Source organism: Castanea sativa, chromosome 8 (genome assembly GCF_040712315.1).
Source record: "Castanea sativa cultivar Marrone di Chiusa Pesio chromosome 8, ASM4071231v1".
In the NCBI taxonomy this organism is placed as follows: Eukaryota; Viridiplantae; Streptophyta; class Magnoliopsida; order Fagales; family Fagaceae; genus Castanea; species Castanea sativa.
This window is the reverse complement of record NC_134020.1, coordinates 3,761,180-3,833,268: the sequence shown is the minus strand read 5'-3', so window position 1 is coordinate 3,833,268 and position 72,089 is coordinate 3,761,180. Positions and strand designations below refer to the sequence as shown.

Here is a 72,089-nt window from a genome sequence, read left to right as displayed (position 1 = left end):
GTGTACGCATAGCGATTTCTAGAAACCTAAACAAGACAAGTTTTTTGCATTTATGTTGATATTTTGGAATGAATCCCACATCGTTTGGGGATCATTCCAAACCCCTTTTTTTCACACTATAAGTAGCCTTACATCGTATATTTTCAAAACACACAGAAATCTCAGGGGAAAACACTAAAATTCACTAGAAATAATGAATCAAAAATGGAGTTTTTCACAAAACACCCTCAAGTCAATTTTCTTTTGATAAAATAGGGCATTTTCTAGCCTTGGTCTTTGAGTTTAATATTACTAATCACTCTCTTTTTAGTCTGTGAATAGATTTGACTGAGGGGAACAGTCAAAAATCAAGCTTGAAGAACTTTTCTTTAAGGTATTAGTTCAAATTTTTTTTTTTTGCTTTTCCTTTCTTTTTTATGCTTTAATTCCTTTTGTTTGTCTTGTTTTCTTCTTATAACATGTTTTGATATGCTTTTCTAGATTAGGTTTACATTTTTGTATGTTTAAAATGCATGTTAGTGTGTTAGATTTAGTGTTTTACGCTTAGTTGTGTTTTTAGGGTTTTCTGGGCAAGAGCTTGATACGCATAATCTTGCCTGTGCACGTAGTTTTGTTCTTACGTGTGCAAGCCGCTGCCCAGAAACCCTAATCATGAAGATGACAAAAAAAAAAAGAAAAAAAAAAAAACTTGTTCCAAAAAAAGAGTGCTTAAAAGACTGTTTGGATTGGGTGGAAACTGAGTTATATAACTTAGTTTCCATCACCCATAATCCAAAAATCATAGGATCCATAGAAAAAAATTTGTTTGGCTTGTTTTTTAGTGTTGTTTCCATCACTCAAAACTAAAAAATTTGAGTTTGGGTGATGGAAATGGAAAACACTCTTTTTGAGTTTCCAAAAGTTAAAAATTGAGTTTTAGTGGCAATTTAGTTATTTTGGTGGCTTTGTGGAACCCATGTGGCAGAGACTTGTCACCTCAACTCACTCCTTTGATATTATTGTTGGGGTTCAGCTTCTCATTTCATTTCTTCTCTGCATTTCAGTCCATAGTTACTCTTACCCATATCCTTCTATCCTTCTCTTCTCATATTTCTTCTTCTTCATTTCATTTGAAAATCTAAACCGAAGAACAAAAACTTAAGTTGAATAGAATCTTCATTAGCGAGACAAGCAAGCATTAACAAGGGAAATAGATGTTACCCATTTATAATTTTTGCTTGTAGCTGTTTTCCCTTTATTGCTTGCATTTTTTTTTTTAACCTCGGGTCTAACTTCTGAGTTGTGTTCTATTGAGAGTTGAAAAATGAACAAGCTTTAGATTAGACATTGAGCAAAAAATGGAAAGAAAGATGAGAGAGTGAAAACAAAGTTAGAAAATATTGTTAGGATGTCTCTTTGTTCTATCTTCTGTCTTCCTTTTTCTTTGTCTCTTGCTATGAAATTGGACTTGCTGCTGCTCTTCTTCTTCACTTATTGTTACTGTTGTTGTTATGTTGTGTTTCTAGGCTCTTTTATTGGGGTTTTGGAGGGTGAAAATGGAATGATTTTTTGGGTGTTTTTGGTTTTGTTTAGGTCAAATGGTTTCAGTTTCTTGCTGGGAAAAATGGGAAAAGTGAGAGATTTTTCTGGTGTCTTTTCAGGTTATGCAGGGTAGGGATTTTGTTTGAAGTTTTCTTGGGAATTTTTGGCTTTGTTTAGAGGGCTGTCTTGTATCTGTAAAAATGAGAAAAAATGGAGGATTTTTTGGGTTGATTTTTGGGTTTGGAATTGAAGGGAGTGTTGATGTTGTTGTAGAGGGGAGAAGGCAAGAACCTTGAAGTTGGAATGAAAAGAAATTGTGATGTTAGTGTGATGGGAATAAGGGTGGCAGAGACACTAGGATCTGCCAAGGCATGGGGAATTTTTTTTGGGCTACTGATTTTTTCTGTTGTGAATAGTAAAACCTTGGTTGAACCTGTTGGCATGATTCCTTGGTAGATTATGCAGCATTGCTCGCCTTGAGGAGGTCCAATTTTTTGGTTGGGGGCCCAAGTCTTCAAAACTAAGTTTGTATCTCACAATGAAGAATAATCGTAGTTATGAGTTTTTGCAATCTTAGTTTAAGCTCATGAAAGTGATTTTATCTTAATTAGCTGTCTTAGTTTTGATGACTAGAGTTCCATTATAACTAAGAAAAATTATAACTGTTGGGAAATATATATATATATATGTGTGTGTATGTGTGTGTGTGTGTGTGTGTGTATTCTTCTAGTGTCATATTATGTGATTGTTTGTTATGATAATTATTTGGTTGTATCGTGTAGTGCTGTACTATTTGTGCAAGTGCATCAAAGTGGGAGAAACTTTGTTTTTGGCATATGGGCAACTCTGCATTTTCGGGTTTTTTGATGGGAGAATCTGAAAGTGGAGGAAGATTAGAATGAGAATGCAAGTAGGAACCAAACAATTATGTTTAGTGTTAGTGGGGTGGGCTCCACCACTTTGGTAAAAACTGGAGCCAAAATGGCCAAATACCACAATTTTTAGAAATTTGTAGCAAAAAAAACACTGTTTCGGAACCAAATAGGGAAATACCACTTTCCAGAAACTCGAGTTCCTCATCAGTTCTGCCACCGTGGCACTGCTGAGTTGGAATTTATGCGATTAAAAAAAAATAATGTGGTACTCGAGCTTGGTAAACTCGAGTTCCATGCAACACAGTACTCGAGTATACCACGCTCGAGTACCTATTATTAAAAAAATTTATGTTTATGTTTATTTCTATGGTACTCGAGCTTGGTGAGCTCGAGTACCTTGTAAGGAACTCGAGTTTATTAAACTCGAGTTCCTTATAACTTTTTTTTTTTGGTTAATCGACAAATAAACATAAACATAAACATAAACATAAACATAACAACAAGTAGCTTTTTTAATTTATTTAAATAGAAGCATTGTAAAATATAGAGATTTTAATTTCAAAATATGAATTAATTTCTACATTAATTAAAATTGTTCATTGTTTTCTCATAAAAATTGTTCACTGTTTTTTGCATAAACTATTTCTAACATTCTACATAAAATTATTTTATGTTCAGCATTATTTAAAAAATTGTTCACTCTTTTTTCTGCGTAAATTATTCTCTGTTCACTAATTAAAAAATTGTTCACTGTTTTCTCACAAAACACCTAGTGAATGCTTTTTCACGTTTAAATTTCACAATAATCGAATCTATTTTTCTGCATTTATAAAATCTATTTTGATACACACTTTGTCAAAATTATCCAATAATGATAGACTGTGATTGGTTGTTTATCACTTTCTAATAAACTCACTATTTTTTCTACTTCACCTATAGTCTACCATGTAGAAGTATAGAACAAGTGTGACAAAATGAGTAGAAGTTAGAGATGATTTGAATACAATGAATCGTAATGTATTGAAAATCTCCCTTTATTACATTTTATTATTATCATTACTCCTTATTTAGTTTATCTAAAAAGTTAAACATTTTTTGGGTTTATCCAAAACTCTATGCCACAAAATACATGGCAGGAAATCTAGACCAAAGAACTACCAAAATAAAAAATCGAGCGGCATTGTTGCTGTACTTAAATAAGTTGTCACAAGCAACATAAATTACCAACCAGCCAAAAAAAAAAAAAAAAAAAAAAGAAACTACATCCACCTGATCAAATAAAGGTGTTAGCTTGGGTTTTAAGTTTTCACATACAACTTTGAAGCATGTTCTTAACCAAATATTTTGTTTCTCTAAAGTCTTTCAATATCAGATTTGTTATATACTTTGCCTCTTGACCAACTTCGAAGCATGTAATGTGGAAAATTGGGATAAAACAATAAGCCACTATTATGAGTGTATAACCATATGCACAATCTAAACTATATTTTCTATTTGTGGGAAGGTAGGCATGGCACTGTGAGAGTGGCCCAGTGACATGAATCTCAAGGGGTCTAGAAGTAAGAAGAAAAAAATGGTTGACAATAGCGATTGGAGGCCATGGTTAGAGCTCCCTAAGGCTTTGTTTGATTGGATAACAAAGTTAGAGCTCCCTAATGGTTCATAAAATTTGTTTCTATATTAATAAAATTTGCTCTCTGCATATCATGTTTACTATATATTCAAATTTGCTTACTGCTTTAAAAAAATTGTTTTCTGCATTAATTAAAACTGTTCATTGTTTTCTAATAAAAATTGTTCACTGTTTTCTGCATAAACTATTTCTAGCATTCTATATAAAATTATTTTATGTTCAGCATTATTTAAAAAATTGTTCACTCTTTTTTCTGCATAAATTATTTTCTGTTCACTATTTAAAAAATTGTTCACTGTTTTCTCATAAAACACCACTTGAAATCGTGTTCTCTAAATTTAAAAGCCAAATCTATATGCTTTTTCATGTTTAAATTTCACGATAATCGAATCTATTTTTCTGCATTGATAAATCTGTTTCTACATTAATAAAATTTGCTCTCTGCAAATCATGTTTACTGTATATTCAAATCTGCTTACTGGATTCATAAAATTTTTTTCCTGCATTAATTAAAACTATTCATTGTTTTCTCATAAAAATTATTCACGATTTTACACACTCAATGAATTCGAATTTTGCACACTCACGATTTCACTAGGTGTTTTATGAGAAAACAGTGAACAATTTTTTAAATAGTGAACAGAAAATAATTTATGCAAAAAAGATAGTGAACAAATTTTTAAATAATGCTGAACAGAAAATAATTTATGCAGAATTGTAGAAATAGTTTATGCAGAAAACAGTGAACAATTTTTATGAAAGAGCAATGAACAGTTTTAATTAATGCAAAAAATAGATTTTATGAATGCAGTAAGCAGATTTAAATATACAGTAAGCATGATGTGCAGAGAGCAAATTTTATTAATGTAGAAACAAATTTTATCAATGTAGAAAAACAAATTCGATTATTGTGAAATTTAAACATGAAAAAGCATTCAGATTTGGCTTTTAAATTTAGAAAACATGATTTCCCTAATAAGTTTCGAAATAATGGTTTTTTGCTACAAATTTCTGAAAATGGTGGTATTTGGCCATTTTCACCTAGAAACTTAAGGCACAAGCAAAAAAAAGAAAAAAGTTTTATGCATTGTCAGAAACATTGCAGAACACCCACATAGTATTTCTGCATTATCCCCTCCGAACTTGGCTATCCTTGGTTGTTGATTTTTTTTTTTTATCATAAAAGTTATGGTCAACTAAGCTATAAAAGAATTCTTATGCATTTGTAATTATTTTTTTTTTGGGTACCAATCTAGGATTGGAAGAGAATTTTTTATTGACTACTAATTAGCAATACAATTGTATTTGCTAATATTGAAGTATTTCAACAAAGTAAATATATGTGTTGATATATTTGAACCTTTACACATCTCTAGTGATTCAAAATAGATTCTTTGATCTAGCATAAGTCCAACAATTGCATCATGCTACACCATGTCTGTAAGCTTGCAGTAATGAAGAGTTCAGATGCTAGTGGTCATGCCATAAATGATAAAACATGTCCTTAATTTTTCCTCCACCTCCAGTTACACTCAGAAAGCATAGGAATTTCCCATAAGCTCCTACCTTTGGTCACCTTTTCTTTGAAAAAAAGAACTTCTAGTCATTTTGCCTTAACATTAGTTCATTCTACATTCATTTGGGGTGATAAAGGCATCTTTTATTTATTTTTCAGTTTAAATTGTAAATCAATCATTATTGTACTTGCAACCTTCATATTTAAAAAAAATGTAAATAAGAAAACAGTGAACAATTTTTTAAATAGTGAACAGAGAATAATTTACGCAGAAAAGAGAGTGAATTTTTTTTTTAAATAATGCTAAACAGAAAATTATTTTATGCAGAATGCTAGAAATAGTTTATGTAGAAAACAGTGAACAATTTTTATGAGAAAACAATGAACAATTTTAGTTAATGTAGAAAACAGATTTTATGAATGCAGTAAGCAGATTCGAAATGGTTCACATATCCAATCAAATGGGGAAAACCACCGAGGCAAAGCCCCACCGGGTGAATTTAAGGTCACCACTCTCGAGAATCCACTATTATCATAACAAGCGGTTAGAAGTAAAGGAATCCCAGTACCTTGTACCAACCTACAGTTGAACCCTTACCTCAATACACAATTGGACTTGTTCTGTAGTGATAATTTCTCATTTCAATGCACGACTCCTAGTATGTGACTAACCAATCGATGTGCGTATCCTAGTACGCGCCCTACTCATCAACTTGAGAAAGATGTTGGCTGCAAAGTTCTTTAGTTCATCAACATGATGAAGATCACAAAGCTCCAAACCCAATGACATACAAACACAACAGCTTTTTCAAGAGAAAGATAAATTAGTGCAAATCACCGTGTCATTTTTTTCTCATAAAAATTGTTCACAGTTTTCTTGGGAGTGGTGACCTTAAAATCACCCGGGTTTTTGCCGTGTTAGTTTTTCCCATTCAAAAACAAATCACTATGTCAATTTAATTTCCGCTGTATTTAGTTTAATTGGTGATTTGTTTGTGCTACCACGCGCTTTGCATGTTAATTTGATTAATTAATAAACTTGGCTAATTAATTACTAGGAGTCAATACGTTTTTGGCCTATCAAATTTCGTTGAAAGTACAAAATCGTGAAAATTCAAGAGAAAATTGTGTACATTAGATGTACAGATCGTTCGAATTTGTAAAAAACAAAATTTATTCGTTAAATGTATAAAATCTTGAAAATTAAATGGAAACTATGTACTAATGTATTGATCATCCAAAATCGTTGAATGAACAAAATCGTGTAAACTCAATGGAAAATCAAAGAATCGTTGAGCAGCACATACAGCACTGCGAACATCAGTGTAGCAATGGTAGAAATTAACAGAAACGTCTAATGTTCGTAGGTAGAAATTTTTGAAAATCATCATTACTTGAATCTAAGAAGTCTAAAATATCTCTTTCATCATCTAACGCAGTAACTTCATTAATAGACTTGATGGCTCACTCTTGCGCCTTCCCCTTTAGATGCTTCCTAACTTTTTGGATTGCATGAAAACGGTCTAATTGCCTTTGCATTTGATTGTTCTCTTGTTCAAAACGAGCAAGTATGTTGGCAGGTTCATTTCTAGGTAACTCGGCTGAGCGTGCCTTAGGAACTCGTAACCCATGCCATCGACAATACACCTCCAACTTACACCTTTTCTCGTATAGGGTTGACCATGGTGGTTTTGCTACGGTGAACTCTATTGCAGTGATATCTATACTTAGTTTTGTAGGTTTGCTGACCATGATGTGCCCGATGCTTCCAAGACTCTTGTACGTGTATATTGACATATTAAGGAAATCTCTCTTCTTTCCAACCCATTTCCCTCCATAGTGGTCTGTGTATGTCTGTAGTTGTTAAGCTGCTGGAACTTGTGATAATCCATTTGTTGAAGTTAATCCAAACTTGTTTCGCATTGTACGATTTGATGTTGAGGCGTTGCGACTCATAGCTTAGTCAATCTACGAAGTTAGTGGGATACAAATAAGATCATTATTGTGGTGCATTTGTAACCTCATTTTCATGTTCCAAGCATTATAATTTCAGTTAATAGGGCTTGTCATGTCAATACAGGCTGGAAAAATACTACATGAACAGGATTTTAAATGTTCCCAATGTCATATTGAGATTTAAAGATGTGGGCGGTGGTTGCAGTGTTCTTGAACAGAGCATCATATTTAATTGACACAGTGCTATGTCATTGGCACTAGGGTACGATTATTCATATATTTAAGTATTCACATGAATGTGGCGCATGTGGTTCATATGACTACAGTTGATGCTATAGCAGCGGGCTGGTGACGTGTCTTCAAAAAACTACTCATGCCATAGTTGGTGCTACATCATGTTTACTATATATTCAAATTTGCTTGCTGCATTCATAAAATTTATTTTTTGCATTAATTAAATCTGTTCACTATTTTCTCATAAAAATTGTTCACTATTTTTTGCATAAACTACTTTTAGCATTCTGCATAAAATTATTTTCTGTTCAGCATTATTTGAAAAATTGTTCACTATTTTTTCTGCATAAATTATTTACTGTTCATTAGGTGTTTTATGATCCGGATGCTCTAATACCAATGACTACCCAGGAGAGAGCACAACAGTAATATGGAAGCATAAACAATGATAAAATAGATAATAAAGAGAGTAAATAGACAAATATATGTATTCAAAATAAGGTTAAAATGGAGTATGGAATATGAAAACAGAAACTAGTAAAATCTTACTTGAATAAAAACTTCAGTCTTTGATAAACTTGAAAACAAACTGTAGAGTTTGTTTAGACCCCTTAAACCACAATTGGATTAACCTAGTTAACAAGCCAAGTTATTACTTAGTCCAAATTCCAGATCTAGGTTATCATAATCATATCAATGTAAAGTGTGGAATATAAAAAAAATAAAGATATGATGACCCAGGAAAACCAAACCGGTAAAAAACTTGGGGAGGATTTAACCTAGCTATCCTCAAGGTAAACCTGAATCCACTATGAAAGAATCGAAGTGTACAATAGCGACTTAGACCACTAACATCCTATTGCTACCCACCAGTAGAACTTACTGACACGACCACGTGCACACTCCGAGAGCACGAACTCCTTCTTTCTTGGATTCTCCAGCAAATACAAGCACCCCCGCTTGTGTATCTTTAATCTCTTATGGCAGCAACTGAACGATCATCAAGTTCTTGAAGTAATCTCCTTCTTGATAATCCCAAACTTGTGTGAAGGCAAGCACCTCTCTAATCTCACAAGAGATTCACATAAACAGCAATATGAGCAATATAAAAAACATGACTAGGGTTTGCTTATTATACCTAGGGCAAAACATAATCTGCATGACTTAGGGCTGAGTTGGAAAATCTGTAGAAAAAATAATCTGCATGACTTTCGATCAGTCGAGTCTAATTGTCGATCAATCGAGTTAGGCAGAATGCACAGTAACTTCTACAGTTAACTCGATTCCAACTTTACATAAATTACATACTTTAAGCAAGTCTAAAACACAACTAGACACTTGTTTTGATCATGGTTTGCCAACAATACATATTAGAGTTCTAATACATTAGTTCCTAAGTACTTAGAACCTAACATAAATTGTTGTCTTTGATACAAGCTTGAAAAAAAAACTGTCTGAAGAGAAAGGTTACAAGATTACAAGAGGGGGAGAGAGTACAAAAGTCTTTCTGAGGGAGATGGAAGGCTATTACAAAAGGCTTTCTAAAACTTGGAACTTAAAAGCTTAGAATCTTAGAAACTTTTCTTCTGTCTTCATAGTCCGTCTCTTTTATAGGTGAAATGAACCATGGTAAAGTAACCTGAGTAGGTAAATTTAACCTAAGTTAATCTGTCGGTGGTATGGAAATTAGTACTAATGATTAATAGTCTGTCTACGTCTCTCTCGGAATCTTTCAGATCTCGGGAATCTATCAGATCTCTTTTTACGCATGCTAGTAAACAGTAGTAACTTTTGAACATCTGTCTATATCTATCTGGACTATCTTGATTTGTCTGGAAGCTATTCACGCGTTCTGGTGGATAGTGATCTGTAGCCAGAGAAATAGTGATTTGTCGCCAATGAATAGTGATCTATTTGTCTGTCTTTCAATTTGTATCATTCTAGGATCCTTAACAATCTTTCTTTTCCCAAATAGCCTCCTTGCTGAAGGTATTGGATCATATACAGCTATCCTGTTTGTGTAACTATATAAGTAGAAGCCTCTATCTAATTCTTTCTGTATCTCATAAATCTTATTACTCATGAAATTAGACCATTCTTGAGCCAGAGCATCCGGATTATTAAGTGGTAAATAAGTATCTCCTATATACTAGTTGTATTCAAGGATATAACCCCAATCATGAATAAGAACCAAAATGTGTGCTAGCCGAGCTTCCATATAATAACTACTATCCCAAGCTGGAAAAGTACTCCATATAGTGATCTTCATATAATTAAGTTCTCCAATCTGTGTGGCTACTTCTTGGATGACTTTGGGAAATAAACTAATCTAAATTCCAAAAGTTATGATTAATTTGCTGATAAACCTTGCTTCTAGCATTTCTGATAACCATAAAGTATCACGAATTACTGGATCTTCTGTCTCTGTATTGATAAGTAATCCCAGATAAGGATTGTATCTGTCTCCTGTTCTTTCATAAACTCTGTCTGCTTCTCCAAAACTTTCATACCATATAGCTTTATGAGATAGCCATATGTCGTCTGTCATGTCTTCTGTTCTGATAAATGCTGTAGAGACTAATACTTTGAAAAGGTATATCCATCTATCATAAGAACTTGTTATGGCTTTATGTGTTAGTATATTTTGTGGGATTTCAGGGGGTAAGGTTCTAATGGCAAGTCTTGTTTTTTGCTAAATCTTAGGGTGGAGCTTTGAAAAGCTTGTTCCCATAAGATAGCTTTTAGGAGACTATGATTCTGTCTTTGTGGAGCTTGAATCTCCAACCTCCTTGCCAGGGAGTTGACAACCAGATGCTTCAATAAATGCACTAGTGTTATCAAGATGTAATTCCAAAGCCTTTCTGTCAATGTCCTTTTGTAAAGTCCTTTTAAAATGTTTTATAAGAAAATCATCTTTAAAATTTAGAGCATATATAATAAAACAAACTTTTTTATGTACACCTTTGTGCTCTTGCTGAATAGTGGTATAAGAGTAGCCATGATGATCAGGGTAACTGGAATTCAAAAACTTTACAAATTATACCATGATTCTATCTATGTGATAGTGAACAATTTATGCAGTGAACAGAGAATAATTTATGCAGAAAAGAGAGAGAACAATTTTTTTAAATAATGCTGAACAGAAATAATTTTATGCAGAATGCTAGAAACAGTTTATGCAGAAAATAGTGAACAATTTTTATGAGAAAACAATGAATAGTTATAATTAATGCATAAATTTTTTTTTATGAATGTAGTAAGCAGATTCGAATATACAGTAAACATGATGTGCAGAGAGCAAATTTTATTAATGTAGAAATAGATTTTATCAATGCAGAAAAATAAATTCGATTATTGTGAAATTCAAACATGAAAAAGCATTCAGATTGGCGTTTAAATTTAGAAAACACGATTTCACTAGGTGTTTTATGACAAAACAGTGAACAATTTTTTAATTAGTGAACAGAGAATAATTTACGCAGAAAAGAAAGTGAACAATTTTTTAAATAATGCTGAACATAAAATAATTTTATGCAGAATGCTAGAAATAGTTTATGCAAAAAATAATTTACGCAGAATGCTAGAAATAGTTTATGCAAAAAATAGTGAACAATTTTTATGAGAAGATAATGAACAATTTTAATTAATGTAGAAATTAATTCATTTTTTGAAATTAAAATCTCTATATTTTACAATGCTTCTATTTAAATAAATCAAAAAAGTTACTTATTGTTATGTTTATGTTTATTTGTTGATTAACCAAAAAAAAAAAGTTATAAGGAACTCGAGTTTAATAAACTCGAGTTTCTTACAAGGTACTCGAGCTCACCAAGCTCGAGTACCATAGAAATAAACATACACATAAATTTTTTTAATAATAGGTACTCGAGCATGGTATACTCGAGTACTGTGTTGCATGGAACTCGAGTTTACTAAGCTCGAGTACCACATTATTTTTTTAATTGCATAAATTCCAGCTTAGCAGTGCCACGGTGGCGGAACTGATGAGGAGCTCGAGTTCCAGAAAAGTGGTATTTCCCTATTTAGTTCCGAAACAGTGTTTTTTTGCTACAAATTTCTAAAAATTGTGGTATTTGGCCATTTTGGCCAAAAAGTGGAATTAAAAGCTCAGAGATGTAACTTGGTTTTGTAACCAAACAAAAGTATAGTAGGAATTGAGTTATGAGTTATAAATTTTGAGTTTGAATTATGAGTTTTGAATTATGAAAACCCAGTCATGACCAATTCAAATGAGCCCAAGACTTTATAGCTGCCATCTTCTCTCATCTCCATGACAATTGCAAATTACATAATGATAATGGGACATATTCCAGAATTGTAAGGGCATTCACATAAGTGGATGTAAAATTTTTGTATGTTTTGCACAAAAAAAAACATACTTTTCTATTTTACACACTTATTTTTACAGAATACCTACATTAGTTTGTCTATTCTATACACTATTTTATTTAAATAATATTTTTCTCATATTTTTTATTATTATTTCACACCTATCCATGGCCCACCTACTTTAACACACGCCAACATATAAATAAAAGAATTCAGATCTGAAGGGAAAGTAAAGAGAGAGAGAGAGATTTGATATGTGGAAAGAGAAAAAAAATATATAAAATGCAGATAAATATATACCGTTACTATAGTAACTTTGGATATTTAGACAACTTTGACTTGAGTGATGTGGAAGATTTTTAGAGCAAAACATGTAAAATTTGTTTGTTTGTTTGTTTTTTTTTTTTTTGTGTAAAATTTTACAAAGGGTGGTGTGTTTGCTCCCTAATCTTTCTAGCCTTGAATCTTCTGGACTCACAAAAGAAAAATATATAAAAATAAAAAACTTGAAACCCTCTCTTTTTAGATATTCCTTTCTTTAAACAGCTAGCTAGCTAGATACAGAAAAGACACAAAAGTCACGTATTCCAACGCACCTATCACCACCTCATACCTCCTTTACAATACAAACCCAAATGATGATGAAAACCACCCCACAACTACTATATGGTTACTATCCCAAATGATACAAACACAAAATTTTTCTCTCCCTCCGTCACCCCGTTAAACCCAAAAATAAATAACCTCACAGAATATAGTTACTATCAATCACCCTTCTCTTACAAAAAAAAAAAAAAAATTCACAGCGCTTTCGTTCACTTCACGGTTTCTCCTGAGCCTAACCCAGAATTTTCAATCAAAAGCAAAAGGAAAAGAAAAAAAGAAAAGAAAAAAGAAAACTCCCAGATATAATTTTATTTTTGACAAACCCATGTTCATCCAAAAACTTTAGTCCAAATCCAGCCTGGCCATCCACCCCCAACTCCTCAGAAACCCAAGCTCTCTCTCTCTCTCTCTCTCTCTCATATCAGCAGACAGGTGAGTAGCATAACACGTTCACTTCACACTTTCTCTCCAATCTGACCCAAATATCTCATCTGAACGAACAAACAAACATGTCATGTCCTCCAAGCTCCATCGTTTACAACACCACCCTCTGCGCATGTCCACCAGGCCAAGTCCTGAACTTCTCCACAAACAGATGCACTCTCTTCCAAGCCATCTCCGACATCCAAACCGACTCGGGTGTCGACTACTCCATAGGATTCCCAGCGACCATCTTCGACTTCGACTCCATCAGAAAGTTCACACAGTCACAGGCTGTCTTCTTGGAAGCCACGCTGGTGATGCTACTGTCCTGGCTTGTCTTCTGCTTCTTTTTGCGCTTCATGAGTCCTGGTGATGGCAGAAATGCCTGGTTCAAGATCAGGTGGTGGATTAGCAGATTGGACATTTCCTTTGCCACCAGGCATTGGCTGGTAAGACAGATAAACAGTTACTTTTTATTATTATTATTTATCTATTCTAATGACAAAATTCTATCTGGGTTACCCATTTTTCTTCTTTTTTTCACAATTTAACTTAATTTAGCTTTTAATTTTCCTATAAAGTGACTGTATTGAAAAATGCTATATGGGTTATCGAATTTGACTTTCGTACGCTCGCAAATTATCCTAGTTTTTAATTTATTTTGCTTAAAATGAAAAGAAGCTTTTTATTTTTCTTTATATGTAAGTGAATCTAATGATAGCTGCTATATGGGTTCTGGAATTTACGTTGCTTTACTCGCAAATTAACTTAACTTGTTGGTTGAGTTATTTTGCTTACAATTAAAAGGAACTTTTAATTTTTCTATATATGTAAGTGATTCTAATGAAAAATGTTATATGAGTTATCGAATTTACTTTACTTTGCTTTGCTCGCAAATTAACATGGTTGTTGAGGTATCTTATTTTTATTTTTATTATTTTATTTTTATGGAAATGGTTTTTGAGTTATTTGGCTTACAATAAAAGGGAACTTTTATTATTATTATTATTATTATTATTATTATTATTATTATTATTATTATTTTTTATTTTTATTTTTTCTATAAATGTAAGTGTTTCTAATGAAATATACTAGTATATGGGTTGTAGAATTTACTTTGCTTTACTCGCAAATTAACATGGTTGTTGAGTTATTTTGCTTACAATAAAAAGGAGTTTTTAATTTCTCTATAAATGTAAGTGATCCTAATGAAAAATGCTATATGGGTTATTGAATTTACTTTGTTTCTTTTTTCCACAAATTAACATAGTTGTTGAGTTATATTGCTTACAATGAAAAGGAACTTTTAATCTTTCTATATCTGTAAGTGATTGTAATTATATATAAAAAAAAAACTACTGAAAAGGAACTTTTAATTTTTCGAATTTACCTCATTTTGCTTTCAACATGTTTTTTGAGTTATTTTGCTTGTAATATATTTAGAAGTGATTCTACTGAAGATGCTATATGGGTTAACTTTTCTTTGCTTGCAACTTTACATGGTTTTTGATTTATTTTTTCTTACAATAAAAAGAAACTTCTAACTTTTCCTATATCTGTAAGTGATTCTAATGAAAAATTCTATAATGGGGTATTAACTTTAATTTATTTTAGGTCACAAAATGACCTGGTTGTTGAGTTATTTTGCTTTCAATAAAAAGAAATGGAATGTTTATTTTTATGTCTTCTATTGTTGGTTCTTAGGAAATATGCCATGTGTATTGCCAAATTTACATTGTCTTGCTTGCAATGTATTATGTTTGAAATCCTGTGAATTCAATGTGTAGGCAGAGCCTATATGCTTGGTGGGTACCAAAAGTTACCTAAATTGCTAATGATAATGAGACAGTCATGTGAGTTATTTAAAGAATTATTGTAAAAAGTGTGATGCATGTAGCATTTCTAAATTCTAAAAGATGCGCTGTATTGGAGCTGAGTTGATGGGAGATGTTTTCTAAACTTTTTTTAGTGAAGTATGGAATAAATGCCTTGATTGCTTGGTAGGGCTTGCATGCATACTTTAAGGGCTAGAGCTTGCGCATGCTTAATAATTTAAGGTTGTGACGTATTTGATGCTGCCTGATCATGACTGGATGTCCATGGTTTGTCCAAGTGAGCATATATGAAATAGTGACAAACACAAATTAGAGGAACTTAATCCATAATTCAAGGGATGGATAACTTCTAATCATGTATTGCAATACTTCCACTCCTTTCTTTCTCAGCTTACACAAACATTTTTTTATAAGTAATAAGTTTTATTGATATCAAAGAGGGATACCCTAGTATATTGGGAGTGTACAGAGGTCAATAATCAAGTACAAAAATTACGAGAATCAAGAAAATCAAGGAAAGAAGAGAATGATTGGTTTTGCAAAATAGCCAACCAATCCAATAAAGTTTTGAAGGAAAATAAGTTGAGGTCTGGTATGGATCTCTTTTTATCTTCAAACACCTACTATTTTTTTCCCTCCAATGACACCACATTAAAAAATGGGGGACAATTAACCATATATGACCATTTCGATGATGACCAAACCTTCCTTGCTAGCAAGCTACGAGCCCCACAACGAGCTGCATCATAACCCAACTTATTCCAAATAAACCTAAAACCATAGACCACAAATCCATAGCAACCGGACAATTAAGAAAGAGATGGTCAACCTATATTCTGTATGATATATATATATTTTTTGATAAATATATTCTGTATGATATTGGTGATGGGTCAAGGGTGAAGTTTTGTATGATATGGGGCAATAGACAATTCAGGATATTTGGCTGCAAGAGATGTCTCCCCTAACCAACGATCTTGTCAAAACTTTACCCTCGACCCATCACCAATAGTTTTGGCAAGACCGTTGGTGTGGGGATACATCTCTTGCTGCCACCTATCTTGAATTATTTAGATTTTGCCGAGATAAGGAGGCAATTGTTGCTAAGCTTATGAAGTCCACTAATGAGGTTCTTTTTTAGGATGTAAGTTTCTTTAGGGGTGTTCATGCTCGGGAATTAGAGGTTGTGTCGAGCTTCATGGATACCATATACGACGCTTCAATAAGGGGGGTTTAGTGAGGATAAGATGTGTTGGAAACCAAATAGAAATAAGATGTTCATAGTTAATAATTATTATAGTCTTCTAGTGGGCTCTAATGATTGTTGTTTTCCATGGAAAATTATTTGGAAGCAGAAGATCCTTTCTCTAATGGCTTTCTTTGTTTGAACTGTTTCTTTAGGAAATGCTTGACAATTAACAATTTACATAAAAAGAAGGTTTGGATTTTGGATTGGTGTTATATGTGCAAGTGTAATAGTGAATTGGTTGACCATCTATTTCTTCACTGTCCAGTTGCTATGGATTTGTGGTCAATGGTTTTGGGTATATTTGGAGTAAGTTGGGTTATGCCTTAGTCTATTGTGTGGCTTTGAGCTTGTTGGCAAAGCGGGCTTGGTCGTCATAAAATTGTCATATATGTTTAATTGTTTCCCATTGTTTAATGTGGTGTCCTTGGAGGGAAAGAAATAGTAGGTGTTCTGAAGATAATGAGAGATCCATACCAGATTTCAAGTTATTTTTTTTTTTAGAACTTTTTTGGATTGGTTGGCTGCTTTGCGAAACCAATTATTCTTGTAATTTTTGTTTTTGATTTGTTGACATACACTCCCATGTACTAGGGTGTCCCTTTTTTTATATCAATAAAACTTATTACTTATCAAAAAAGAAGAAGGCATCCCCGACTAATATTTTTCCTGAACCAACACCATATGGACCATAAACACATGTGTTACACTAGCCACCCCATACACATCCATATTTTAGCTTTATCACTTGCCTCCAAAGGGCATTTCTTTTAATCACAAATCTCCATAGCCACTTCCCAAGCAAAACTTCATTAAAATATTTTACCTTCCTTATCCCCAAGCCACCCGAAGAGAGAGGAGTACAAACATTAGCCCATCTAACCTGGTGAAATTTAGGGTCATCACCTAGCCCACCCCATAAGAAATTTCGCTGAAGTTTCTCAATTTGGTAAGCCATAGAAGCAAATATACGAAATAAAAAAAGAATATAAGTAGGTAAATTAGATACACTACTTTTAATTAAAGTGACTCTACCTCCCTTGGATAGGTACAACTGCTAATCTCATTTCCATCTTCTCCAGAATCAAGTTCTATATTGTCTTATACTTGAATTTAGCACCCAAAGGAAGACCCAAATATTTCATTGGAAGAATACCTTGCTTGCAGCCAAGGACATTTAGCAATAACTCAATATTATGCACCACTCCAACAAGAACCAATTCTGACTTGCCTAGATTTATTTTTAGACCAGAAACCACCTCAAACCAAAAAAAGACCATACGAAGAATCAAAATCTGATCTAGATTAACATCACAAAAATTAGAGTGTTATCTGCAAAGAGGAGATGAGACACCACCAAGGATCTTCCCTCTAAATTACCCACACAAAAACCTAACAAGCGACCATTTTGGATTGCTTTATCCAACATTCTTCCAAGGGCTTTCACAACCAAGACAAACAGCAAGGGAGATAAAGGATCGCCTTGTCTCAACCTTCTAAAACTCTAAAAAAACCCACAAGGAGAACAATTAATCAAAATAGAGAAACGAACTGTAGATAGACAAAAGAAAATCCATCACCTCCACTTAGCAGAGAATCCACTTCGTTCTAGCAACTGCATAAGAAAACCCCAGTTTACATGATCAAAAGCCGTCTAAACATCTACTTTGCAAAGTAACCTTGGCAAACCAGTCTTTAATCTATTGTCAAGGCATTCATTAGCAATAAGTATAGGATCGAGGATTTGCCTATTCCTCACAAAAGCATTCTGTAAAGCTCAAATTATATCTTCCATTACAGTGTGTAGTTGAGTGGTTATGACTTTAGCAATAATTTTATAAACCCCTCCAACAAGACTAATGGGGCGAAAATCCCTGACTTCACTTGCTGCATTTTTTTTTTGGGGAAAAGAGTCATGAAGGTTACATTCAAACTTTTCTCAAACTGACCTTTAGCAAAAAAAATTATGAAACACAACCATAAGATCAGGTTTGAGAATCCCCCAACAAGCTTGGAAAAATGCCATTAGAAAACCATCTGGTCCGGGAGATTTATCACCATTGAAAGTCTGAATGACATCATAAATCTTAGCCTCCTCAAAGGGTCTCTTTAATCAATCCACATTATCGCTAGATATCATTGGAAATTCCAACACACAAAAATGGACGATCAACTTGGTGCTTAGAGTATAAATTCATGAAAAGTTGAGTAATACAATCTGCAGTCAAACCCTGGTCGGAAGACAAACTATCATTAACCATATGGCTCTCAATACCGTTATTTCTTCTGTTAGAGTTAGCCATTTGGTGGAAAAAAATACGGCTCTCAATACAGTTACATGAACATTTTGAATCTATTTTCCACATGCACCCCCCCTCCCCCTTGGTGGTGGAGGGGCTTGCATGGTGGTGATTTTTTTTTTTTTTGAGTTTATATGCTTTTCTCAGCTCTGGTTAAAACCAATGGTTGATTTATTTGCTGCTTCATAATGCGTTTTGGTTTTTGATTTCAAGAGAATGGTTTAATGTTCTGTATAGGATGACCAGAAGGTAGTTACGAAGCGGAAGACAGAACTTGGTGGAACATTCTCGATTGCAAGTTGGATACTTTTCATTGGTTTGTTTGCTGCGTGAGTATTTGATGATATGCTTCTTTAAATAAGCAGTTGCAATTTGTTGATGTGGATCTGCCTCATTTGAAAATTAGATGGCTTTTTTTATCCTTTTCTTTTCCTGTTTATCTCATGACTTAGATTGACTTGGCTTTTCAGTTCTTTCTCAGGTTGCTATACCAAACAATATCTAAGAGATCTGTTGAGGTGCACAATATCAGAGCAACAAATGCACCTGACTTAGCCTCCTTCGTTAATGACTTGGAATTTAATATAACCACAATTTCTAGTATGAGCTGTTCAAACCTACGCGGTCTTGATACTTTGGTTACTGGGAATCCTGGCTTTATTGATGAAAGATTCTCACCTCTGTCAGGATTTGCAAACTACTCATGTCATAACACAAGTCAGGGACCAACTATAACTCTTAGATGTAGCCCTTGTAAACTCATCCAAGACAATTTGTACATTTCTTGGCAGTATGTTGATCTTTCTAATAATCCTGCAACTGCAGTCGGATTTCAATTCAACCTTACCGCTAGAAATCAAGCCAACAAGAAACATGTGAGCTTTGTATGTGGAACATTAAAGAATGGAAGCAGTTTTGATGATAAACCAGTTACATTCAGGGGGAGAGATGCAAATATATTGAAATTTAATTTATTTCCCCGAATATACCGTAATCTACATGATCTAAGGCTCATTCAGCCTCTATTTCATGAATTTCTCCCGGGTTCATCATTATATGAGTCAAGTCAGCTCCATGCCTCCCTTGAAAATTCCAATGATGGACTAATCAACACCACATTGTATGTAAACCTTCTCTCTGCCTACATTGTTGAGATCAACAACCAAAATATTATGGGTCCAGGTAATACGCTCCTCTCTTTTAATATGTGGTCCATTCTTTTATGTGTCCTGTTTTTTTATCCAAAACTCTAGCTTCATACCCTTGTGATGCTTTTTGACTGTTGCAATTCTTCCCAAGATCATGCTTGACATCACTTGCATTATATCCATGATGAAGGTTTTGTTGATACCATTATCAACATTGTTTTGTACTTGTGGTACTGTTGTGGTAGTACTGTGGGCAAACAAGGTCAATATGTGTTAAGTGAATATGTGTTTGTATGTTAACACATTTTTCTTGTTAATTTAGATAAATGTTGTTGTTCATTGCTATTTTATAAGTCTGGTCTTATTTTGAAGTTTGATTAAGTTAAAATCAGATGAAATTTTGATCTTTTCTGTTGCTTAATAAAGTTAGGTATATAGATTCCCTGCAGATAATTTAATAGTTCAAAAATGTTTAGTCCAATTACATGGAGTTGTCCCTTTATCTTCTTGGCTTGCACTTTTAGAAATCATTATCCATAAGGGTCTAAAATGATAATTTATTTTGAAGAATGAGTATTGTTGTTGTCAACCTAATGAACCCTTCCATCAGTTTTTTGATGCAGTACAAAATTCTCAAAGGGAATTGAGAATTAACGAAAGCAGAAAAACAAAAAATATACCTAGGAATTAGCACCAAAAATTGCATGATATCAACACCAAGCCATTGGAAAAATTTTATTCATCAAGAAAATTGTATCCTTTTTATTGGATCAAAATAGCACACATATATACACTACTAGGAATAAACTCTACCCCCAATTGACTTGGTGTACATCCTAATTGCAAAAATTACAAAAATAATCTTGACTCCTTGAAATTAAATAAAACAATAATAACCTAATTACGCCTTGAAATAAAATCTAAGAAAATAGAATCTAAATGAAATCTAATAGACCAATAGTAAACATACGATTGAGGTCTAAATAAAACTAGGGTAAACTACAAGTTTGGTCCCAAACCTTTTACACTGTGTCCATTTGGTCCTTAACATTTTAAATGTTCAATTTAGTTCCTAATCTTTTGGTATTGTGTCAAAATGGTCACTGTCGTTAAGTGATGGATTGAAAATGCTGATGTGGCTAACGGTGATATTAAGAAAACATTTTTTATGCTGACTAAAATTGCCATGTGTGTGCCACATCATCATATAAAAAGAAAAGGTGTTTCTTAAAAAAATATATAAAAAAATGTTAGGGACTAAACCTTGTAGTGCCACCTGCCCTTGCTTCATTTTCTGATTTGAAATTTATTTTCTTTCATTTTCTTCTCCTTTGAACCAAATGGGTTAAAGCCCAGAATTGAAAACTCAATTTCCTTCATTTTTCCAGCAACCAAACAAGGAAAAGACAAAAAATTTATAGTTCAGGGAAACCACTCTTAAATCCCCATTCCTAGATTAAATAACACCACCATTAGTAAAGTCATAAAGCTATCCCTCTTAAAGAACAACACAGCAGTATAAACCTAGTCTAGAACCAATCAAAGGCCACATAAACCAAAAATCTTTCCAAAAACCAACAAAAAAGCATGAAAGCTTGAAGAAAAACCCAAGTGCCTTATCACTTGAAAAAGAATGCCACAAAATTTTGATGCTTCCTTGGCAGTTTTGATTATTACTGCTTTTGTGGGTCAATAGTGAAGATTGAAGAGTAGTGAGACCAAGATCAAGAAAGAAACTGTAGAGAGAGAGAGAGAGAGAGTTAAAAAGAAGTTTGAAACCAACTTTATTATCCAATGGCTTCGACCTTGCCTGGGCCCAATTCTACCAGCTCCACCTCTGCCCCATGCAATCGACTCCACCTCATGGTCGATTTCTTCAATTCACTTGTCGCCACTCTGACTCCAGAGGAAGGATCACCAGTGTTGGTAAAAGCACGCTTTAAGTGCGCTTAAGCTCAAAGCACGAAGCCCTCTAGCGGCTTTTGCCTCAAAAACTAGGCTCATGCAAAGAAGCGTGCTTTAGGTGCGCATTTTTATATTTTTCAAAAAAATAAACCATAAATGAATTAAAACTATAAAATCTTGATGTTATTGATATAAATCATTGATTTGACATATTTTTAGTGTAACTTATGAAAAAAAAAATATTTTTAGCGTAACTTGTCCTGGAACCCACAACCTCCTAGTTCTTCTCTATTTTTATTTTTTCTTGATTTTTTTTCTCCTTGAAACAGTAACCCACCTAGCTTCTTCTTCTTATTCTATTTTTTCCCTTTTGGAGATCTGCTTGGTTCCAATCACCATATTACTAGTTCTCATATTCTTAGTTCATTCATGAAAAAAAGAAGTGTGATCTAATATATTTGTGGTAATTGTTTAGTTACTTTTTTGTGGTTGATGTTGAACATAGAGACTAATTCTTATATAGTCGTTAAGTGATTAAGTTATTAACTAATATTACTAATTAGTCATATGGCATTATGGATATTTTAGATTTAAGAAAGGATATTACATGGAAATACTTATATTTGGCTAATCCAAAAAAATAAAATGACTTGACATGCAATTTCTGTGTTAAAATTGCAAAATCAGGGCTTATCTTAAAATGTTATATGAATTATATAAAAAATTTTATTTCAATTTATATGATCATTTGATTGTTGCATTTTTCACTAATAATTATTTAAAAAAAAAAGAAGCTCAGGCTCACACTTGCGCTTTGTGCATAGGCTCCAAGAGGTCTTTGCGCTTAAGTGCACCCCTCACTTTTACCAACACTAGGAAGGATCATTCTTTCTCAGTAGTGGTTAAGTCCTAGGAATGCATTGTTTCTCACAGGAGGGTTAGATTTGTTGCTTTGGTGGTGGGTCTGCATGGTGAATTTTTTTTTATGAAGTTTGTGTTTGGTTGCACAGAAAATTTGGCTGAAGAGATAAAATAATAAACTTTGATATTTTTTTCCCCCAAAACTGTGTTATTTAGTTATTTATTTTTTAAAGCCATGTGGGATCCAGTCAACATAAAAAAAAAATATGATTTTAATATCACTATTAGTCATGTCTGTATTTTTCATCCATCCCTTAAAAGCAGGGACCATTTTGACACATTACTAAAAGGTTAGAGACTAAACTGATACATTTGAAACGTTAGGACCAAATTGACGTACAACGTAAAGGTTAGGGGCCAAACTTGTAATTTACCCATAAAACTAAATAAAAATAAAATTGTATTCATTTTCTTGCTTCACTTTTGTTTGCTATTTTTTTTAATGATTTGGAGGGTATAGAATTTTTCATGTTGTGTTAGGACACAAGTCCTTAAGAGTAAGATGCTTTGAAAGTTGCTTTCTTATTTAAAAAAGTATGGTCTCTGTGGGTGTTTGGGAAGAGCACTAGCGTTTTTGGAGGAGATCATATTTCTTGATTATTACTGATAGAATTAACTCTTATATATTCAAGAGCTTCTTTATTTGGGCACTTATGAGGATTTCTAGGAATATCTTGTTTGATGATTGGGATCTAGGTTTTAATGTTGTTTTCCTTGGGCCTTCCCCTAAATCCCTTGCATCTTTTTCCTCTGTGTTAGTTATGGAGGGTGCCTTGCATGACAATTGGAATTTCTTAAAGCTATATGAGGATTACTTTTAACTCGAAAAAAGCTTTAAAAATGGGTCTTAAAGTAATCCCAAAGTTACTATTGAGTTTATAGAGCTCTTACTAAGGACTGCTGTGTTTTAATGCCTTGAGATTGTAATTGTGATGTTGGACAAATTGGGGAATATGTCTACGTGTGCTTGAAGTTGGTTTATGATTAGGAGAACTTGTGGATCTAGATCTAAAATTGTTGAAGAAATGGTTATGGGATTGTGTTAGCAATTAAAAGATGATTTGAAGAGTTATTTGGTGGTTATCTATTAGAAGAAAGTACATCTGGTTTTAGGGTTTTGATAGGTAAAAGAAAGGCCTTGATTTGGGCTTATAAGCTAGAAGAAAGGAAAAAGTTTACCTCCAAATTGGTTTAGATGAAAATTCCTCCAAGCCATTGGGCCATTATGTGTATGGTTATCTATAAAACCATCCACATGTATTATCAATCAACACATACTGTATTGGAGGAGATTCCTTGAAATTGATTTGAAGGAAAACTTTGACCTTGAAAGAAAAAAGGTGTTTAGGGATTGTATGAGCAGTATCTGTGAATATCACAAGGATTAAAAGAAGAATCGGTGAATATCACAAGAATGAAAAGAAGAAAAGGGAGAAGAGTAAAGGAGAAAAGAATAATATGGCAAATATGCCTTATTACACAACACTTAATGTCTTATAAATCAACTCCTTATCTCTTTGAGTACATTGAGGACAAATACATACCAGGGCTCTTCCTTGTAATAATAGTATTAGGACTCCTAGTTTAACTAATAAACTAAAAAGCTAATAAAAGACTAACCTCGAATAAAATAAAATAAAACCTAAGATACTAAGAATCTCGTAGAATATTATAGACTCAACTAAGGTACCAAAATACCCTAATTTTCAGGAATTGCAGAAATTATACCTTGTGGGGTGATGTCCTTCGTTTGTTTGGGGTTCAGTGGGTGATGCTGAACAATGTTGTTTCTCTTCTCTCTGCATGGTGGAATTGGTTGGGGAGTCATAGTTCAGATGTGTGGAATATGGTTCCAACGTGTCTTACGTGGTTAATTTGGAAGGAACGCAATGCCCAAACTTTTGAGGAAACTGAGAGACTTGTAGACTGTGTGAAGTCTTTGCTACTTGGGACTTTGTTTGAGTGGTCCCGTATTTGGGGGTTTACGCATTGTCATTCTTTGTTTGAATTCCTTAATTTTGTTAGTCTTTCTTTTTGATTGGTTTGTATTCTTTTCAGTGCAGTGAGTTACTATTGTAAATTCATTGTACTTTTGTTATCAATAAAGTTTTTTATTACCTATAAAAAAAAAAAAAAAAAATTGACCATAGCTTAATTTTTTTGATAGTTAATGTTTTATTAAAAAAGAAACCCAAGTTATGGGATAATCCCCATGTACACAGGAAGTGTACATGGAAAATTAACAAAAAACTACACATCCAAAAATTCCTCAAATGAGGAAACTCAAAGACCGCTCATTGCAACCCTCCATCTCATAAGGAAAGCAAGAGAAACCCTTTCAATTTCAGAAGAGAATGTTCATCCCCCTCAAAGGTTCAACAACTCTGCTTGCTCCCAATAGTCCACAACAAGCACAAAGGAATGGCCCCCCAAATAACCGCTGACTGGTGACAACCAAACCTTCTTTCCAACACGCCAGCTGCAACACCACATGTTTGGCAAGCACTTAAGAGACACCAAAGAAACAAAAGACAAAATTCCATAAACTGTAAGCATACATGCAAAGAATAAGGAGATGATACACAGATTCCTAATCATTCCTGCACATACAACAGCGATTAATAACACATATATTCCTCTTCCTCAAATTATCCAACGTAAGAATCTTACCCTTTGCCACTGTCCACGCGAAAAAATCTACTCTAGTAGGAGCTTTTGCCTTCTACTCTAGTAGGAGCTTTTGCCTTCTAAATGCTTTTCCAAGGGTAGGAAGGAGTGCTTTTGTTTGTGAGGATTTGTAGGAGCTAGAACCCACTGCATCCAATCTTCGACATTCCAATAATTTTGTGGGAATACAAGATATCAAAGATAGACTATAAGCTCTCCAATTCCCAATCATGAACAGGTCCGGTAAACATAACTTCCCGATGAATAATCCCACTTTGCCAATGCTTGTAGTCCACCAACTAAGAATCTTTGTTCTGAGCAATGCGAATCATCGGAAAAACGTCCTTTAGATCTGCCCACACTGCACATCTTCCCAGAACCAAATTTGAGCAACACTCCCCACCTTAAACTGAATGGAATGAGAAAGCCTCTCCCAACCATTCCTACAGTGTTTCCACAGGGATATTCCATGTGCTTCATTGGCCACTCCTGAAGACCAATCCCTCCAAGCACAACCATATTTTGTAGCTATGTCTATCCTCAAAGATTTTCTGTCCATAGCAAACTGCCACAATTACTTCCCAATGATGCACTGTTAACACAAACAAGGCTTCTAATTTCCAAACCTCCTTGTTGAACCGACTGACAAACGGTCTTCCAATTAACCAAATCACTCCATCTCTTAAGTCACCCAAGGCAAATCTTTTTGTATCTTCTCAAAGCGATGAGCAACTCATTGGAATCGGGAATAACGACAAGAAATAGGTGGGCCTACTAGAAAGAGTACTTTTGATAAGAGTGATTCTCCCACCTTTGGATTTTCTTCCATCCTGCTAAAATAACTCATTAAAAAAATATCCCAATAAAAAACTGTTTTAACCATATGCCACTTATAACTAGACCTTTAAAACCACATGACTTTTACTTCAATTGGACTTCACACATGAACCCATAGGACAAACTTGTGCAGCAGTAACAAATCAATCTTCCATGACTGCATCAAATTGTGGATTGTCTAATAGCTTACCCTGGGTGTAATGGATGTGCAGACCTCTTACCCAAGTTGTGAGCACCCTTCTAACAAACTTTCATGGTTACATGATTACCTGCTGGGGCATAGAGGTTCCTGCTTGTTACTTTGTAGGAGAGAGAGTGAGAGAGTTAAAACTTTAAATTTTTTATTGAATTGTTGCTTTCGGTTGATCTTATGCCAGTTTCATCTTATCCATTTCCTGTTGCATTAATTTAAATAAATTTGGCTTCTATGGTAGAAAAGAAGCTAATCAAACTAAACATGCTTGAATTTTTAATTTTTGATATTTTTCTTCTTACATTAAAAAGAGTGTCAGTGGACTGTAAAATGGGCAATTCTTTAGTCAGAGTGACCTGGACTACCTTAAAATTTTCCTGTATTATTAAGAACACATTTTTTTAGTTAAATGGAATTTGGAATTATATATATATATATATATATATATATATATATATATTGCTGCTGTGGCTACTACATTTCTTAATTGCAGTATTCTACTATTTAAGTAGTAATAATTTAATATTTACGTGATATTCATTCCCAATAACCTAATTCTGTCTTATTTATTTGACATGCAGTAAGCTTCCTCGCAGATCTTGGTGGCCTTTATTGCATCAGCATTGGGATTTTCTTCTATCTTTTGGTGCAAGTAAGATTTGTTTTCTATTCAAAGCTGTCCTTGATTAATTCTGTTTTCAGAATCAATTATTGAAATTCATGAAGATCAAAATAACCCTTACCCAATAAACTGAACCATGCAATGTATATAAAGAGAGATGAACAGTGCTTGAGCCTCTAATGAACAATGAACAACACTCCAGAAAAGTGCTTCATATTAAATGGCAAAGAAGGCAAGAATTAATAAATTTCATTGCAGATCTCCCTATCGTGTTTTTTGGTGTGCTTGCTAAGTTTTTTTACTAAGTGGAAATGTGGCATTGCTTGAGTAGCAATGTGATGGTGGTAACAGTTGCTTTTTTTTTTAGAAACAGTGGTTGGCAAGGGTGGCTGTGATAGGGAATGATCGTGATATTCTGGTGTTAGGGTCATCACTTTTAGAAGCGCTCTTTTCACCCTGTTTTGTTGAAGGGAAAATAAAAGTTCAATAATGTGATATTGATTAGGTTTCAAAAAAATACAAATGCATATTACCATCGATGTACATATAAAGTTATAATCTTTATCTTCCTTTTTATTGCACTATAAATAACATAATTCTGTCATGTGATCATGAAATGAAATGTATGTGATCATGAAATGAAATGTATTACCAGCCCATCTTAAATTTTAATATCCCAAAATTTGGTATTATTCTTATACTTCTACTTGATGTCTCATATTTATCAAGGTTCCGCCCTTCTCCAAAGATGTTATAAAAAAATAAAAATTCTTTAGTTTTGTTCTTGATAATTTTTATTATTCCTGATCAAGTAAATCTTTCATGATTTGTAGTTTGAGTACAGAATCAAAAAAATCCGCAATGAAGATAGTGTTTTGCGAAAGATTAGAAATCGCCGAAAGGCTCAAGATCACTGGGATAAAGTAATGCCTTTCTTATTTGATGACGTCTTTCATTGATTTTTACATCTATATTAGTTGTGTCTTATTTGAACTGACTGATATGCATGCTACTTTTAAGTTAAGGAAATATGTAAAGTACACCTGGGGTTGCAATACATTGGATGACGACTACAAGAAACCTCAAAATAAATCAAGTTGCAGTAGTTTTATGGTTCAATCAGTTCACAGAAATGGATCATCACACAAGCAGAGCCAACAAAACAAAGTGGATTTCAACAAGAAACTTAGCTTACCTAATGAGAAGGTGATGCTTTGTTATTTTCTTTCTAGTGAAGTTAATTTACTCCCTTGAAACTCACTTTTAAAGTTTATATACATATATATATATATATATATATATAGATTTAAAAAAAAAATCTTTTTCCCCGAAACTGACTGGATTTTATATTATGCAGACTGCTATTTCAGAACGCAGCTGCACTACAGGAGTGAAATCTTGTGTAGCAGGAACTGCACCAATCTCTCAAGGGCAGATGTCAGTTTCAAGTGACGCACCTGTGAGTTGCCTTTTCTGGTTTACTTGTCAACAAATATGGGGGTCCTTTAATTTGTAATTTTAGATAGATCAGCTCCCATACTTTTTTCCCTTTTAGCATATTCTGAATCTGGCTTTGCCAACCCTTAGTTGGCACAAATTACAGAGTATTTCAGAGTACAGTCTCCCAAATGTCCTACCAGTCTTTACCTATGATTGTTGTCTTCTGGACTTAGTGTGGTTGTATGCATGGCTGATGGAAGACTTTTAATTTAGGGGTATTTAGTAATTTTATGTTTTTTGGAATGGGCTGTGTTATTAGTCCATTGGGTTTTATTTTAGTTTAGTTATTTTATTTGGGTTTAGTATTAAAGCCCAAGGAGTCCTAGTCCAAGTCTTATTAGGTTTTTAAGAAATCCTAGTTCTACTAGGATGTTTTTTTGATAAATAACGGAATTGTATTAATCTAAAGTCCAGGTACACCGGGGGTATACATGGATAACAATACATCAAACACAAATTACAAGATCTAGCATTTCTAAAAAATTAGAACAAGGAAAAAGATTAAAGGAAGAACTCCACTCCAGCAAGGTGTGAAGAAGAAGAGATTTAAATTATGAAATAGACCGTTCCTTCCCTTTGAAACATCTTGAGCTCCGTTCTTGCCAAATACACCATAGGACATAATGTGGGACAGCCCTCCATAAATCAATGCTCCGATGCCCACCGAAGGAACCTTGCCAACTCGAAAATAAATCAGAGACGCCATGCGGCATAACCTATCGAAGACCAAATAGATTCCACAACATCGACCATAATACATAAGCAATAGGACAATGAAGAAGAAGATGATTCACCTATTCACTGATTACCCATTCTTTTTACACATATAGCACTAATCTACACCTGCGACACTCTTATACCATGAATTCTCAATAGTCAAAATCTTACCCAATGCAGCAATCCAAGAGAAGAAAGCAACCGTAGGAGGGACCTTTGAACGCCACACAAGTTTCCAAGGGAAAGAAATGTCAGGAGTAGAGGAAAGGGAGAGATAATACTCAGTTACTTTAAAATTCTTATTCCTTGTTGGTTTCCAACATAGTTTGTCTTGATCTTCACCATTAAGGAGCATAGAATTGATAAGATCCAGAAAAGTGTAAAAATGTTTCGTTTCCCAATCTTGGGGAGCTCTAGAAAAAATAAGATCCCAGTGAAGCCTTTAGTTAGGAAAGTGCATAACATCTGTAATAGAAGACTCCTTATTACAACTAATGTTATGGAGTTCTAGAAAAGCCTCCCGAAGAGTACAGCTTCCACACCACACATGATGCCAAAATTTAATTTTGTCACTAACACCAACCTCAAACTGAATGGATTTCGAAAAGGCTGGCCAGCCTTGTCTTATGGTTCTCCAAAGAATAACACCATAAGGATTAGAGACTTCTTTTGTACACCAACCTCCCTAATCATTCCCATATTTACTATTTAATCTCAATAACCCGCCTCCAGAGATGGGTTGTCTCTCTTCCATATCTCCACAACCATTTCCCCAACAAAGCTTGATTGAAGGCTCTCAAATTTCTAATGCCCAAACTGCCTGACTGCAACGGAGAACAAACTTGGGCCCATTTTACCAGACGGAATTTAGCCATCTATCCCACCCCATAAAAAACTCCTTTGAAACCTCTCAATACGAATAACAATATCCACTGGAATAGGGAAGAGAGATAGGAAATAAGTTGGCAAACTTGAGAGAGTGCTTTTGATTAAGGTAATCTTACCACCTTTTGATAAATATAATCGCTTCCAAATCATTAATTTTAGCTCCATTCTTTCTAGAATAGAGTTCCAAATTGCCCTAACCTTGAATTTAGCACCCAAAGGCAGTCCCAAGTAACTCATTAGCAAAGATGACTGTTTACAACCCAGCAATGCCATAAGCTCCCCCATATTAGACACCTTTCCAATTGGAACTAATTCTAACTTAGCCAAGTTTATGTGCAACCCTAACATCACCTCAAAAGAGGATAAAATCTCCTGCAAATATTCAATCTGACTTGTTGAAGCATCATAGAAAGTTAAAGTGTCATCTTCAAAGAGTAGATGGGCCACCATCAGGGGGGTATTAGACCTAGTACCAACAGTGAAATTTGAGATGTGTCCAGCCAGAACCGCACCATCCAACAAGTGGCTTAATGCCTCCATAACAATAGCAAATAAGGGCGGGGAGAGAGGATCTCCTTGGCACAGCCCCCTAGAACTCCTCAAGAAATCCTTAGGGGAGCCATTTATTAGAATTGAAAATCTCACTATGGAGATACAAAACAAAATCCACTTTCTCTATTTCTCAGAGAATCCACAACACCGCAACATATACATAAGAAAATCCCAACTGACATGATCAAAAGCTTTCTCTACGTCTAACTTACATAAAACCCTAGGTATCCCTGCCTTGAGCCTACTATCCAAACACTCATTAGCAATTAAGACAAAATCTAGGATTTGTCTATCCAGAACAAAAGCATTTTGAGACTTAGAGATAATCCTAGTAATCACCCTTCTTAGCCTATTAGCCAGCAACTTAGAAATGACTTTATAAATACTGCCCACTAGACTAATGGGTCTAAAGTTTCTGACATTAACATCATCTACTTTCTTTGGAATGAGCCCAAGGAAAGTTGCATGAAGGCTTTTCTCAAAGACAGCTTGTGAATGAAAGTTTGCAAGAACCTCCATAATTTCAAGTTTTAAAAAGTCCCAACAAGCCTTAAAGAAAGCCATCGAGAAACCATCTGGTCTTGGAGATTTATCACCATTACAACCTTGGATGACACCATATACCTCCTCTTCCTCAAATGGTCTATCGTTTCCAAGCAGCATCCTCGTTAGAAATCATAGAGAATTCCGCTTCATCTAGCACAGGTCTTTGGCCCTCATTTTCAGAGTACAATTGTTTGTAGAAATGAGAGATGCAATTTGATATTGAATTTGGATCCGATGTCAATTCACCTTCCACCAAAAGATTGGAACTTAGTGTTTCTATCCCCTCTCGGGTCCAAAGGGCCCTAGATTTATGCCTCCAACATATTTCAACCATAAGAGTTACCTTTTCAAGATCAATGCGAAGCTATTCTTTTTCCAAAGTCTCATCATTTGATAGAGGACAACTATCTTCTAGCAAATCAAGTACTTCAAGATTCTTCCATTACTTGTTCATCTTATCCTCCACATTGCCAAATTCTTCTACATTTCCATTTCTTTTAATCTAGCTTCAAAGCTTTCAATTTTCTTGCAAATTGAAAGCTAGGGGAACCTTGAAAATGATAAGACCCCACCAAGTTCTCACTTTCTCCACAAAACCCTTTGCCTTTAACCACATATTCTCAAAATGAAAGGGACAGTTGCCTCTGTGAAAATTTCCCCCTTCTGAAAGAACTGGAAAGTGATCTGAAAGTAATCTATGCAATTTTTTTTGACTAAATGTTAGGAAAGTGCTCTTCCAAATTAGAAGAGAGAAGAAACCTGTCAAGCCTAGACCGTGAAGCCACTACTCTAGAATTAGACCAAGTGAAAGTACCACCTTCCAATGGTTAATTGATAAGATTGTGTTCAGAAATGAAACTTGAAAAATCAAGCAAGGCTGATGAGAAGGAGCCTGCACCAAGTCGCTCTAAAGGAAATCGCACTACATTAAAATCACCACCAATGCGCCAAGGCACATTTTGCCAACTGTGAATACCAGCCAGCTCTTCCCAAAGTAGTTGTCGGTCACGTTTAGAGTTTGATCCATATACACTAGTGAAAGCCAATACAAAATGATCTACCACATTTTTAAATTTGCATGAGATAGAAAACCTTCCCATTGCTTCGTCAATTTTTTCCACCATCCTTCTATCCCACCTCACCAAAACACCCCCTAAGGCACCAATAGAGCCCAAATATAGCCAATCCAAATGTTGACAACCCCATAAGCTCCGGATCTCTCCTTGTTATCAATTCCATTTTTGTTTCTAGAAGACAAATAATGTCTGCACCCCACCCTCTATCATATTCCTAATTCGAAGTCTTTTGTCACAATCATTCAACCCCCTAACATTACAGGAGATAATTTTCAGATTCATTGAGGCACTACAGAATCCCGTTCCCCATTAGCATTTCCTAACAAAACAGAATTATTCTCAAAATTCATCAAACTTTTCAACTCCCGACGCCCTTCAGAACCTGTTTTAAGCTCTCTCTTTTGAGAGCATTCACCCTGCATTTTAGCTTTCTTCCTATCCTCCAAAGCTAAAAAAATCCCAGTAATTTCCGCTTCAAAGCCTTCCAAGGATGCACCCACAGATTTCATAAGAGCTTTGATTCGTTTCTCAACCCATGGTGATAATTGAGTAAAGCATCTGCCACCTCTACAAGTGTAGCAACTGGGTTAGCCATGGCCAAAGGTTGCACAACCAATGGTTCTTTAATCTTTTCCCAGTTTACAAGACCCCCATCAGAGTCCCCCAACTCACAATCTGACCCTGATGCTATAGAAACATTATCTAGAGCACCATCACATTCATTCACCCAACTAACAATATACCCTTCTTCCTTGAAAGTGTTGTTACCCTGTCCCACAGCTCCCTCGAGATCGGAAAAATCTGACGTGCTCCTAGGTGAGTGGTATAGTGATAGTGGATTAGCTATCTGCCTTCCTCCACGAAGCTCTAAGACCCATTTCTCTGAATTACCCTATGTGTGCTCCAAATCCTCAACGAAATTCTTAATGGAGGGGTGAGGTTCAACATGACAATCCTCAGCGGTAACTAGCACCAGAGATTAGGTTTCCTAATTCTACTAGGATTAGGTTTAGGTATGGGATTCGCTTATGTTGCTGAAACTGAAAACTTTTTGCTGAAAGTATTGTAAATAAAGATAAAACTTAGTTGAAATAATACAGTGGGACCCATGGATAGTATCAAATAGTGCAGTGGGATCCATGAATAGTAGCAAAAATAAGCTGGCAAAATTAAACCATGCCAAACGCACACTTAGTCTTCTATTTAAAGAGTTATGGTGTTTTCTATTGAGGTAGAGATTGATAATATTTTCAGACTTTAGAGCTATAAGCGTGTTACGGTTTGTGTGATGTAGACTACTCCTAGGTGTGATGCCAAGGAGCCCTAGGAGTGATTCTTAGGAATTTATCTTTTATTTATTGTTCACGGTAACTATTCACAGCACTGTTCACAGCAACCCAAATTTTGATTTTCACCCTTGTTTTCATTCCCCAACCCTATTAATCCTTGTCCCCTTTGGAAACCCTATTATCCCTCTTCTTTTTTTTTCTTTTTCTCTTGTGAAGGGGGGGGGGGGGGGTTGGTCATTGATTAAAATTATGGGTCATTTTAGAATAAAGATAATTAGAATATTAAATGTTTTTAATTTACTTTGGCATTGGCTAATAGAAGTGGGGATGAGTGAACAATCATCAGATTTGAAGAGGATTGTAAGGACCCAAACCCACTGTAACAATGTTGAACCTAACCAAGCTGAATCCCACATTGCTTGAGTGTCCCAAGCTTGTTTCATAAGGAGGGATGCCACTCTTCATTGTAACAACACGTTTTCCACTCTACTGTTTGCTAAGGGGAGAAGCAAAGCTGTGAGGCCTAACGAAGCCAATGGTTACAGTGGGTTTGGGTCCTTACAAGGATACTATGAAGCCATTCTCTAGAATTAAATGATACTATACAACAAGGATGAAGGCTGTTAGGGAGCTACAGAATCGGATCTGCAACGCTAAATATTACTAAAGGAATCCTATGGGCCGGGGCAAAACATCAAGAAGAGCTCAGGGGTTTATATTACCAGCATCGTGCAGCTAAAGGTTCTATTGTGGAATGTCCGTGGGGGTGAGTGATGGGGAGAAATGAGTTGAGATTCAGATACAGAATCTACTACGCAATTTCAAAGCAGATGTTTTTTCCTTCTAGAATCAAAAATGTGGTCAATGTCCAAAAACATTTTAAGATCATTTGGGGGAGCACTTTTGTAGACTGGATTCATTTAGCATCTTTAGGAGCATCCCATGGTCTTTTGTTGTTGTGGCATAAACAGGTAGTATAAGAACTTGAAGTCTTTAGGTGAGCATGTCCTCATGCAAATTTTGATAGTTGAATACAGCTTTATTCGGGTATTCTAAGGTGTTTATGGGCCTACAATCGATGCACGTAGAAGGGAGTTAGGGGAGGAACTAGCTGGAATTTATAGTTGGTGGAATGTACCTTGGTGCATTGGGGGTGACATTAATGTTCTCCAGTTTCCAGCTAAGGGAAGGAGGGCAACTAGGTTAACATCAGGGATGTGGTATTTTGTCGGAATTTGTTTCAGAGCATGCACTGTTGGACCTGCCTCTAGAAGGCAGTGTATTTACTTGGTACAATAATCAAGACCCACCTTAAATGTCCAGGTTAAGGTATATTTTTGGTTTCACTTAAATAGGAGTTGAGTTAGAAGTTACTCCAAAGACCACTATCTAACCACTATCATATATTGCTTGATTGCAATGGGATAACAAAGGCAAAAGTTCCTTAAAGTTTGAAACCATGTGGTTGAAATCAAAGGGTAGAGAAAGTGTGAAATTGGTGGAGGAAACTAGCATTATAGTGGGTCTCCTAGCTATGTGCTGGCTCTTGAACCTCAAATCATTGAAAAATGATATGAGATTATGGAACAAGGAAACATGTGGTGACATGGCAAAATGGAAAAATGATTTATTGAAGGAAAAAAGAATTTTGGGCAGTAGAAAGGCAGATGGGAATCTGAAATGTTTGGAGGGAACAGGAATGCTCGAGGCTTTGTGGGGGCAAGAATTCAGCGGGCGGAAGCTGACGTGCTTATTTTTGCAGTCTTTAAATGATTGAACTACGCAGTCTCATTTGCTCTCGGCCGAGGGATTACTAGAATTTATTGGATTCCTTGAGCTTTCACTAGTTGAGTTTACTTCTGTGTTATATTTTCTGTTTATTAATTTTTATTTTCTTAGTTTTTTTTTTTTTTTTTTTCGTTTCTGTTTTTGTGCTTTACTCCATGTATATAGCTGATGTACCTGGGTAGCAACTTTTTTTTTTTTTACTCTATTAAGGAATTATTTACTTATTGATAAAAAAAAAATTATCAAATAGACCTGGAAAGTTAGTGCCATAACGTCTACATACAATTAGATTTGTAAATATGTAAGTTGTCTGTCTGGGAAATATAGTTAATACATTAATTCTGATTACTTTGTCAAGTTTTGAATGAAAAGAAAATTTTGTTGATTTTAGGCATGTGTTCTGATGCTTAACTTTCACGCTTATATTCTCCAGCCTGTAAAATGTAAAGTTCTTGGCTCTATGGATAATGGGAAACAGCATTCTGTTGGTTTTTGCGAGGGAGGTTCCTCCCAGCCTCAATCATTTACTCTTGCGGATGAAAATATCATTCCCTTGCCACCTACACTAGGTAACAGCTAATAATTAAAACTTTAGTTTCCATTCTCATCCTTTTTCAACGCAATTATTGTTTTGTTAGCATGTGTTCTTTGAAGGAGAAATTTGGGATAAACTGGCCTTTGTTTTACTCATCTTTTTGATATCATCATATACTTTCCAATGAATATTTCAGACTCTCAGTATGTGGTTTGTGCTTTGTAGATCTGTGCCATGGTTTTTTATAAAAGGTTCTCACACACACAATGAATAACATGTTAATTTGTTTGGAAACTCAACTCAGCTAGGCCATAATCCCAGTAAATTGAGGTCAGCTATTTGCACTTTTAGTTTGTCCTCTAGTATGAGTTCCTTCCAAATTAGTTAGAAAAAAAAGATTTTATTAATAAAATCAAAAGCATATGCAGTTATTACAAGAATCATAGGTGACAAAAGCCAGTTACAACTACCGAGTATTGAATCACAAAAACACCCTTAACCCTGGAAAAAGCCCAAGACAACATAAAACAAAATATTAATGACCTAATTAACTACCATAGATGCTTATTCTTGGGCATGCTTAGGCTTTTCTGAAGAGGATATTTTTGCACTATGATTTTCGAGATTTTTTTTTTTTTTTTTTTTTGTGGGGGGGTTGCAGGGGAGGGCTATGGGATGGCTGATATATAACCAACAAGGACTAACTAGGAAACGGATGTATCGAATAAATAGTTATTGGTTACTTGTCAGTAATGACATCTCTTTATAGTCATTTTTTTATTTTATGGATGCTACTTTAGTAAACTTGAGAACTGATTTCCCTAGTCGAGATACTTTTATCTCTGTAGTAATGTGAACTTGTCTTGGAGGACATATAGAATTCCTGTCCTATTGAACTGAATTGGTGTGAAGGCCATGAAAAATTAGAATTTTTTAATTCTCTTTCTGATCTTTTCTAATTGTAGACTAGACAAAATTGGTTTGACTTAAAAGTCCTTTGATGTAGAGCAGGAACAGTACAACGTTCAGGGTTAGGAAAAATTAGATTGACTCTTGTGGGTTTCAAGTGGCTTGAAAATCTGTAGCTTTCCATGAACTTGCTCATAGGTCTGGTAAATATACATTCCTGAACTTTGGTGTGTCTTGCAGAGTTTAATGGGTTGGCCTGGAATTTGTCGTTGCATTATCTTTTGGGTGGTTGACAACTGGGGTGCATCAATGAGGGTGGGGAATGTAGGTATGGGTTGGTTCTTTTGTACTTTGAGGTGGTGATGGTGTGTTTTGTTTAGTTGGGTTTGTTGGACTTGGTAATTTTTGTGAAGGTGGCTGGAGTGGCAGTTTGTTCGGAATGGTGATCATTGTGGGTAGTGGAATTTGGTCAGGTTAGGCGTTTTGGGGTTTATGGGTTTCAGTATTTCATGTCCCAAACCTTGTCAGGAGCTGGAAAGCGTGAAGCCTGTATATATCTCTTTTTTAAAATATAATTTAACAACCATTCTGTAAGTTAGTCATTGAATTGAAATACGGGAGTGATTGGGGTGGGTTGATCTCGAGGGTGCTGAATGAATGACACAGTGTAAGCCTTTGGAAAAATATTGCAAGTATGTAGGAAACTTTTTCAAGGTTTCTTACATTTGGAGTTGGTAATGGGTATAGAGTGGAAGTGTGGAATCAGCACCAAGCTAAACTTAGGCATCAGCACCTAAGGCATTAAAAATCAACACCCAACTATTGAAAAATATCCAATCTGAATTCCATTAATCATGTCTGTCCTCCAATACAAATAGAACTGGAAAATAAAGAGATGTTGGAAAACATAGTTTTGTTTGCATCAAATACAAAACAAGTACTAGAAGCAATGTAAGGATCTATTTCATGAGAGATAACATACAACTTTAAATTCTAGAATATAAAATAGAAAGCGTACCTTGATGAGGTGAAAATCAAAAGCAAGAAGTAGATAACATCTTCAGAAGACCTTCAATCTTCATCCCAATTCCACACGGTACCCAAGATGTGTGGTCTCTCAATCTGTTCTTGTGTACATTTATTTTCTTTTTGGAAAATTGTATTCTTGAGATGATACAGAGAGAACTGTTTTCTCTTCTTTTAATTGTACGTACATTTAAACTGCCTAGGCAGTTGCTTTATTTAATAACTTATTAATTAAGCAACTGATTATCTAATTGGGTTAACCTTTTGGGCCAGCCCAATTGGTGACTTTAGTGTGTAGCTTGGGATAGGACCAAAGGGACCAAGTAAGGCTCTAGCTCTAATGGGCTTTGGGCTTCCAACAACTCTTATAGTTATTCATATCTATAAAATCTAATTTCATTAAATATAAATTTTAGTAACTCTTTACTAAAGTGGCCAGCTTTAAATAACCAGTTCTCATTAACTAAACTTATCTCAAGGGGATATTTCATGTCTCTATAGAAAGAGATTATGGATTCCATCTTGGGAATTAGTGTTCATTTCAAGGGGAAGGGAATGCTATAACCCAATAAATTGTATTTGAATTAGAAATTATTGACTACACTATCAATTTATTTCTCAGTTCACAACATTTGGCATCAAAGAATTTTGATCCACATCTCCATCAAACCAACCTTTTTTCCAACCTGATCCCAAAACGTCACCTAGCCCACTTGCCTAAAAAAAAAAAAAACAAAAAACAAAAAACAAAACAAAACCACACCAATCCTCACAACAACTCCAAAGAAAAAAAAAGACTTTTGTAAGAATCAATTTTTGCATCAAGCTCAAAGTTCATCATATCTAGCACATATCAAAGTTTCAATCTTGAGGAACAATGAACAATTTCAGAGCATGTCAATGGAATGTTAGAGATTCTCAAGGACATGTCCAAAAGCAGAGCAAGGATGCAAGATATAGAGGTCTTAGATAAACAATCCAATGTAATTTTGGAAATCAAAGAACAATTAGAAGTTCGAGGATCTCATGAAATTTCGGAGAATCAAAAGAGTAATATGTTGGAGGATGCACCTGCCATAAAAATTGCATTTGAAGATCAAAGGATTAATGAAGTGGAAATGATAGATTAAGGGGATATTCTCATGATTTCGAATAAGCCTAGTCTAATTTCACAAATTGAATTTGTCATTCCCGGTGAGTTCAAGGATGTGAAAATCAAGGCTTTTCTGTTCACAAAAATGCTTAAAGATTTGGTGCAAATATCTATAGTCTAAATTCTTATCCTTCAACTATTTAAAGTTCATGGTCGAGAATTCTGTAATCAATATGAGCAAGCATCAATTTTTATATCTTGGAATATTAAGAACAAGATTCATTTGAAGGGGAAGGGAATGTTTTGACCTGAGATAATGTGTTGGATAAATTTTTATTCGCATTAGAAGTATTTAAATTTAGGCTTGGTAATAGAAACAAGGCCTTGCATGCAAGGAAAACTTTTGTTCACCTTATGCTTGGTAGGCTCAAAATTTTTGAGAATTATGTTCCATATAAAAATTGGCTACATCTGCTGGAGCGATCACTGTAGGCAGTGCACACCATTTGAAGTAGTTTAGATTGCATAAATCTTAGAACGTCCAAGTAGTTCAGACTTTACAGTAGTCCTTTCTCAGGTGTTTTTGTGGATGGATGAGGGATATGGAGGACCTGATAGGCCCACAATTATTGTACACTTCCCGTGCTAACACCATGATAACCTAGTAATATCTTGCCTCTTGCGTCATATCTTAAACGATGCTTTTCAAATGTCACTTAGGGTGTTTCTGTATTTGCTTTATGCTTTACAATTATACTTTGTAGTTGTATCTTTATGCAGTGCATGTGCATCAAACTCTGCATGCAAATTAGTTATTGAAACACTTCATAATCGTCTAATTGATACAGTTGTCCTATTTGTAAAGCAACCTCTGTGATTCTACAAGATCTTTGATTGAAGTTCTTATCAAAAGGATTATGCTTTGTAGTTGGATCTTGATGCAGTGCATGCGCACTAAACTCTTCATGCAAATTAGTTATTGAAACACTTCATAATCATCTAATAGATACAGTTGTCCTATTTGTAAAGCGACCACTGTGATTCTACAAGATATTTGATTGACGTTCTTGACAAAAGAAGGAAAACAAGTAAAAAGAAACAAACTTTGATTGAAGGTTATGTTTATTAGTTCATGCCATTTAATAACACAGTACATGTGATATGTTATTTCACAGAATTGGAGGCTGGTTCTGAAATGGAAATATCTGATATCCAGAAGAATCTCAGTAGTTTGTACGAGTATAATGTCATGCTGAGGGAGAAGCTCGTAGCTGCTCAATTATTGCTTCATGCTTTGGCTAAAAAGTCTGCATCTCCTATAACAGAGAGCAAAACGTAGAATTGCTGAAGTATCTAAGCAAGTAAAAGGAATCCTTGTCACTCCACATTACTCAGAATTCTGTCAGAGTTCTCTCAAGGATGCATGGAATTTTCTGCAAACCTTTGTTCTTGGGAGGTTAAATATTGTAGCAGTAATCATCCATCAGATGACCACTTGCTTCATGGAGAGTTAAACCTTGTCACAGGCCACTTGCTTGGAGGATTAGACGGTGGCATGGTAGATGGGATACTCGTGATATTTCAAATGGACATTTCCCTTGTTATGGTCATTGCTGTTGCTTCTTAATTAGATTATGGTTCATGGATGGGCTGCAGAAATGATATTGTTTATTGAGTCCCATCTTACCTGCATTGTAATTGTAGAAGAGGCCCTGCAGCATGTACCATAAATTCCACTGTAATTGTTTCAGATTTTGATTGTACAAGGGTAAACTGGGAGAAATGAAGCCACCCGCCTGCCTGGGGGGGGGGGGGGGGGGCGGCGGAGAAATAATATGGGTCCGTTTGGATAGAGCTTATTGCTGAAAACTGAAACACTGTACCAAAATAATTTTTAAATGTGTGAATAGTGTCGTGGGATCCATTTTTAATAATAAAAAATTCTGTAAAGTAAAGTTTGTGGGTCCCGTGAACAGTACACGGGACCCACAAATGTGCTGAAAAGTCAGCAAAATGCGGCTACTGTTCATGTACAGTGCATGAACAGTAGCCTTTGTCCCCTGATCCGTACAGCAGAAAAAAAAAAAAAAAACACAAAACGCAGCAAACGCGGACGCATAAGCTGTATCCAAACTCAGCTTATGTATTGGCTTGGGTTATGGTGAATTATCATTTCCAGCAGTGGCTTAGCCCTCATCCCAAACAAATCTCAAATATTGGACTAACAGGTTTTAAAAATCTTTCTCATTTCTCTTCTTATCACTTTGGTAGTAACTAAAAAAAAAAAAAATTTGGCTGGTGTTCGGTTTTTTTATTTGTTCTTTAGTGATAAAACATATTTAGACCCAAAAAGTTCAACATATTTTGCATTCTAACACATTGGTTTTTGAAGTTAAATTATTCAAATAAACCACAAAACCTAGGAAGCACGGGTGCGGCGTTTGGGTCGCCGCACCAGCGTTCGACGTGGCGCGACACGGGGACGCGCAGGCGACGCCACTGCCTACGCGTCCGTGCCGCGTCAGACATTAAAAAAATATTTTTTCCGGCGCGATACGCGTCGATACGGCACCGATTTGGGCCGACACGCGGGAAATCGGGCCGATTCTGCCCGTATCGGGCGCAACACCGATACCGGCTGAAATTCAAAAAAAAAAAAAAAAAAAACAACAACAACAACATCGAGTGCGTAACACACCATTTAACTTGGCCCAAAAAAAAAAAAAAAAAACCAGCCCTCTCCCTCTTCATTTTTCTTGCGCCTCTCTCTCACTCTCTGCCTTCACTCTTCAGTTAGGCTCTCTCCTATTTTCTGTATTCTAGTTATTATTTACTATTACTCTTAAATTTGATATATGTTTATATAATGTGAAAAAAGTATGTTTAGCAATATATTAAAAATATAAATAAAAATATTTTTAATAATTTTTTAATCGCCGCACCCGCACCCTACTTTTTCAAAAATTGCCGAGTCTCGCACCTGCTCCCGCACCCGCACCCAAATCCCGAAACGCACTCGTGCTTCATAACAAAAAACAGACCCAAAGAAAAAAAAAACCGTAATTATAAAGAAATAGATATAAATTGGTATAAATTCATATAACGAGATATGAGGGCAAAACTGATTAATTTTTACTAATTTTTTAATATAAATAGAACCATCTTCTCTCATTTTCTTCCAAATTCCCAAAATTTGGGGCAGTAAAAATAAGGGGTTTGTAAAGGAAAAGAGATCCTTTCGAGCCCCCCCTCATAACCCTTCACTATTTTCCTTTAAAAAAAATTCAAACACGGTTAAGTAAATCCTTCCTATCCTCTTTCATTTATTCATATCTCCACTCTCTAGTCAAACACATCAAAGAAAAAAGGGTATGGCTCCCCTCATTCAAAATTCTTCAGTTTTCTCCCAATTTTACTCGGATGAATGACACGTGGCACATAAAACATTTGAAGGTCAAAAACATGCCACATCAAAACATCATTTATCTCCATCTTACCCACCCCTTTCACTTAGCAACCTCCATTCACAAACCCACCTCCCATATGCACCAACTATCTTGGCAAACGGACGGCAAGGAGCCATCGGAATGGTGCCTGAGACGCCACCCACTAACACCCATGGTGATTTTCATCTCCTTAGAAAGGCCACTTGGTGATTGTCAATTTTCACTTTTTGCTCATCACCAGCCTGCACTATTTGGCCTTTGAGAAAGTGTAAGAAAAGAAAAGAAATTGAAATCTTGAAGCTTTTATCAAAAAATGGAAATTAAAATCTTGTATATGGAATTTTTTTTTTCCATTTAGCGTTAATTTTCTAAGAATATCGTTAGTTGTCCTGTTGCAAAACAAATTGGGAAACTAGCATCTTGAGTTTTTAAAAACTCGAGTTCAACGGTAGAACTCGAATTTTTAAAACTCAAGACCCAAGTGGTGCAATCTGATGTGGAAAAAATTCCACGTAGAACTTGAGTTTTAGAAACTCGAGTTCCACCATTTTTCCCTTTCAGATCAGCCTTTGTCTTCTTCTTCTTCTTCCCCTGTTTTTTCAATGGATCTCAAACCCTCAAACGAAGGCAACCCATTTCTCCAAGAACACAGGCAGTGACACCCACCAACTCTTCCATTAGAACCCTGAAAGCAAATTGTGGATCTGCAGCAACCCAGAATCATTACCAAAATCATTCCCATCTCCTCTTGCTCCTCCACTCCAGCCTCCATTATTGTCGCCACATCTGATCTGACAATAAAAAGATTGGAAATGGAGCAAGGCAGCTTGAGCTTCTCGTAGTCCGTCGCAGGCATGGTGAGGTAGACGCAGAAGAGGCCAGCGGAGAAGATGAAGAAGACAGAGAGCAAAGCAATGATTTCCCATCGAGTTAAAGGGAATCGGTCCAATTTAGGCCTCTTGGTGGAGGGCGAATCTTTCCCATTCTCTTCATCTTCGTCTCTCAACACGATCCTGCTCCGCCGTCACTGTCGCCACCAGCAAAAAGCAATAACTTGTTGGGGATTGATTGTTGCCGAGAGATGATGATGACAATGAAGAACATGGAAACAAAATTGAAGCAGGCGGGGTAGAACCAGCATAAATCGAGTCTATAAAACTCGAGTTACAAATCGAGTCTTCAAAACTCGAGATCTATGTGGCATAATAGTGTCCAACTCAGCAAGTAGGAAGCGAGTTTTTGAGACTCGAGTTTTATACAGAACTCGAGTTTTTAAAACTCAAGATGCTAGTTTGCAAATTCCTTTCAATCCAGTGTTAACTTACCATATTATATGCCCTCACTATGCTAGTCTCAATATATCCCCCTTGTATATGGGTAAGTTTCTTTCCTTTCTTACACTGCTTCCTCTCCTCTTCTTCTCAAAGTTGCATAGAAGAATGTCCCAACTATGGTTGGTCCCAGCAAAGCAACCATTTCCTTTTAAGAAAACAAAAAAAATATAAGTACAGTAGCTGCAAAACCTTTGTAGCATTGCTATTTGTTGCCATGGGTGTTAGTGGATGGCATCTCCGGCACCATTCCGATAGCTCCTTGTCATCTGTTTGCCAAGATTGTTGGTGTATATGGGAGGTGGGTTTGTGAATGGAGGTTGCTGAGTGAAGGGGGTGGGTAAGATGGAGATAAATGATGTTTTGATGTGGCACGTTTTTGACCTTCAAATGTTTTGTGCCACATGTCCATCTGAATAAAAACTAGAGAAAACTAAAGAATTTTGAACGGGAGGGGAGCCAGACCCAAGAAAAAAAATCCAAGTTTAAAAAGTATTTGAGATGCTGCCTATGAAAGGAAGAATTATATGTTGCATTTTTTATGTAATGAGTGTCTCAACACGCGGGTAACACACTTTTACTCACATGTCATAAGATTTGAGACCCACATGAATTGAGATAAGCATTACTTTGAAAGAGCCTAACTAAAATGTATTTCATTCTTACTTTTATTGTTACATATAATGCAATCCCCATGGCTTTGTTTGGTTGGGGATGGAAAAGTGGAGGGACAAAAAAATATTTTAATTTTTCCTTAGTGTGTTTAATTGGAAGAAAAGAAGAGTGGAAGATAGAAAACTCTTTTATTTGGTTGAGAAGAAAAAATAAAAGAATATAAAAGATATTTTGTATAAATTTACTTTCATGCCTCTTTGATACTAAGAGAGTAAAATTCTCTTTGCTTGATAGTGCTTCAGATGAGGAACTGAGAGGTGATGAAAAATATAAAGATGCCAAGTTTACACAAGATGATGATGAAGTGAAAGATCTTGGAGGTCTTAAACAGGGAGAGCAACACCCTGCATTAGAAGTTGTTGAACCTCATGAGAAGAGGTCTACTAGAGAACTTCGAATAGTTAGCTTCAAGAATATGTGTGCTTCTTTTGAAGGGGAGCCAAGGGTTGGATTAAGGAGATCAAAGATGAGATTAGTTATTTGAGATTGAAAAGTATTAACATTGATGAGGTGCTCTCAATGCTAGTGAAGATAATGATGAAGGTCAAGCTTGGTGTTAGCTTGACCAACATGAAACTGAATTAAAGAGCAAGACTGAAGATCTCCTTCCTTAGTAGGCTGTAGGGGGAGATGGTTGAGTCTAGCCCACTTTAGTGGCCAAGTGAACCACGTGACCTGGAGTCCTAATTTTCCTATAAGTATTAGGCAGCTAGGGTTATTAACTGACACATATGAAAGATATATGCTTTGTGATGCGTGTGGGCCGCATTGTAGAAAATAAAATAAAATAGAAAAAAAAGGAGAGGCAGCCGTATAATAAAGAGTGAGGTGAAAAGTAGCCTGGTGTGGCAAAGACAAAGAACAACAGCCGATTGTTATTGTATTTGGTATGGATCTCAAGTTAGGCATAAACTTGAGAGGATATTGTATTTGATTTGATAATGGTAAAATCAATGCAGCTCTTTAAAATTTGGTGATTATTTTCTTGGTGTATATTTTCTCTATTTTTGCATTTCATAGATCTGAGAATTTAATGTATATTCCCTTTAGAAATAGCATTACAACTCAAGGGAATTTTCAAAATAAAAAAGAAACCATCCTTGCCATATTTACTCTCACATGAAAAAATGTCATTCGTGATCAAAACAAACAAATGCATATTGCACTCAAAAAGCTTTCCTGCGTAGTATGTAGAGATCCTACTAGTAATCTCCAAGGCATGACCAACCCATGGAGCTATGATTCAGACTTGTTTCCTACACATACACTCAAAAAAATGAATTTACTGGACATCTAATGCATTGCTATAAATAAATACAAACATCATTTCAACTGTGAAGTCATTCAGGTTAGAATATATCACTTACATAAGAGATAAAAGGACAGAATACCCAAAGTACATAAAAATACATTAACAACAATGAGTCATTGGACAAGAAAAACCTTACTCGACCAGCCAGCTGCATGCTTGAATTGGTAAAAAAAATCCCCACTTTTTAGTTCCACCCATTTATCAAACTGGGCACCATTTGATTCCAACTTTGCTCTCACATGATATCTTTATTAAGGGCTGTAAAAGTTAATCAGCATTCACAAAGTAAACCGCTGTACCACCTCAGGTTCAGTCTTTTGCCATGCATACCCTGACGATAAATTTAGCAAGGGCTCTAACACATACGTGCTCATTAGAGATTCAATGGCTGTAACTGAAAGCCTGGAGAGCTCCAATGTGAGTGTACTGCTGTTTAAGATTTTTCAACCCTCACTCTGTGTTAGCATACTTTACGTTATTGCCTTTTGAAATACAACCATCCTTCCCGGACTGCAATCCCAAGGCATTAGCAAACATCCTCTTTGCAGCTCCCAAATGCTCCTTTTTCAAGTAGTCTTTATCAATTCCATTCCCACTACTTCCATTCTTAGATATGCTCACATGCGGGGAAATCTTGTCATTTAGCTTTTGGGGCGTGTTGCTTTTACTTAATGATAATCCACTTGAATTTTTATCATTGCTCTTCACTCTACCATAAAAATTCATATTTTGGTGTGATGAGAAAATAGTCTGCTGAGATGCTTCCAATGCATCTGGTTGCCCACAATGCTTTTTGCAATCCATCATAGTAGCAACCTGACTGTTTGGATTCATTCTGTGGCCTAGGGCATGTGCAATCATTCGGCGGGCAACCATGGGAACATTTCGTGGCTTCCGCTTGACAGGTTCATTAACATCTCCCGAATCCACTGAAAATATTCGGTTACGAGCAGCAAAATAATCTGCTCTTCTCTCCTCAAGTGAATGTTGAAATGAGGGCATATTTGTCTTCAATGCTGAAGCAAATGCAAAATGTTTAGGTCTCAACAACTAGTCATTTAACAACATTGCACGTTCCGGAACAAAATATATGGATATCAATATTGAACTTGATTGGTCAATTTGTTCATAAAATAAAAAAAATAAATAAGGAATCATGCTTCCAACTGTAAGATGGTATTTGGTTTCATTAACTATGGATAAAAGAACATCAGACTAAATTTTGCTCCATTACATGGACGCTAAAAAATGGTTGCCACTTCATTTTTTTATCATAAGGCTTCGTCATTTACTTTATCTAACTGCTACTTTGTTGCTAGGATGGTAAACAAGGATGTGGAGCGTACACTAATACATATACACTTCAATGTACTAACTTATGATTTTGCCAAGTCCACATGCAAACAATGAGAGAAATCCCTCTGAGACATCAATGGCATGTATTTAAAAAAAAAAAAAACAAAAACAAAAACGTTCTCTTTTTTAGCTCTAACCATGAACACTATAGAGCTATCAAGCTGTTAAAATAAGGCATCCAGATGCAAAAAAAATGAAAGTTGCAGTTTTTTCAACACCAAAATGCATTAGTTCCGAACACTAACATAGTAAAAGGTGTTATAATTCAAACTTCCAACTAAAATTATGAATGCCAATTGCATAAATTTGACTGTAGCTGAGGCTTATTCTTTTTTTAATAACTGTAGCTGAGGCATTTCACATACTCAAAAAGTAAACCATCATTGCTGCCAATTAACACTATTTTTCACATCTTTTTCACACCTTCAAATTCTTTTTAATCCAATATAGATATTGATAGATATTAGCATATGCATTCTAAACTTAAGAATAATGTAACCCGTTTCACAAATGATATAAATGATAGCGACTGGTTGTCAACAATATTACAGGGGAGGTTCAATAACCCGAATTATGTTTTGAGGACAGGAAAAAGGTTACCTGGCAAAGCTTCTGTTCTCCTCAACAATTGATGTGACATTATTGGAGATTGAGGCTCTTCATACTGCCACAAAATGTCACTAACAAGGATGGAAGGTCTGCAATTTGAATATGTAGGTTATTTAGAAAAGACATTTAATGAGCACATCAAGAGCCCAACAGCTAGACTATTTAATAATGTGCGATATCAATAAATGTTTTGGTTTCAGGCCACATGTTATATTTTCACTAAACTATAGTTCAAAGCTATATATATATATATATAATTTCATAGATTTTCTAAAATGATTTGCTAGGATAAAACGTTGATGTCTCAAATGGCACGACCAGTTTGGTTGTTATGATAATTTGTAAACCTTTTAACACATGTTTCCTTTGAGAAAACAAAACTAATAATAATAGTAATAATAACCTGATTAGATTAGAAATTCAACTCTATATAATTGATTAGATTCCTCAACTGATGCACACTTCTGATTTTCAACCTCCAACAAAATCTATCCTCACCTTAACATCTTTCTATGACAGAATCAACCAATACTAATCTACAATAAGTCAATCCACTATCTATTTTCTATGGAACTGTATACTCAGTTTTTTAAGTAAAAAGATTATTGGGAAGTACAAAAAGGGGTACAACACAAGTAAACAAGAAAGCCACTTCTGGGGGTGGTTTAGCCTGCCAAATGAATTCACAAGGTGACTTAATAACCTCCCCACCCCGTCTTTTACTTCTAAAGACCGATTAAGTTTTAACGCCAAACTTTTGTTTCTTACACAATGACCATGTCATCATTTCCTTCCCAACTCTTCAAATATAGCATACCAACACAGGTTTAGAAATAAGTTTGAAGACCCTAATTCCAATATTGCACTACCAAAGAAGTGGAATTGAAAAGCATAAACAAAACTTTGGCCCAATCATTATGTCTCTTCCCTCCACCATGCAAATAGAGCCTTCCACCTTATCAATGATGAAAATCAAGACACAAAATAACTACCACCATCAGACCTACAAGAACATTTAAGCTCAATAAGGGTCTCTAAATTGCCTTAAAAAGTAAACAATTAGAACTATTTTGTTTTGTCAAAAGTTCACCTGTTTTCTTCCAATCAAATCCCCACATCAATCAGAATGGCATGATGCTCCTAGATATCCTCATATCTTCATCCCCAAATTTCTCATACCAAGTCTCCAAGACACCTTTTGAGAGATGAACAGAGCACCTAATGAGCGCAAAAGAGCAGGAAAACTAAATACCACAGATCTCTTGTAAGTTGCAACTGGGCATTGCATCAAAAGGTGATCCAAGGACTCTCCATCTCTCTTGCACATTATTCAACTAGTCACACTAAATAAGAATTTTACATACAATTATCAATCATGCATTTTAGTTTTAAAGTAATATTTTTTTCCTATCACTTAGAAGTCATATTTCAAAATTATGTGTAAGATAGTTGTTTGTACCCATGGCTTACAGAAAAGAAGATTTTCATTTTAGTGAACTTAAAACTTGTATGCAATGCTGACACAACCTTGCAATGAATATTTCCTTCCTTTTCCCATTCAGATTCTTGGATTCACCATTGATCACATAAAGTTCGAACTGTAAGCTTAAAACATTTTGGCATCCACCTCAAAAAGTGCAACTTGTTAGTTATCACATATGGGACAAAAAGCTTTTGATTTATACCAATCACAGGTATGATTTTGCACCACAAAATGATAAAGCTGATCTTTTTAGGTCTAAATACTCATCAGCCTGTCTTTTATGCTTTCTAAAAAGTGACAGAGAGCATGAAAATGAATAAATTCTTGGTTTCTCAAGTGATGAAGCATTCCTTCTAAGCATCATTGGAACCTGACAACACATTACCAAGATACTAATCTTTGTGCAAAAAACTTAATGCCTTAAATCCAAACACCTTGAAGTCAATTGCATTGCACATTCTAATGCAAGTTATCCAAGAAGCTCAAAGAAAAGCCAGCTCATGTACCAACGAAATCTTATAATCACATTCAATTTGATGCGGAATTGGTGCTCTCTAGGCTACTCTTTGTTGGTGGCTAAAAGGGGATGGTAAGTTTGACAACCGGTCTTACTACCATGCGATTCAGGGTGCCTCGAATTCTTTGTTTCCTTGGAAGGGTGTTTGGAAACCTAAGATTCCTAAGCACGTGGCGTTCTTTTTGTGGACAGCTGCGCATGGTCGGATCCTCACTTTGGATAATCTAATACTTAAGGGTCGCCCTTTGGCTAATTGGTGTTGTATGTGTAGCTGCGATGGAGAGTCGGTTGACCACCTTCTTCTTCATTATCCTGTTACTCATTCCCTATGGGTTCTTTCATGCTTCAGGCTTTTGGTATTCATTGGGTTATGTCGGGATCGTTGGCGGGTTTGTTATCTAGTTGGCATTAGTGGTTTGGGAAGCATAATTAGGCAATTTGGAATTTGGTTCCAGGGTGCTTAATGTGGATTGTGTGGTTGGAGCGAAATCGTCGATCTTTTGAAGATAAAGAGAAGACGTTGAAGGAGTTAAAGATTTTATGCAAACGCAGTCTATTGGATTGGTCTCGTTGTTGGAGTTTTACTGAGTGCTCTTCTCTCTCTGAGTTTATGTCTTCACTTAGCTTAGTCTCCTGACCCCTCTCTTGTTGTTGTGTTGTGTGTTCTATTTTCTCTTGTTGTTCATCATCATGAACATCTTGTACTTTTCATGTTTTTTCTTCTTTAATATAAGATTTCTGATTACCTATCAAAAAAAAAAAAAAATAGGTATGGGCTGTAGAATAGTCCATTGAGCCTTATTTTATTCTGTCTTGCATTGCTGTCTTTAGGTCCATCTAGTTGTGCTAACGCACAACCATAAAGAGCTGCTCTAAAGCTCTTTCTGGACTAGAAAAAAAGGGAAGGGGGGGGAGGGAGATGATGCTAACCCACTAAAAACGTGTTGGGTCCTCTTGAAGCTGGAAATAGCTTTAAGAGCTAAAAATTTGGAGCTTTTAGGAAAACACTAAATAGTTTTCTGTTAAAACTCTATATCACAAAAGCTCTACTACTAAAGCACTACTGCTAAAGCTCTACTTCCTCTAGCAATGCCAAAATGGTATTTTATTCGGTTTAAAGCTTAATCTACTATTAGACTACGGATCATAATAGGATAAGGATTACTACAGGTCTAAGTGTTTGTTTGGATGAGCAGGGGGTTGAAATTAAGCTGTTTATTCAGCTTATTTAACCCATGTACAATTTTCTAAAGTTTTACTTTTTCTAGGTACAGCTGTGCTTTTTTTTTTTTTTTAATATATATACAAGTAGATACAGCTGTACTTTTGCCAACTTTTTTTTAAAAACCCAATTAGCCAATGAACCTAAGCTCTCCCAAAAAAAATTTTTTTGATAGGTAATAAAAGTTTCATTGATAGGAGAAGTACAATGTGTTTACCATAGTAAACCCACTACACTTGAAATGAATACAAACAAATTAAAGGGAAGAGCTAACAGAAATAAGGAAATCAGACATGGAAATACAATGCGTAAGACCCCAAATACGGGACCACTCAAACAAAGTCCTAGATAGCAAACACTTCAACAGATCTATAGGTCTCTCAATGTCTTCAAATGTTCAAGAATTGCGTTCCTTCCACATATTAATCACATAAGACATGCCGGTACCATATTCAAAATATTTGAAGAAAAAGTCCCCATCCAATTTTATCCAAGCAAAAAGAAGAGAAACACTTGTATTCAGCATCACCCATTGGACTCCAAACATAAGGAAGACTTCACACCCCAAAGCATGAGCAAACTTACAATGAAGCAAAAGATGATCCAAAGTGTAATCATCACAACGACATAGGCAACACCAATTCACAAGAGGCAATTCTTCTTAACAAGGTTATATATTGTAAGAATCCCACCCCTAGCAGTAATCCATAAAAAGAAAGACACCCTTTTAGTTACCTTAACACACCAAATACTCTTACAAGGAAAAGAAACAAAAGGGGCATCCAATAATGAGTTATAGAAAAAGCACACATCAAAAACACCACTACGAGTCAAGTACCAAATCAGGGTATCATCACCCTACTCCCTTGGTATTTTGGAGGAAATATGCTAAAAAAATGAGTAAAATCTCTCCAATTCCCAGTCTTGAAAGTCACAAGAGAAAAGTAAGTTCTAGCTCCTACCTCCCCCATCTGGTGTAGTAAAAATCAGATCATCAAGCCAACTTCTTGACGACAGCATAGGCAAATAAGTCCGGATACAAATCTTTCAAAGAACTAGGACCGCTCCAAGGGTCGTACCAGAACCAAATACGAATACCCTCTCCTACCACTTTCACCACATGACCAAAGAAACTCTCTACACCTTTCCTAATGTTCTTCCACATCCCACAACCATGTGTCCCTCTAACAACTCTAGTGCACCAACCTCCACTAGTCTCCCCATATTTGGTGGCTATAACCTAAAGCCATAAATGAGTGACTTCATTCCCAAAACGCCATAGTCACTTCCTAAGCAAAGCTTGGTTAAACAGCCTAATCCTCTAGATCCCCAAACCGCCTACCTCCACTAGCCAAAAAACCTTTTCTCAAACAACAAGGGGATATTTAAAAACTTCAATTGATCTCCCCCAAAGGAAATTCCTCTGAATGTTTTCTAATCTGTCCACCACATGTTGTGAAATAGTAAACAATGATAGATAATAAGTGGGAAGACTCAATAGAGTGCTCTTCAATAAGGTAAGCCTACCCCCTTTTGACAAATATAATTGCTTCAAACCTGATAGCTTTTTTTACATCCTTTCTATAATAGGGCTACAAATTGAAGAATCCATATAGCTTCTTTTACATCCTTTCTATAATAGGGCTACAAATTGAAGAATCCATATAGTGAGCCCCAAGAGGCATACCCAAATAAGTCATGGGCAATCAGCCAACCTTAAAACATAAAATACGAGCCAGAGCATCTAATAAAATCCATCAAGATCCCATCTTTCTGAACCTTCATCAATATTTTAAGCTTTTAGACCTAAGCCCTCGCCTTTTTCTCTCTCAAAACCTGTGTAAAGCCCCTTTCTTGCTCCTACTGCTGTCCACCAGATTTGATATGAGAGTTCTTTGTCATACACCAATTTGGTATCAGAACTTGTTTCAACATTCCATATTCATCATTTAACCATACTCAATGCCATGTGTTAAGGTCATCCTGATTTTCTTCACCACCTAAACTCAAATTCTATTGCCCTCTAAGCATCTTCAACTTCATAATTATTACTAGACTTCATGCCCTTCTTTAAAATTATTAAAAATCTAATCTTTTTGCAGATTGATGCCTCCTTTAACTCCTCGAAAATGCATTCATTCTATAGCTTTGAATTCCATATTCAAAGTTACGACTGGATTTATTCATTAAAAAGATTCAATTCAATACATGTACCCACAAGTGTTATATCAGATTTGAAATAGATTTCAGATCCATCTATTCGAAGTATTCATTCTCTTTTGATAGGTAAAAGGATTCATTCTCTTTATTTATTGGAGGCAGAACCAATCAATATTTCTTTTCTGATTCATCTTTGGAGTTGAATGCCTCAGTCATGAATTGTTTTTGGTCCAATTTGCAGGAATAAAAAGAAAAAAGTAAAACCCTTATGATAACTAGATCTTTTCTTGCTTTGACATTTATTTACTGAAAATATCAATTTAGCTTCACTAATTTTGTGTGTATGGTATCCAATCATCACTCATATGTCTTTTTCTCTATATAAGTAATGAAAAAAATATATATTAGAATGAAAAACAAACCCAGTACACTGGCTGTGTACTAAGGGAGAAGTACAATCAATTCAAAATACAATGCTCAAGCAAATCCAAGAGCAAAAAACAAGGTGGAGAAAGAAAAGAAGCACTCCAATCCAACAGAGTACGAAGGAAGAGGGCTTTAATTTCAAGGATAGTTCGTTCACATCCCTCAAAACTTCTGGAATGAGAACACATTGGGAGAAAAAAAAAATCTTCCCATCGAAAGGCCTTATTACCATTTTTGAAAGGACTGCATGTAAAATTTCTAGTCAATAAGCGTAAGTATTCACATACATTGATGTATCTGAGCATCTCTCCAAAACTAAGTGCCGATCATCACCTTCACCAACAGATGTGTGGGAAAATCTAGCACAAATAAATTAATCATTAATATTGACAGACGAACACTGGATAAGTAATATGTTCTATATAAGCCAAAGAGTAGTTCCATGAGATGAGGGAGATAAGGATGTACTCCATAATCAATTTAGATGTCCTTCAACAAAAGTATCAAAACAATACTATAAATCATCTAGCAAACAGGAAAAATTTGAAAAAAAATACCCAAATATTTCTGAAAGGCGATGCAAGAGAAGACGGTTATACGCATTCATTGGTTCTAACTCCAGGACACCATCAGAACTGCAAGCCAACATTATTTTGTTAGTATTCTCAATGAAAGCACAATCCAGGGTATACTTCACATAACTTCAGGCAATAAATCCTAACCATACAACAAGAAGCTTTACATAGCAGAAACAACAAAAATTACATCACCAACACAGCAACACCACCAATAATACAGATGCAACAAATTACCAACCAAAACTACAAGATTTTCTCTAGTCCCCATTCCCCCTCCATTTGAGCAAAAGAACTAGCAAATTTCATGAGTTAACACAGGCATGGAAGCGCACGCACACACACGAGAGAAAGTGAGAGAGAGAGGGCCTTTCTGGCTAATAAACTAGTGTATAACGGCCAAAAACATGCAAGGCATGGAAGCGCGCACACACACATGAGAGAGGGGGGGGGGGGGGAGAGGCCCTTTCTGGCTAATCAACTAGTGTATAATGGTCAGGCAAGAGGTTTAAGAGCAAAAGGACATATTATTAATGTAAGTCTACCTGGTATCATCCTGAATGAAGCTGACCAAGGTCTCTTCCACTGAGAGAACAAGATGCTTGGAAGGAAGATTGTCCTTGACAAGGAAAGCTAGTTCCTCAACCTATATGTTGGCAATACACAAATTAGTACAGAATGAGAAAAAATTCAAACATTTATTTCAAAACAATAAACAAAAATAATGAAAAATACATTCTAGATTTGTTTTAAAGAATCTCAAATATTTATTTCAAAACAAGAAGGGGGGAATCCTTTTTTTTTTTTATGAATAAAAAAACTTTATTGGAAAGAGGAAATTTCAGTACAAAACAAAAGTGATATACTGAGTAACAGTCATGAAAAATTACAGCTTTTGATTATACGCATAAATTCATAAAAATGATAAACTACAAATAAAATCATAAACATCTGAAACATGTTCAATCTAGAAAAAGTCCAATGACACAAATTATTAAATTGCACAGCCAATGGAGTATAATATTTTTATCAGTCCAGCGAAGTTGTACTAAAACCAAGCAGAGCTACAGAAAAGTGAGATCAAAAGTGTAATTTTTTTATGGAGGATAAGAAAAGAAGGAAATAAAAATCACATTAGCTTGCAACGAGAGGATATCAAAACTTCATTTAAGTTTCCAGTTCCACAATCTGTAAGTACACCCTAGAGATAAAAGCCCAAGTCATTGGAACGCAAGTAGGGAGAGAGAGAGAGTTAAACAGAATATGTTCTCACATGCTTGGCATAGACCATATCCAAATGGATTAATGATTCAAAATGAGGTTACATGGAGCATGCTTTTTGCAAATGAAATTATGTTTGTTTATGAGACTAGATAGGAAGTTAACTCTAACGTAGACTAGGTAAACTAAAATTGGAAGTTGACTCTAATTAGGGGTGACAATTTTGGTTAGCGTGTTGGATTTGTGTCGTGTCAAGGCAGGAGTATTCGACTAATTGGCCCAACCCAAACCCAACCTATTTAATAATCGTGTCATAATCTTTCAACCCTAACCCAATCTGTTGATAAGGCGGGTTGACCTGGCCCAACTCGCTTGATACGCTTAATAAACGAGCCGTGTTGGGTTGACACGAATATAACACAACCCATTTCAACCTGTATAATATTAAATATAACATCCATCTAGATTTTTTTTTTTTTTACATCCCAAAAGTAGTGCATACACTTTAAGTCTTCAACCCATATTCAAAATAATATAATTCAAGAAAAATATAACATCTATCTAGAAATAAGTTCTTTACACCCCAAAAGAAGTGCATACACTTCAACCCAAATTCAAAATAACATAGTTCAAAAAAATAAAATAACATAGTTTAGCAAAAATTTAATATCCTCATGGTTTGTAAAGTTTCAATTTCTAATTATATATCCCTTGTAAGTTTTTGTAATTACTCACTTTTCTTTTTAAATTTAAAATATAGGTTGGATATAAAAGGTATTTGACAAATCTAAAATAAAATGAATATTTATTTGTTATACTAATTAAACGGGTTGTGTTAAATGAGTCATTTCAGGTTGGCACAAATAAATTGGCGTGTCAACGTGTCTATTGCAGGTTACGTGTGTCGACCCGCTTATAACACGTGTCTTATCGTGTCGCTTTCGGGTTGACCCATTTATAACGCAAACTCGTTAAGGCCCAACCCTAACCCGCAAAAACCCGTGTCGGATTCATGTCATGTTCGCGGGTTGGGTCGAACATTGACGCCCCTAACTCTAATGCAATTCCCTTATTTTTAATATGAAGTATTTTGAGACAAATAAATTTTTTTGATAAGTACAATTAGGAGATGAATAAATGCACGAACTTTCCAGAATATTGGTAATAAAATTGAAGCTTGTACCGAATAGCATTGTAGCTCAACTAGCACCTCCTGGTGTTCCTAATAGAGTTTAAGTCCCCTTCTCTCCCGACTATTGAATGATCAAAAAATATATATAATTGAAGCTTGTATTCCAAAGGTCGCACTACGATTGGATAGTGATCACTCTATTCCACAAACTTCTTCAAGTTTCTTGATCTTTTAAATGTAAATTTTCCTCCCATTTTGGCTTTTCCGTTTGTATACATCCTTGTACTAGGGTTGCACCCTTTTTTGCTCTATGTTAATAAAATTGATTACTTATTAAAAAATTTGGAAGTTTGGAGAGATACTTTATAAGGGCTTTAGGCCAAGTAGGAGTAAATTTAAGTACAATAGAGATGGATGGATACTTCATTATATAACTTTGCATATGATACATGTTATCAACCTCAGTTAGTTAATGAGGATCCATGGAGCCAACCCCAATTTAAGTTTTTGATAAGTAATAAAAGTTTAATTGAGGATAAAATATATATATATATATATATGTATATATATTAAAAAAAACTTTATGCTTGCTATATTACGAATTATCCCAAAATATTAAATAGTTAGGAAATGGTGAATTTCATCATTTAACCATTTTTGTAACACTACCCCTTATGTGCAGGTCTAAACTCCCCCTTAATAAGGGAGGTCCAACACATGAAATTTTTAACATTTTAAATGGGAGGGTGGGAAAAGAAGGGAGGTCCAACACATGAAATTTTTAACATTTTAAATGGGAGGGTGGGAAAAGACAGTAATCGAGCTCAGAACTTCTTCTCTAATACTATGTTGTCTAAGCAAGTGTATTCAAGGTTATAAGCTTAAGCTATCAAGAAAGGGTGAGCTTAACCACTTAACCATAATTCTAACACCCCCCTCGCATGTAAGCAAAAACTCCCCCTTAAGAAGAAGGGCTAGGGCCCAACACATGGAACTTTTAACATTTTAAATGGAAAGTAAAGTGGAAACAAGGATTAATCTCAAGACCTCCTACTCTAATACAAAGTTAAATTACCAATCATCCCAAAAGCTTAAGCTGTTAAGAAATGACGAATTTAATCATTTAAACATAATTCTAACAATGCTTACAATGGTGAAGACAAAGTATCTTAAAAAATTACAAGAACACCGGATAGAGGATCTAAAAGAGTTTTGGACTCGCAAAATGGATGTACAATGCATAAAACCCCATGCCCAAGACCAAATCAAACAAAGTACGAATCAACAAGGGTTTCAATTGATCAAGAGATCTCTCAACATCCTCAAACATACAACTATTCCATTCCTTCCGCACTATCCACATCAAGCATGCCGGCATTAGACTACATGCATCCAAGGAATGTTTCCGAAACCAACTTCTAGCCACATAATAGAGTTGCTACAATCAATGGCATCACCCACTGCATCTGATCACCCACATAATAGAGCTAACCCATAGGACACACACAACTAGACCTTTAAAACCACACAACTTTTACTTTAATTGGACTTCACATGTGGGCCCCATAAAATAACTCTTGAGACAACTTTGCAAAGTAGTAACAAATTAATCTTCCATGGCTGCATCAATGGAAGAAAACGTCTCTCTTAGAAGGGGGAAGACTCAAGCCCATAAAGAGCACTTTGATCTTACTTGCTTATTTCATGTCCCCATTCACAATGTCGGTAAGTGTGGCATAAAGGCAGACGAAATTACAATGTGATTTCCTTTGAGGAGGCATGGGAGACGAAATTCCTTTGTTCTCTGTTGTGTGTAGAGGGCTTGGGTATTAGGAAGTTGTGTACCTTCAACTTTGCTTTGTTAGGAAAATGGCTATGGCAGCTTTACTAATGAGATCGATCACCTTTGGAGGTGCTTGGTGGTGGTGAAATAAGGAGAGCTAGAAGGAGGTTGGACTTCAAACTTAGTCAATTACTCACAAAGGATTGGTATTTGCACTGGAATTGGGGCAGCAGGATGGAATAACTTAGAATTCAGGGCAGAAGAAAAGTGTGGTTCTAGTTTGAATTATGGTGCACGGATGAGGTATTAAAACTTGAAAGATTATTTCTAAAGTTGTTTAAAAGTGCATAAACAAATTAGCAAGAGAATGTGATTATATCGAGGTTAACAAGGGTTACAAATTGGAATCCCAATTTTGTAAGGCAGGTTCAGGATTGGGACTTGGAGTATGTTAGACTTATGGTTAAGTGATTAAACTCATCATTTCCTAATAACTTAAGCTTTTTGGAGAATCGGTAATTTAACATGGTATCAGAGCAGGAGATCCTAAGATCGATCCATGTCTTCACTCTACCTCCCATTTAAAATGTTAAATTCCCACTTGCTGGGCCCCCACATATTAAGGGGAAATTTAGGCCCACAAATGAGGGGGAGTGTTAGAATTATGATTAAGTGATTAAACTCACAATTTCCTAATAGCTTAAGCTTTTGGGACAATCGGTAATTTAACAGAATAAATTAACACTCTTTTCAAATTGTTACATTCTTTTTTATTAGTAATTTTATTGAAAAAGGAAAAGGGACGGTCACATATAAATGATGTGAAACAATCCCTTTCCAAAGAATACAAGCACAAAGACAAAAAAAAAAATCTGTAAAATCAATGAATGACAACAGAATGCCACCCAAGGTAGTCAACCAATCATACAAGGACCTTAGAAGAATCTATTTGATTCAAAAATTTGGCTGTTCAACACATCAAAAAGCATCCTATTTCTTCCGAACCAAAGATTCCACATAACACTAAAGTATGGCTTGTGAAACCCTAGCAGCCCTATGGAGATGGAATCATCGTTGCCAACATTACATGAGGTCAATCACAAATTATATCATCACCGAAACTACCCCAAACAATGCAACAAATTCCCCACTATTACACATACAACACCAACCAACAATCAATAAGTTCCTCTTGTGGCAATTATCAATCGTCAAAAATTTCCCTAAAGTTGTTGCCCACACAACAAAATGCCACATTCCATGGCACCCTAGCACCCAAAATGCTCTTCCATGGAAAATAGTGGCCTGTGGAACCCCTAAGGGCACTGTAAGATGACATAACCTCAAATATCTAACTCCTTGCTAGCATTTACAAACCTTGATCTCCGCCATAAAATGAAGGTATATTCTATTAAGATGGAGAGTGTAATGAAAGACAAAGCTGGTTTGAAGCTGAACGTGCACAGTAATTTTATTTCCAATCTTATTATGAGGGTTTGAGAAGGAACATATAGTACAGCTTTTCCTTGGAGAGCTATTTAGAGAATGATGACACTTAGCCACCTTCAAATGTGGCATTTTTTGTATGGACAGTGGCTTTGGGGAAAAAATTTACAGTTGATAATCTCGTATTAAGATAGAGGTGGGCACATGTGTTTATGAGCAAACCAAACGGTGAGACCAGAAACCATTTGTAATTACATTGCTCATTCACTAGGAAGCTGTGAGCTTTCATATTTGTGTTATTCATAGTCAATTGGGTGATGGCAAAGTAGGTTGAGGAGCTACTGCATTCCTGTAGAAGGAAGTCTAAATCTTTAAAAGCTAGGGTTTGGAATGATGTTTTATTACATATCATGTGGACTTTATGGAAGGAATGAAATAGGTGGATGTCTGAGAGGGAAGAAGTGTCAATTTTGTGAATAACAAATCAATGCTTGTCAGCAATTTAATGAGCGTCATTAGATGAAAGCTGACCTTTTTGCATTGTAGACTAAGGATTCATTGCATATGTACATGATCATAAGGGTACACTAGACAGCTCACAGTCGAGTATTGAGCATATAGCTAGTTTACTACAACTGTGCCTCTGATCCCTGTGTAATATTATTTCTATCTATTCATCTTTACCCATCACAGAAATAATTAATAATAATAATAATAATAAAACTTCATATACACAATGTGGATTTCCCATTAGCTCAATTAGTAAAGTCTATTATCATCAAGTAAGAAATTTGGGGCTCAACCCCACTTACACCAAAAACCCGTTAGCACACTCATTTTATTTATTAAAAAATAAAATATAATAACTTCATATACACAATTCATACTCAATTAAACTCTACAGAGTCTTATATCTAACTACTTCAAAACGATTGTGACCATTGGTTATATCCATAATCATAAACAACCATTTGATCTTGACTAATCTGAGACAACAAATGCACTTAATTGTTGTTGAAAGTCACTCCTATATTCCCAGTCAACCATCTCAACATCTCCAAAAATTTATTTTTCCCTAAAAAAAACATTGATTTAAAACCTTTTTTATTACTATTTTGCTGATATCATACATTTCAAATTGACTAATCCAATTTTATATGCTAAAAGGAATTCCCATTTATATTACTTTCTGTTACTGCTAATTTTTGTTTTTATTTTTTATTCTTTTGAAAAATTAAAACAGAGAACACCCACATAACTCTGTAAATTTAGCATAACACAAACAAATTTACAATTTATTAGCAAAATTCCTTAAGACCCAGTTCGAGTATTGGCAATACAATTCATTAAAACTTTAAATAAATTGTAAATAATTCAAACAAAAGCCACAAAGCTTTAAACAAATAAGAAAAATTAGACCATAGAAATCGAGAGAGAGAGAGAGAGAGAGAGAGAGAGATGTACCATAGCGAATTGGGTCATGCTCATGTTAAAGCAGTGCAACAAAACTCATAAAAGAATTTCTGGGAAAGCGTGATACGAGCCGTTGTATGAGAGAGAGATATTGTTGATTGAAGGTGTACAAAGGTTCTAAGATACAAATATATATATATATATATATATATATATATATATATATATATATATATTCTTTTTTTTTTTCTCAGCCAAAAAAAAGGCGTACAAAGATTCTGAGATACAAACACAAAACAGGAAATTTCTTAGCTGTAGTCGCAGCCAATAGAGAGAAGACACAGCACTAAAAAAAATATGACATCAGTTTACTTGCCACATCGTTCTATCTCATCACAAATTTTAACATCAAAGAGCATTCACGTCAAAAATGCTAAAAAATATAGCATTTAGGGCTTATTTATTTTCCTATGTCAAACTCACAATTTTACATTTTAAACAATATTACACGCATTTTTATATATTTTTTCACTCATACATATTTCTAAAAACTATAAAAATTTCATCACAAATTACTCTACCAAACACCTCTTTAGTTTTTCAAAACACTATTTTATTTATTTTAACACTTTACTTTATAATACACCTAACATCCAAAGTTTTATTTTTTTACCACTTCATTAAAATATTATTTATTTATATATTATTAATTCCTTTTTATTCTCACCACCCACTTAATGTCACTGTAAGTGCACAATTGCACCTGAACCCAAAGACAACTACGGGCTCAGGCCCAATGAGGTTTAGACAATAAAATTTGTAGAGCGTGGGTTTGAAATCTAGATTAGAAGTGCTGAGAACTTGATAACGGGCTAAGAGTTACAAACACATGTAAATAACGAAAGATAATTGTAAATAGGCCTCCTCGGACGTAAGCCGAGGACTACTTCTGTATTATTTCTATTCTTACTTGCTACAATTCTTGAAAGCTTCTTTTCTTTGTTGATCCCCACTTTCTCTGGCTTCCACCCCGCCATCTTCATTCCCTGATACTTTTTGGACGGTGACTAGAAGTTTCGGCCCTCTTGTTGGGGGTCACTTCCCCGTCAATGCGGCCAGGAGAGGGTAGGTCTGCTTTAATGCGGAGGTAGACGACTGTGCCATGATATTTTCTTTAACAACACGGTGCATCTAGAAGGTTCGAGGTGTCCCGCCTTTAACCATTAGTCTTTTCCGGAAGTTGTGCCTTGACCTTCATAATGAAGTCTTGAGTTCTCTTGGATCTGTCAGGGAGAAGCTCGCCCTCGGCGTACCTCGGATCCTCGGCGTATGGGCCAATTTGTAGAGTTTAATTATGGAGCGAGTCGGCCTCCATGCTACCGATCCAAAGGCCCATATGCCCATTTGGGTCCTTTTACTCCCCACAATAGCCCCTCGAAAACTCTATTTTTCATCATCCGAGGAGAAAAATAGGGTTTTGATCCAAAAACTTTCCCCGCACGTTACGTAAATAACTACACGTGTGAAGACCGTTTCGCGTTCTAGAGGATGCCAGCATGGCGGTTTTATTTTCAAAAACGCGCGCATTTATTACGTAAGTTATACCTTGTCTCCCACGTTCAACGGTGAGATGAGCATCCAACGGTCCTTGTTACTCGCGTGAAAATTTGGGCGGGACAAGTACAATTTCAAGGCCGCTTCCCGCACGTCGTGACGCTTCGGGAACCTACGCCTTCATTTATTTCTCCGGAAGGCTAATCCCATCAAAACATCGGCAATCACCTTTTGTACGAAATCCGAGTGGAAATTTGCACAACTTGAAATTTGTAAGTTCTCATTTCTTTTCTCTTAACCCTTTCTCCTCGGACCTGTCCTCGGCTCCCACCCATAACGAGTTCTCCCTCTTAGAACTTAGTTTTCCGTTCCTTTACGATGGGAAAGTTTAAATGTCTAGTTGATACGCCGGCGGATGGAAGGCTTTAGAGCCAGTATCGTATTCCCGGCGACGTAGGTTTAGAATCTTGCCGGCGGAAGCCGTGGCACATTCTAGGAAAGGCGGAGAGGTTATCATCCCAATGGTAGCCTTCGTAGAAGGTGGGATGACCCTCCCAATGAAGCACTGTAACCGGGGGAGTACCTCATGACCACGGTTGTGTCCCGATCAGTGCGCTCAAACGTTTTTAGAGTTTTGGGTAGCGTCGACGCTCTAGCGAGCAAATGGGTCGAACCTCACGGCATGATGTCGTCTTTATGTACGAATGCCACAAACTCACTGGAGTAGGTTACTACATCAAATCCCACTCCGGCGTAGTTAGGTTGATTTCTGTTTACCGAATCCAATAAAGGCATGAAGGATGACTACCTCGTCGTCTACGGCAAGCGGCACGACGGCCCCCCAGCGATTGAGTGGGGAGATCAGTGCGACACCTTTAGGATTTAACTTCCCATCCCGTAACTCCTTAAATCATCTAGGAATGTGCATTCGCATTTACTTGAGCGTTTACCTTTAATTTATTATATGTTCTACGCATCGACCGTGTTTGTTTATGGATGTTTTTCTTTGTGATAAGCAAAACGTACGCTCGTGCTTGAACCACTGCAACGTTGCGGATTTGAATAGAGTGCTACGCTCGAGGTGTTCGTCGTAGAGACTCACAACTTAGGGCGGCCAGCCGGTGCAGGGTACGATCCATCTCCTCGGACTTCCGGGAGATCGAGAACGCATAATAATCGCGGGTGGCCGAAGGCGTAGGTAAATTAACGTAGCCGGACCCCACTTTTGGCGACCACGATATTCACGACGCCCGCACAGTGTTGTTCGTACACCCATAGCGGCGGTTCCCTGCCTGTGCACTCTCGGGCAATTGCCGTCCCCGGAGGAGCGAGTGTCTTCTTCGAACACATTGGACGAGGAGATAGACCGGTTTCGGCTCGAGGACTCCCCATGACCTCGCGGAAACCGTTTATTATCCTTTCCAGACGAGGAAGAAGAAGCCGGTGAGGCCTGCGGGATCAAAGGTCTTGTGGTAGCGCGTCCGGACGACGGCTCCTTGAAGAAGAGATGGACGGGCGAAGGGCCTCGTCACGGCGAGAGGCGCGAGTGGCGAAAAGGGGGCAGAGGGGGTCCCAGTTCCTCTGCCTTGCCACCACCCACCTCCTCCCAGGTCGAGCCCCGAGCCTCCCCGGCACGATTCTAAGAAGAAAAGAAAGGTGGATGCCGAGGGGGCTAAGTGGCGAGAAGCCAAGAAGGCGAAGCACGGTGGCCACCGCCGGCCCGGCGAGAAGCGGACAAGGGTAAAGGCGCGCCGCTCGGTTGAAAGTGGGGAGATCGAGGACGTCGGCCGAGGTGCGCCGAGCACCGCGACTACTGGTCTGCGACTTGCGACAGGCCCGGCCGGCGCACCATCTGCCACTCCGGGCATCGGGCGGTCCGACAGAGGCCACGCCCACCATTTGGCCGAGGTGTTGGAGCGTCCTCTTCTGCCCGAGGATATGATCCTTGGAGAAAATGGGCCTGAAATTTGTTCCTTTCGTTAAAAAGGGGTTTAGCTGCTGGTAAGTTCCACCTTGCAATTGTACTTTATATTTAATTTGTAAACACTTTACGTATTTAACCTCACAACATTTTTGCGGTCCATCCAAGAAGTTTTCGCGGCCGAGAAATTCGTGGATGATTCTCGGAAGCGCGGCGGGATGGAGCAAGAGCTAAGGCGAAAGGCGAGAAGGTCTCTAAGCCGAGGCCCTAGCGAGAGAATGGGAAAATCACGTCACGGTGGCCGACTTGAAAAGAGAAAGAAGACGGTGACAAAGGCCAGCTTGAAGACGATGGAAACCCAAGTGGAGGGCGGCGTGGCTTCTCGTCAAAAGGATGACGAGCTCGCCCGAGTCCACAGGGCACGCTCGACTTGGAAAAGGAGCTTGCGCGGGCAAGGAGGAGGCTCGCGCCCGCGGCACGCATCGGAGGCCGCGAAGAAGGCCGGCTATCGGGAGGGGTGACCGAAGACGCAAGAACGGTGACGAGAGGCCTTTGCGGCCTTGTGCCGAAAATCTTGTCGGCGGGTGCAGGGAAAGGCCATGAATGCGGTGGGTTCCTCAAGCTTCAAGTGAGGAAGCGAGAACATTTGGCTTCCCCTAGACATACGAGGAAGTGAAGACCCTCGTATTCTTTCTCCTGCCCTTCCTCTGTGGTGCAAGAACTTGCCTGATCCTACGAACGAAGGTTCCTATAAAGAGAAGGACAAGTGTGATGGCGCCAAGAAAGAGCAAGTTCGAGACATGGAGCCCCGTTCCTTCAACAGACAAAGGGAAGCAAGTTTTGTCCACCTTTGAAGGCTGGAGTTGAAGAGTGCGAGGCGTGACTCCCTCAAGACCCCCTGTACAAGCTTAAGGCCTAGGATAGAACCTTTTGTACTCCTCCCCCTTTGTTGTATATAATTAATTAAGAAAATTTTTATTAAACTTAAGTACATGTTGTCTTTGTATTACTTTATTCTTTTTTTGATTGACATGAAAGTTTTCAATAACAAATAGTTAAAGGGAAAACAGAATGAATAAGTATAACTCCACCATGCAAACCACTATGACTTCATAACAGCCACATAACTTAATTTGGATTTTAAATAATGTCACAGTTAGACAACTCACATGATGGTCAAACCTTTGTAATCTGACATATTGCTTTCAGTAGGATGTAAGGTCCGAAGACCATTCCTTACAAAAATTTGTTTAACACTTAAAAATGAGGAACTTGAGATCCAAATTAATGAATGGTGAGATAATGATTTCCATAAAACGTGTGATAAGAATAAGAACAGCGACAAGATATTAAGAACAGTGATAAGGTTTGTGGTCTGAGGACTACACTTAACCAAGTTTCTGTTTGATTCTTAAGAATAGTAACTTCAAATGTTAATTTCCCCAAAGTAGGAGATCTGAGGACTCGGCATAAATAAGGTTCTGTTTAACAAATGATAAGATATCAATTTCCACAAGGTTTGTGGTCCGAGGACTACACTTAACCAAGTTTCTATTTGATTCTTAAGAATAGTAACTTCAAATGTTAATTTCCCCAAAGTAGGAGGTCCAAGGACCCGGCATAACTAAAGTTCTGTTTAACAAATGATAAGATATCAATTTCCACAAGGTTTGTGGTCCAAGGACTACACTTAACCAAGTTTCTGTTTGATTCTTAAGAATAGTGACTTCAAATGTTAATTTCCCTAAAGTAGGAGGTCCGAGGACCCGGCATAACTAAGGATTACATTTAACAAATGATAAGATATCAATTTCCACAAGGTTTGTGGTCCAAGGATTACACTTAACCAAGTTTACTGTTGATTCTTAAGAATAGTAACTTCACATGTTAATTTTCCCAAAGTAGGAGGTCAGGGACCGGCATAACTAAGGTTACATTTAACAAATGATAAGATATTAATTTTCACTGAGGTTTGTGGTCAGAGGACTACACTAAAACAAGTATCTGTTTGATTCTTAAGAACACTAACTTCAAATGTTAATTTCCCCAAAAGTAAGGTCGAGGACCGTGCATAACAAGGTTAAATTTAACAAATGATAAGATATCAATTCCCACAAGGTTTGTGGTCCAGGGACTACACTTAACCAAGTTTGTTTGATTCTTAAGAATAGTAACTTCAAATGTTAATTTCCCCAAAGTAGGAGGTTCGAGGACCCGGCATAACTAAGGTTATTCTGTTTAACAAATGATAAGATATCAATTTCCACAAGATTTGTGGTCGAGGACTACACTTAACCAAGTTTCTATTTGATTCTTAAGAATAGTAACTTCAAATGTTAATTTCCCCAAAGTAGGAAGTCGAGGACCGGCATAACTAAGGTTGTTTAACAAATGATAAGATATCAATTTCCACAAGGTTTGTGGTCGAGGACTACACTTAACCAAGTTTACGTTTGATTCTTAAGAATAGTAACTTCAAATGTTAATTTCCCCCAAAGTAGGAGGTTCAGGACCCCGCGTAACTAAGGTTACATTTAACAAATGATAAGATATCAATTTCCACAAGGTTTGTGGTCAGGACTACACTTAACCAAGTTGTTTGATTCTTAAGAATAGTAACTTCAAATGTTAATTTCCCCAAAGTAGGAGGTCAGAGGACCCGGCATAACTAAGGTTAAATTTAACAAATGATAAGATATCAATTTCCACAAGGTTTGTGGTCAGGGACTACACTTAACCAAGTTTGTTTGATTCTTAAGAATAGTAACTTCAAATGTTAATTTCCCCAAAGTAGGAGGTCGAGACCGGCATAACTAAGGTTCTGTTTAACAAATGATAAGATATCAATTTCCACAAGGTTTGTGGTCGAGGACTACACTTAACCAAGTTTGTTTGATTCTTAGAATAGTGACTTCAAATGTTAATTTCCCTAAAGTAGGAGGTCCGAGGACCCGACATAACTAAGGTTACGTTTAACAAATAATAAGATATCAATTTCCACAAGGTTTGTGGTCCAAGGATTACACTTAACCAAGTTTACATTTGATTCTTAAGAATAGTAACTTCAAATGTTAATTTCCCCAAAGTAGGAGGTCGAGGGACGACATAACTAAGGTTACATTTTAACAAATGATAAGATATCAATTTCCACAAGGTTTGTGGTCGAGGACTACACTTAACCAAGTTTACGTTTGATTTTTAAGAATAGTAACTTCAAATGTTAATTTCCCCAAAGTAGGAGGTCAGAGGACCGTAGTAACTAAGGTTACGTTTAACAAATGATAAGATATCAATTTCCACAAGGTTTGTGGTCCGAGGACTACACTTAACCAAGTTTTGTTTGATTCTTAAGAATGGTAATGAACGCCAAAGGTACTTATAACTTTGAAATGTTAACCAACAAAAGCACGTTTTATTAATAATAATACCTTCTAAGGTTATTTACATTCCACGGGCGTGGTACAATTCTTTCATCTGGGTACGCTAGTCGATACGACCCTATGCACGCTGCGAAACAATGCGATAGGGGCCTTCCCGGTTTGGTCCTAGCTTACCCCAAGCTGGGTTCTTAGAAGTGCCCACGACTTTTCTTAGTACAAGATCACCAAGCGTAAGCGGCCTTAGCTTCACGTGAGCATCATATCCCCGTTTTAGCCATTGGTAATAAGCCATACGGACCATAGGCATTGCGATTCCTCAAGTAAATCAAGACCTTTCTCCAGGAGTCCATCGTTATTCTCCGGGCTAAAAGAACTCGTCTTGAGAGTGGGAAAACCAGATTCTAGAGGTATCATTGCCTCGGCTCCATAAGTCATAGAGAATGGCATTTCTCCCGTGGACCTGCGCGATGTGGTCCGATACGTCCACAAAACATGTGGGAGCTCTTCTACCCATCTGCCTTTCGCATCATCCAACCTTTTCTTGAGCCCACTGACTATGACCTTGTTAACGGCCTCGGCTTGCCCATTTCCCTGAGGATAAGCTGGGGTGGAGTATCTATTTATGATGCCCATATCACCACAATACTTCCTAAAAGCCTTACTGTCGAACTGAACGCCATTGTTCGAGACGAGTGTGTGTGGTATACCGAATCTAGTGACGATGTTTTTCCAAACAAACTTCTTGGAGTCAACGTCTCTGATATTTGCTAAGGGTTCGGCTTCAACCCATTTAGTGAAATGTAAAATTGTGAACGAAAAGCAATCTTTTGTTTCCTACAGCTCTCAAAAATGGCCCCACTATGTCCAATCCCCACTGTGCAAAAGGCCAAGGATTGGAGAGAGGATTGAGAACCCCTCCAGGTTGATGAATATTAGGGGCGAACCTCTGGCATTGATCACATTTTCTGGCATAGTCCTGAGCCTCTCTCTGCATATTGGGCCACCAATAACCACAGTCGGGAGCCCTATGGGCTAAGGACCTTCCCCCGAGTGTGGCTTCCACAAATCCCTTCATGCGGTTCCTCCGAAGTGCTTAGTTGATTCGGGGGTGCACACGCGCCAAGTATGGTCTGAGAAGGATCGTTTGTACAGTTTACGGTCCTCGGACAACCAAAAACGTAGCGCCTTTCGACGTATCTTATACGCGAGACTTGTCTTCGGGAAGGATGTCATTCTTAAGAAAAGATATGGCCGGGTCAATCCAACTAGGTCCGAGGCCTTATTAGATGGACGCGGGCCGCCTTGGCGGGGGTAGAGTTGGCTCTAGCAAATCCTCCACAAGGATAATCCTGGGCAAACCACGAGCGAGGACGTTGCTAACGTAGCCAAAGAATCGGCATGGGTGTTCCCAGCTTCTAGAGATGTGAGCTAAGACAAAGGAGTCAAATTCTACTTGCCGACGCTTGACACAGGCCAAGTATTCCTGCATTCTTGGGTCCCTAGCCTCCATGGTCCCGTGACACGGCCGACCATAGCGAGTCGAGAACGCATGAGCTTCCTTTCCACCCATCTTATGTAACATGTTCATGCCCACCACGGCGCACTGTTACTCGGCTTCATTAGTAGCGAGAATGACGACCTTAGAGATTTTTCGAAGATAATTCCCTCGGGGGATATCGGAATAAGTCGACACCGAGACCTCTCTAATTGGTTGCCCCGTCCACATACATTTTCCAAGTCGAAGGCAACTTGCGGCGTGATCACACCAACTGATTTTCCATCCATGTGTGCTTCTTTTAGAGTTTCTTCTAGCAATGGTTCGGTAAACTGCACTTACGCACAGTCGGCGAGGACACGGCCACTTCTTGCGAGGTACGAGGCTTGCATTTAACGTTAAAAGCTCCTAAAATGGTTCCCCACTTTGCCACCCTACCAGAGTAGTCGGCGTTGCATAACACCGCCTTGAGAGGCAATTGGGTCAGAATCACTACAATGTAAGACTGGAAATAATGAGGAAGCTTGCGCGTGGCGTGAACTATGGCCAGAAGCGCTTTCTCCGAGAGCAGATAGCGCACCTCGGCCTCATTCAAAGACTTACTAACGTAGCAGACCGGTCTTTGCACCCCGCTTTCATTCCTTATAAGGACCAAGCTGACCGCGTGGACGGCCACTGCCAGATAAGCAAACAAGACCTTATCCGCCTCGGGGCGAGACAAGATGGGTGGCCGAGAAAGATATTGCTTAAGCTGCTGGAAAGCTAACACGCAGTCCTCGGTCCATTGAAACCCTCTCCATTTATTCAACAATTGGAAGAAAGGACGGCATCGGTCAGCTGACCGAGAGATAAACCTATTCAATGCAGCAATCATTCCGGTCAATTTCTGGATCTCTTTTGGGTTCGGGCGAGCAGAATCTGAATAGCCTTGACTGCTTGTGGAGTTCACCTATGCCTCTGTGAGTAATCATGTATCCTAAAAACTTTCCGGACCCCACGCCAAAAGAGCACTTTGAGGCGTTAAGGCGCAGCTTGTACTTTCTTAGCACTTGGAAGGTGTCGGCTAGATCTTTGACGTGTGAAGGTACTATTTTGCTCTTCACCACCATATCATCTACATACACCTCAATAGTCTTCCCTAGTTGCTGTTCAAACATTCTAGTCATCATTCTTTGGTAGGTAGCCCCAGGATTCTTCAACCCGAATGGCATGACCTTATAGTGGTAGTTCCCTGTTGGAGTAAAGAAATCAGTAATCACCTGATCCTCCAATGCTAGTGGAATCTGATGGTAACCCTGGAAGGCGTCCAAAAAACTCATTCGAGGATGTCCGACAGTGGCATCCACCAGTTGATCAATACGCAGCATTGGGAACGAATCCTTGGGGCAGGCTTGTTCAAATCTATGAAGTCCACACATACTCTCCACGTTCCATTCTTCTTTTTAACCACAACCGTATGCGCCAACCATTCGGGGTAGAAAACTTCTTTAATAGCCCCAGCCCTCTTGAGTTTGAGCACCTCTTCCTTTACAGCCTCGGCATGTTCTTTGGAAGAACGCCGAGGTGGCTGCCTTCTCGGCACAATGGCAAGGTTGACATTCAAACGATGAAAAATGAAGTTCGGATCTACGCCTGGAGCCTCATAAGGGTCCCACGTAAAAACATCAATATTGTCCTTCAGAAATTCCAACAACTCCATCTTCTCCTAGTGTGGCAAACGTATGCCGACTTGGAAGAACCTCTTTGGATCATCGGCTATCAGAAACTTCTTTAACTCCTCACAATGACCCTCCTCTCCTGTCACCATTCCAGGTGCATCAGGAGCTGTTAATTGCTATAAGTCTTTGGTGATCAGAGCCAAAGACTCGGCTTCCGTCTGGTGCAGCACTACAGCCGATATGCATTGCCTGGCCACCGATTGGCTACCGAGGACCTCTTCAACACATTCCCCCGAGGGGAACTTAACCTTAACATGCAAGGTAGAGGAGACAGCTCCAAGAGCGTGCAGCCATGGCCTGGTGAGGATGGCTGTATATGGAGAGTACGCGTCAACCACAATGAAATCCACCTCGGCCGTTTCGAGCCGGATTGAACGGGCAAACGGATCTGTCCCCTTCGGCACAACGGCTCTCCTTCGAAGCTTATAAGAGGCGAAGTCATAAGGAGCAAGATCTTCCGGCTTCAATCTTAACCCCAAATAGATCGGGGTACATGATATACGCACCACGCACGATGTATCATCACCACCTCCTCGCATCATAGTTCCCTATCCTAAGCGTAACTACGAGCATCGTCATGGGGTTGGATAGTCCTGCCTTATCCTCCTCGAAAAATCCCAAGACGGGCAAATTTAGCTTCAACCTCTTCGGCACCGCAGCCGACTCCTCGGCCGAGGATGTGAAAGCTGCCATCACACCTTAGTGGGACCCTGGTCTGCAGTGCAGCAAAAATAACATTAATGGTTCCCAACGCGGCCGAGATGAATTATTCCTCTGATTGTTTGAGCCGGATTAGTACCTGCCTGCTAGGTTGGCACAAGTGCTGCTTCAGTTTTCCTTCACTGACAAGCTGCTCCAAGTGGTTCCAAAGGGTCCGACAGTTCTCGGTAGTGTGACCCACATCCTGGTGGTACTGGCAAAAAAGGTTCTGATTCCTCTTCACAGGGTCTCCTGCCATCTTATCAAGCCACCTGAAGAAGGGCACCTTACGAATTTTCTCCAGCAACTGATGTACTGGTTCTCGGAACACAGTGTTCACGGCCTGAGGTGCTGCCGAGCCGGACTGCCCAACGTAATCTCTCCTCGGCTTGTTATTGGTACTGTCAGGCACTGAAATCCCTTACTCTGCGGGATAACCTTCTCCTTACCCTTTCCTTGCTGTTGGTCTTCCTCCACTCTCTTGTACTCGTCAATACGGTCCATGAGG

At 36.8% G+C, this 72,089-nt stretch overlaps 2 protein-coding genes across 4 annotated transcripts; one reads left to right on the top strand and one right to left on the bottom strand.

Moving 5' to 3' along the window:
* Positions 1–12,757: 12,757 nt before the first annotated feature.
* On the top strand, positions 12,758–40,457 carry LOC142608305 (uncharacterized). Of its 3 annotated transcripts, none has more exons than XM_075780053.1 (9): positions 12,765–13,563; positions 18,733–18,824; positions 18,977–19,677; positions 26,763–26,818; positions 27,622–27,711; positions 27,809–27,994; positions 28,146–28,247; positions 35,578–35,713; positions 39,883–40,457. In XM_075780053.1, the coding sequence occupies exons 1-9, from the start codon at positions 13,201–13,203 to the stop codon at positions 40,044–40,046; spliced, it is 1,890 nt and encodes a 629-aa protein (XP_075636168.1). In that variant the 5' UTR covers positions 12,765–13,200; the 3' UTR covers positions 40,047–40,457. The 3 variants fall into 3 exon arrangements, with proteins under 3 accessions (XP_075636169.1, XP_075636168.1, XP_075636167.1); XM_075780052.1 differs by having other exon boundaries at positions 12,767–13,563; positions 26,748–26,818; XM_075780054.1 differs by lacking the exons at positions 28,146–28,247; positions 35,578–35,713; positions 39,883–40,457 and having other exon boundaries at positions 12,758–13,563; positions 26,748–26,818; positions 27,814–27,988.
* A 4,970-nt stretch (positions 40,458–45,427) lies between these two features.
* LOC142608450 (uncharacterized) lies at positions 45,428–61,007 on the bottom strand. Its single transcript, XM_075780229.1, has 6 exons — positions 60,866–61,007; positions 54,365–54,465; positions 53,802–53,879; positions 53,532–53,603; positions 47,428–47,525; positions 45,428–46,487 (listed from the first exon to the last, which is right to left on the bottom strand). Exons 1-6 carry the CDS (start codon positions 60,887–60,889, stop codon positions 45,922–45,924), a joined length of 939 nt encoding a protein of 312 aa, XP_075636344.1. The 5' UTR covers positions 60,890–61,007; the 3' UTR covers positions 45,428–45,921.
* Positions 61,008–72,089: the final 11,082 nt, after the last annotated feature.

Excerpts from the sequence above, each read along its gene's own strand:
- LOC142608305 (XM_075780052.1), top strand. The coding sequence starts at position 13,201 with ATGTCATGTCCTCCAAGCTCCATCGTTTACAACACCACCCTCTGCGCA. Across the intron at positions 18,825-18,976 it reads TTCATTGGTTTGTTTGCTGC|GTTGCTATACCAAACAATAT; the intron begins GTGAGTATTTGA and ends GTTCTTTCTCAG. Across the intron at positions 35,714-39,882 it reads TCCCTTGCCACCTACACTAG|AATTGGAGGCTGGTTCTGAA; the intron begins GTAACAGCTAAT and ends GTTATTTCACAG.
- LOC142608450 (XM_075780229.1), bottom strand. The coding sequence starts at position 60,889 with ATGAGCATGACCCAATTCGCTATG. Across the intron at positions 53,604-53,801 it reads CGCCTTTCAGAAATATTTGG|ATTTTCCCACACATCTGTTG; the intron begins GTATTTTTTTTC and ends TATTTGTGCTAG. Across the intron at positions 46,488-47,427 it reads GAGAACAGAAGCTTTGCCAG|CATTGAAGACAAATATGCCC; the intron begins GTAACCTTTTTC and ends CATTTGCTTCAG.